We start from the raw sequence: 72,089 nt of genomic DNA on the forward strand, positions 1-72,089 counted from the left end.
CTTATCCTATTTGAAGAAAATGGTGCCTCCCACGGAGATTTTCAAGACGGACTTTGAAGTCAAAGCTTCAAGATGAAGTCGGGCCATACTAGATCACATTTATCTTATGCATGTTTTAAGTTATTTATTGCTTTTAAATATGTCTTAAAATGCATGAGATCAAAAGCTTAATTATGTTGCATGATTAAGGATTTTAGTTCACTTAAAATCTAACCAACATAGTAAGAGCCTTAAGTTCCAAACTTAAAAATTGAGTTAAAAGGTGCCATGCCAAAATATACACTTGCTTGGATATCCTTTACATCAATCTAGTAATAGTTTTCGCTCAGCGAGGTGTTACTTATTGGTCCTAAAGGGGCAAGGTACACAAATAATTGTGAGTACATGTTAGTTTTGGTGAAACTCAACGATATAAGTAAGGAGTCCTTTTATGTCGTGGCAAAATCGATAGGTTTACCTAATAAGTTCTTAGACGTACCTATCAACCAAGAATAGTTTCTAGACTATTAGCAAAAGGCTTTTGCTTACCTAAGATGTTTTAGGATTAAGTCGACAAACTGTGCTTAGTTCTTCAATGATTTTAGGATCTTGGAATCATTTTATTCACACCTGCCGGAACACATAACTTGAATAAAATGCTTAATAAACATTGAATTATGCATGTATGCTAGAATTTAAGTTTATTAAGAGAAACTGTGAATGGTTATTTATTTGTTTATTCTTTTCAATAGTAGTTTTAAATATGGCAAACAACAATCAAAACATCATCATGGGTTCTGAGCTTATGGTCAAGCTGAACCTGGCAAATTTTCTTGAATGGGAAGCTAAGCTAGTTGAAATAGTCAGACTCAATGGACTTGAGTATGTACTGACCAATCCCATGCCAAGCTACTATGCCAGAGACATGACCCCTGAGAGATTTTACGCATGGGATGCGGATCTCAAAAAGGTTATGAGTCTCATGCTGAACAATATCCCTGATGATTGGGCTAGAAGGTTTGTAGCCTATGAACCTTTTACGCTCATCAAGAATCTGAGGGATATCTGTCGTGGAAGCACGGAGGACAGGGACCTGAACGTCCATGAGTTGATTGAATCAATGTCTGGTCTAAAGGTTAGTTCTCCCAACAGGTGTTATAGGATGGAGGTCCAAGAAACACATGTTCAGCTCCTTCGCACTAAACAGAGGGTAGGCGTCCCACTGAGGTTCCATGTGGATCTTATGCGTTCATACTTTGATCGCCTAAGTCTACTAGGAACACCAATAAGCGAAAGGATGGCAGTCTCTATCTTGCTCAATTCACTACACAGTGGGTTTGGTCGCTTCAAGCAACTATACCTAAGTGAACCAAGAGAAGAAACAGTTGCAGAATTTGTTCACCTTGTCAGAAAGGCTGAAATAATACTGGACTGTGAAGCCAAAGATTTACTCAAGGCTAGAAGGAGACCGTTCAAGAAAGGTGGAAAGTCCAAGGGCAATGCTAAATCAAAGCAGGACAAGTCCACATCAAGCTGTCTTTATTGTGATGGAATAGGCCATTACAAAAGAGAATGTCCAAAGCTAAAGGAAGATCAGAAGAACGGAACAGTCGTTCCATCTTCAGGTATTTTCGTTATAGACTGTATACTTGCTAATTCAACTTCTTGGGTATTAGATACAGGTTGTGGCTCACACTTATGTTCCAATCCACAGGGACTAAGAAGAAGTAGAAAGTTAAGCAAGGGTGAAGTCGACCTACGAGTGGGAAATGGAGCACGGATTGCTGCATTAGCTGTAGGAACTTACTATTTGTCGTTGCCCTCCGGGCTAGTTTTGGAACTGGAAGAATGTTTCCATGTTCCAAGTCTTACTAAAACATCATTTCAGTTTCTTGCTTAGATGCTAAGGGATTTTCCTTTTTAATAAAAGACAATAGTTGTTCGTTTTATTTTAAAGAGATGTTTTATGGATCTGCTAGATTAGTCAATGGACTTTATTTATTAGATCACGACAAACAAGTATATAACATAAATACCAAAAAGGCCAAAAAGGATGATTCAGATCTCACCTATCTGTGGCATTGTCGATTAGGTCATATAAACTTGAAACGCTTAGAAAGACTTCAAAAGGAAGGAATTCTAGAACCATTTGACTTGGATTATGGTAAATGCGAATCATGTTTACTTGGCAAAATGACAAAGCAACCTTTCTCTAAAGTTGGAGAAAGAGCAAATGAACTATTGGGTTTAATCCATACAGATGTATGTGGACCAATGAGTACAAATGCTAGAGGTGGTTTCAGCTACTTTATCACTTTCACTGATGACTTCAGTAGATATGGTTATGTCTACCTAATGAAGCATAAGTCTGAATCCTTTGACAAAATCAAGGAATTTCAGAGTGAAGTAGAGAATCAATTAGGCAAGAAGATTAAGGCACTGCGGTCTGATAGAGGCGGTGAATATCTGAGCTATGAATTTGATGACCATCTGAAAGAATGTGGAATTCTATCAGAATTGACTCCTCCTGGAACACCACAATGGAACGGTGTGTCGGAACGGAGGAACAGAACCTTGCTAGACATGGTCAGGTCAATGATGGGTCAGGCCAAACTTCCATTAGAATTTTGGGGACATGCACTAAATACAGCTGCACTCACTATAAATAGAGCTCCGTCTAAAGCTGTCGAAAAGACTCCATATGAATTATGGTTTGGAAAGCCTCCAAATGTGTCTTTTCTTAAGATTTGGGGATGTGAAGTATACGTCAAACGATTAATTTCAGACAAACTTCATCCAAAATCTGACAAATGTATCCTTGTGGGCTATCCAAAGGAAACAAAGGGGTATTACTTCTACAATACATCTAAGAACAAGGTGTTTGTTGCTCGAGATGGTGTCTTTTTGGAGAAAGATCACATTTCCAAAATGACAAGTGGGAGAAAAGTAGACCTCGAAGAAATTCGAGTCGAACAACAAACTCTAGAGAATGCTCAAGATGACATTCAGGATGAAACTCAGAGATCTTTAGAAGAATCTGGTGAGAATCATGGTCAAACTAGAAATGTTACCCCGCGTAGATCGCAAAGATATAGATCTCAACCGGAAAGGTACTTAGGTATTTTGACGAACGAGAGCTATGACGTTCTATTACTTGAAAGTGATGAACCTGCGACTTACAAACAAGCTATGACGAGCCCTAGCTCCAAGCAATGGCAAGAAGCCATGCAATCTGAATTAGACTCCATGTCTGAAAACCAAGTATGGGATTTGGTCGATTTGCCAGATGGCTACCAAGCCATTGGAAGCAAATGGGTTTTCAAACTGAAAAAGGACAAGGATGGGAAACTTGAAGTTTTCAAAGCTAGATTGGTTGCAAAAGGTTACAGGCAAGTCCACGGTGTGGATTACGATGAAACCTTTTCACCAGTTGCAATGCTAAAGTCTATTCGGATAATGTTAGCAATCGCTGCATATTACGATTATGAAATATGGCAGATGGATGTCAAAACTGCTTTCTTAAACGGCGTTTTAACAGAAACTGTGTTTATGACACAGCCTGAAGGTTTTGAGGATCCAAAGAATGCTAAAAAGGTATGCAAGCTAAAGAAGTCAATCTACGGATTGAAGCAGGCATCCAGGAGCTGGAATATACGTTTTGATGAAGCAGTCAGTGACTTTGGTTTCATCAAAAACGCAGACGAATCTTGTGTATACAAGAAGGTCAGTGGGAGCAAAATTGCTTTCCTAGTATTATATGTCGACGACATATTACTTATCGGAAATGACATTCCTATGTTGAACTCTGTCAAGATTTAGCTTGGGAAATGTTTTTCGATGAAAGATCTAGGAGAAGCACAGTACATATTGGGCATCAAGATTTACAGAGATAGATCTAAAAGGATGATTGGACTTAGTCAAAGCACTTATATCAATAAGGTGCTTGATAGGTTCAAAATGGCGGACTCCAAGCGAGGCTACCTACCCATGTCTCATGGAATGACTCTAAGCAAGACTCAGTGCCCAAAAACACTTGATGAGCATAGACGAATGAATGGGATTCCATATGCATCATTGATTGGTTCAATAATGTATGCTATGATATGTGCATGCCCGGATGTTGCGTATGCACTCAGTGCTACGAGCAGATACCAGTCAGACCCAGGAGAGGCGCATTGGACTGCTGCCAAGAATATTCTGAAGTACCTGAAAAGGCACAAAGATGACTTCCTGGTCTATGGTGGAGATGATGAATTAATTGTTAAAGGCTATACGGACGCAAGTTTCCAAACCGACAAAGATGATTTCAGATCACAGTCTGGGTTTGTCTTCTGCCTCAACGGAGGAGCAGTAAGCTGGAAAAGTGCTAAGCAAAGCACCATTGCGGATTCTACAACTGAAGCGGAGTACATTGCTGCACATGAAGCAGCAAAGGAAGCTATATGGCTAAGGAAGTTCATAGGTGAACTTGGTGTAGTCCCCTCCATTAAAGGACCAATAGCCCTGTATTGTGATAATAACGGAGGTATTGCACAGGCAAAGGAGCCTAGACACCACCAGAGAGTCAAGCATGTACTTCGTAGATTTCACCTTCTACGAGAGTTCGTTGAAAGAAAAGAAGTCGAGATAAGCAAAATTGGAACTGACGACAACATATCAGATCCATTGACTAAACCTCTGCCGCAGGCGAAGCACAACTCGCACACTGCAGCTATGGGAATCAAGCATATTGGAGAATGGCTTTGATGTCTCTGTTTAATGTTTTAAAGTTTTAGAGTTTAAATCTTTGTAAAACATTATTGGTTAATCATTCACAATAAATGAAGAGAATTCATTTTTCCATTTAATTTGTGGTTTATTAAATGATGAGTCCCTTCAATTTGACGATATATTCAAGATAGACTGTCAGGACCAGTCCTGTGACTAAGAAATGTCTATCAAGTGAACTTGAATGTCAACGGTTGAAAATGGTCCCTAGTCGGAGTTTTCTATAAAATTGGACGCATAGAAAACGTTAGACGATTAGAATGCAAGATGACTAGTAGTTCTGTTTCTTGAACTATGTGGACATGGCAATGTCATAATCATTTGCATAGATACTTACTTTGTGAAGACTAGTATCGGACAAGACCTATGAAACTTTACTGTAAGAGATGAAAATCTGTCATAAGTAAATTTCATTAAAATTATTAGACACTAAATCCTCAATACCTGAGTGATTTGAGATTACTTGTTTGAGAACTGGTTGCTTTGACGTTGACCAACCGTCGCACCGTAAAAGGAGGCTATAAAGGCAACACTCAGGTAATCACCTATCAAACGAAGTCTAATCTCAAGATCGCAAGATTGGGATTGTCCTCCCATAAATCGGGATGAGATGCTTAAAAGTTGTACAAGGCCACTCGGAGAGCTAGAAACTGTGAAATGCATGGCCGTGCTCGGATGAATCATAGGCTATGATTATCTGTTTATTTGATCAGTTGAACACTGAAACCGAGAAACACCTCTGGACATAATAAGGATGACAACTCTTACCTTATGTTCAAGAGCAAGCATCGAGCGACAAAGGAATTAGGAAATGCACACTTGTCCCTAAGGACAAGTGGGAGACTGAAGGAAATAATTCCCTTGGTCCAAGTATGCATTCAATGATAAGTCTAATATATGCGGTTCAGTATTAATTAACAAGTTAATAATTCAGTGAGATCAAGTGAGCTGAATGCCTAGCTAGAGGCCGCTTCAGTTCAAGTGGAATTAATGATATTAATCCACAGCTTACTCTTGACTGAACCCGTAGGGTCACACAAATAGTACGTAAACGGATCAAGTATTTAATGGCATTAAATACTCCATCTATGGATATTCGGAATCGACGGATCTTGGTTTCAGTGGGAGCTGAGATCGTCACAGGCAAGAAATGAATACTCCGGAAACGATGATATTGCCGGAAACGGAAATATGGATCGTATCGGAAATATAAATATTATCCAAGTCGTAGATGTTGCCGGAAACGGAAACATGGTACGTATCGGAAAATATTATCGGAAATGGAAATATTGCCAGAATCGGAAATATTGCCGGAAACGGAAATATTGTCAAAATCAGAAATATTATCGGAATCGGAAAATAATTCCGGAAACGGAAATATTAAATATTTGTTCGAAACGGAAATTGATTCCGGAATCGGAAATATTAAATATTGTTCGTATCGGAAATGAATTCCGGAATCGGGAATTTAATCGGAAGCGTATCGTACGAATTAGCATCGGACGAGGCCCGCTAGACGAAGGCCCAGCACGAAGCCAGGCCATCGCCCAGCGAGCCAACACGCACCATCGCATGCCAAGCCTCGACCAGGCCCAGCGCAAGGCCAGGCCCAGCCAAGCCCTGGGGCCCGCGCGCGAGAGCACAGCAGTGGGCCGAGCGCTGTGCGCCTAGCGTGGGCCGCAAGGCTTGCGCGGGTGTACGGTGCTCATGCAATGCTTGTGCGGGAATCCTAAAGCAATCGGGATTCGAAATATGATTAAATCCTAAAACTATTAGATAATGATTATTTAATTAGAGTCCTAGTAGGATTATAATTAAATAAATTAGTATCCTAATAGGATTCCAAAACCTTTTCCATAACTCTATAAATAGGTGCCTAGGGTCACATATTTACATAGATTATTCAAGTATTCAAAGTGAGTTTTGAGAGAAAAATTCAGTCACATTCCTTGCCTAAAAGTGCCGAAAATTACTAGTACCTTAAGGGCGATTCTAGTTGGTCAATCTTAAGGCGGATCCGGACGTGCTGTGGACTATCTACGGAGGGACGACACTTGGAGTCCTAAAAACTTGTTCTTGTTCGGTTCGGGCGCAGCTAGGGAAGGCACGCAACAAACAGTATGCATCTAAACTATGCTATATGATTATGTGTAAATAATATGTATTCCTGGCTAAATGGTTTTTCCGCATGATTTATGAATTGTCATATGTATCATAACCTAACATCTAACCCTTAGCCTAAGCCTCTCGCTGCAAAATTGTTCACGCGTTCTGTCGCAATCGATCCATAAATCGAACAGAACGTATCCTGTCCCATAATTGAGATTCGTTAAATAAAAAGGAGAAATAGCAAATTTAAAGTGGTTAGTTTTCTGAGAACCGTGACGCACCTCTCAAGGGTGCGTCTTAATGTGTCCCTTTTCGATGATTTAACTGCTTTCCTCGCCCTTTTTATGAACTGTTAAACTAACCTAATTTGATTGTTCTATCACGCCTAACAAATATAATATTTTTGGGAAATCGGATTATCATGCTAAGTCCCTTAATGCTATTTAAATCAGATAATCACGATCGAATTAGTATTATATGTTGCATATTGCTAAAATCAACTCAGATTAGTTTAATAGTTAATGCATGTCCCTTCAATTATTTATGTTGAGCTAGTAAGGATATCCTGCCTCTGGAGTTATCGACGAGCAAAGTACTCCTCTCGGTAGTTACAGTCCCCCGAACCCTCAATCTCTACCTTGCGGGTGTATATTGAGAGATCCCCACACCAGGGATCACAAGGGAACCTACGGCCGTCGTGGTCAAACATAATTGCACTCCCTTTATGTCACGATAACCGGGTTTTGTCAGTTTTTCTCATTGTCGTTAAAAATTGAATGGCGACTCCTATATTACTAGTCAATTGAGTGTATACTCACAGGGAATCCAATTACACTTGATTGAATAAAAAGAATCGTCACACCCACGAGGGACGAGGTCACGCATTAGCCTCGCGCTTTTTCGACCCCCTCACACTAGGCCGTCTAGAGCTCTCTTCAAGCTCCTACAGTTCTTGGTTTCATGCCCTATGTCTTCATGGAACTGGCAATACAACTTAGGGTCTCGACTCTCGGCAGGAGACTTCATGGGAAAGGGTCGTTCAAGGTCAAACCTGGCTTCGACGTCTTTCAGTATCGTGAGGAGATCTGTGTTATACTCGAAATATTCCCTTTCTTGTGGACGTTCCCTCTTGTGTCCAGGAGAGTTAGTACCATGCTCTTTTGAGAGAGCCCAAGTACCATTTACTCGTGAGGCTTTTCGGTCTATTTTGTCTTTCTTCCCTGAGGAATCTGTTGCTTCTCCTGTCCTTCCGTCCTTTGACGCACTGCATATTTCTGTTGCATGGATAAATGCTTCGGCCTCGTCCAAAACTTCGACCATAGTCCGCACACTTTTCTTGAATAAGTCAAACTTGAAGGATCCTTTCTTCAATCCCCTGATAAAGTTATCAAAGGAGACGCCGTCGGGTAAGTCTGGGATCTGTCCGGCCTCTAGGTTGAAACGTTTCATATAGCTTCTTAGTGATTCATCTTTCCCCTGTTGAATTCGGCCCAAGTGCATAATTGTTTTCCTTTCTTCCTTGTGTGCCATGAACCTGGTGGAGAATAGGGTTTGCAGCTCGTTGAAAGAGGCAATTGACCCTGGGGGCAGTCGCTCAAACCATTTAGACGCTACCCCTTTGAGAGTGGCCGGGAAATATTTGCACCAAGTGGCTTCATTGGTTCCTTGAACATACATATGATGACGGTATGCAACTAGGTGCATATCTGGATCGGTGGTGCCGTCATAGGCTTCAATGGTAGGAGTTTTTACCTTGGGCTCTTTCGGGGCGTTCATGATATCCTCGGAGAAAGGAGTACTCATGTTCCTTAGCGTCAGATTATTAAACCCTTGCTGAATGAGGTAAGTTGGTTCACGGCGGCTGGAGAGCAGGCGGGGATGCAGGGTTACCTTGTTGGGTGTCATCTGGGTCTGTCCTCGAGTAGAGGGGTAAAATGGCGGATCTTTCATCACAGGGGTGGATCCAGTGTCTGATAGTTCAGATTCGGCTTCATGGTACTCTTGACACCTCGAGGCGGGCTGTAAGATGGCCGGTGGGTTTCCTCTAGATGGTGGTCGTATGACGTGGTCCCTTCGAGGCAGAGAAGTTGGGAGGCCGCGGTCAATCTCCGAGCGCTCAGGCACAGGGCTGATTCCACGGCTAGCCTGTGGACGGGAGCTTTCTCCAGCTCTCCATACATTGGATCTAAGTGGCATTCTGTTTATCCGATTGACGCCCAGACTGAGGGGACTCTTTGGAGCAGTCCTCTCAGTGCCGTAGATTAGCATATTTTCCGAATTTCATCCTGCAATGTGGTGCTCATCTGCTGTCGAAAGATTTGATTCATTTGCTGTTGGAATCCTGCTAAGATCTCGCACAACAACCCCACCGAGACTGGCAAATCCAAATTCTCATCCAGCACGGCATCTCGGACGCTGGGGCTTAGGTGGCCACCCGGCGGAGACACTTCCACAATCGGTTCCTCCTCTACGACCACCTCAGCTTCGTACACTCGACGTGGTGTGCTTCCTGCATTTGCGATTCGATTGGCTTCTTCTATATGACGTTGACTCCTTTCTGGAGGCCGTCTCTCTTCTTCCTCACCAGAATACTCTCTGTCAGAGTGCGGTTTCGGCCATGATACTATACCTCCCCACAGACGGCGCCAAATGTTGTGGGATCTTTTACGGTGATGACGTGTCACGCGTTCCTCGGAGGTATCAAGTATGACCTGGCACGAACTTCTGATAACCTGCAAAACAAGAATATTCCCGTAGGAATATTCCCTCCGATGCCTAAGTAAGTATAGGCTAGAGAGAGAAGTAATTTTAGAGAGAAGGCAGAGAAAAAATAGTTTAAGGTAGGTGAGAATGAATTGATTTCCCTTCTACCTAGGGATCTGCACTATTTATAGTGCTAGGGTTTCTTGGGAATTGGTCCCTGCATGATGGGATGCTTTGTAAGATCAAGACACGTGTCCGATTTGGTGGAAATCTGATTTAGACCTGGTGGCCTCTTGAGCGTTTGGGCTTTTCAGGGCTTTAACGGATCAGGGTCTTCCTAAGCAAATAGGTCTCATGACCTACTTGATGGGTCTTGGACCTGAATGCGTGTGCGAGCTATGTGATGATTCGTAGTATGCCTGCTGGTGGGCCTTTGGGCCTTTTTTCTGGGCCATCAAAGTACAGCCAGGTGGCGCTTCTTAGTTTAGGCCACATCAATATGTATAGTATAAATTAATTAATATTTGCACCAAAAAAATGATTAATTATAGTACGTAGTATGCATTAAATGAAGGAAATAATTCCCTTGGTCCAAGTATGCATTCAATGTTAAGTCTAATAAATGCGGTTCAGTATTAATTAATTATGCAAGTTAATACTTCAGTGAGATCAAGTGAACTGTATGCCTAGCTAGAGGCCGCTTCAGTTCAAGTGGAATTAATTATATGAATCCACAGTTTACTCTTGACTGAACCCGTAGGGTCACACAAATAGTACGTGAACGGATCAAGTATTTAAGTGAATTAAATACTCCATTTATGGATATTCGGAATCGACGGATCTCGGTTCCAGTGAGAGCTGAATCGTCATAAGGAAAATTATGAATACTCCGGAAACGATGATATTACCGGAAACACAAATATGGATCGTATCGGAAATATAAATATTATCCAAGTCGTAGATTTTGCCGGAAACAGAAACATGGCACGTATCGGAAAATATTATTGGAAATGGAAATATTGCCGTAATCGGAAATATTGCCGGAAACGGAAATATTGTCGGAATCGGAAATATTATCGGAATCGGAAATAATTCCGGAATCGGAAATATTAAATATTTGTTCGAAACGAAAAATTATTCCGGAATCAGAAATATTAAATATTGTTCGAATAAGAAAATTAATCGGAAGCGCGTCGTACGAAATAAACATCGGACGAGCTTGCTAGACGCAAGGCCCAGCACGAAGCCAGGCCTGCGCCTAGCAAAGCCCGCGCGCAGAAATGCAAGCAAGCAGCCCGCAAGCACCGCAAGGCCCAGCCAAGCAACACGCAAGGGCAGGCCCACCGAGGACAGCAGGCTGGCACGCCCAAGCGTGGGCTGCAGCGCTGCTGGGCCGAGCCCTTCGCACGCGCGCGCCCAGCGCCCCTCGTGGGCTGTGCGTGTGTGTGCGTTGAGTTTGTGCATGCATCAAATCCTTAAGATTTTAGGATTAGTTCGATCAATTATTATTTTCCTAAGCGTAGACTTGTACGTACCTTGAATACCTAAGCGTAGGGGCCACTTTGCAAAACGAGCACTCACTTAGAAATCACCTCCTATCATCAAAATAATGAAACTTAAATTATTTCCATGTTCATTAAATTTCTAGCAACTTTATAAAATATTAAACCTTGTTTAAACTTTAGAATTCAATCGTTCTTTAATAAAATAATCGTCTCAATTTGCAAAACAAATCCCTAGTATGAAAACATACTTTTTTCACCCTTAAAATCAATAAAAATCAACACTTTAGACCTTTTTATAAATCTGAAAATATAATTGATTATCATAATTAAATTCATCACCTAATTATGCTAATCAATTGACCCATTAGGTCTAGGTTAAAACCCTAACTTGAAATTCCTAATAAAACCAATTAAACATCATAAAAATCAATTCTTTATTATATAAACGAATCTGAAAATTCATGCTTTAATAATTAAAACAAGCCTCATGAATCACAACATATAAATTCTCAAAGTACGGAGTTCATAACCGATTCCCAGCATTTTAATTATTCAAAACAATAATAACAATATAATTTAAAATACGAATTTGAAATAAAATAATTTAAGGGAATTAGGATTATAACAATCCGGCCAATAGCACGGAACAACCACGAATTAATGTGATTGCGCGAAAAGATTAAACAACGAACGAACAAAACACACACACACACACGCACTCGACGTGTGTGCGCGCGGCAGGGGAACGAAGGCACAGCAGCGCTGGGCGCGCGGGCGAGGGACAGGCACAGCAGCGCTGGGCGCGCGGGACGAGGGGCAGGCACAGCGCATTGGGCGCGAGAGAGTGACGAGAGGGCGAGAGGGAGTGCTGGGCGCTGGCGCACGAGAGAGAGTGAGGGAGTGCTGGGCGCTGGGCGCGGACAACACACGAGGGCACAAGGGGAGGGCACGAAGGCAGCAGCACACGAGGCTAGGGGCGATGGCACGGCAGCACACGAGGGCACGAGTGCTCGTGCTTGTGCGTGCGGGTGAGCTGAGCAAAGAGGAGAGAGGAAGAGTGAGGGGCAAGCAAGAGAGGAAAGGGTTTATGAAAAATAAGGGGGATCATTTAATGAGGAGAGTCCTATTTATAGGCTCTCATATCCCTAGTGGGCTAGGCTTGGCAATTTGATATTGCGCTTAGCATTTAAATGATTGGGCTAGCCTTAAGTTTAGAATTAAATTCTTTTGATTGGGCTCGTTTAATAAAACGAGTTGGACTTTTCATTTAAAACCCATACCTTTTAAAATTACTTGCGACCCATTAAATTTCCCGACTCAAAAATTAAATTCGTTTCGTAATTAATTAAAATAATAAATATTCTAATTAATTAAAATACATTTAAATAATATTTAAATACGAAAAAAATTCTAAAAATCGTGAAATGCTTTATAAATCTAATAAAATATATTTATAAATATTATAAAATACGAGGTATTACAGTTTCATCTTTACTTGCTAGGAAAATAACCCAGGTAAAACGAGAATAATCGTCAACAATAACCAAGACATAACGTTTTCCACTTCTACTTTGAATTCTCATAGGTCCACACAAATCCATATGGATGAGTTCCAATGGTTTGGTTGTGCTGACCATTTTCTTAGGCTTGAAAGAGCTCCTGACATGCTTTCCTTTGGCACATGCTTCGCAAACTTTGTCTTTAAGGAACGTTATGGAAGGTAGGCCTCTCACTAGTTCCTTTGATCTCAGTTTGTCAAGCATTGAAAAGCTAGCATGTTCGGATCTCTTGTGCCATAGAAGTGGATCCTCCTCAATAACACTAAGACAAGTTAAGTTGTTCCTTGGAACTTTGTTGAGATCCACAGTATATGTGTTCCCTTTGCGAGTTCCTTCCAAAATAACTTCCTTACTGTTATTGTTAATAATTCGACAATTTTCTGAAGTAAAGCTTACCGAGTTTCCTTTGTCACAGAATTGTGAAATACTAAGCAGACTGTGCATTAAACCTTCTACCAGGAACACATTGTCAATTGAATGGGAACTTGACCTTCCTACTTTTCCAATGGCAATGATTTCTCCTTTCTTGTTGTCTCCAAAGGTCACAGTTCCTCCGTTGCAGGCCTCTAGTGAGAGAAATTTGGTTTTATCTCCTGTCATGTGCGTGGAACACCCGCTATCTAGATACCACGAGTTGTTCCCCCTCACTATGACCTGTAATATTATCAATTGTTAGACACATGAACTCGGGTTTCCTCGAGTTCCTTTTCTACTAAAGGATCAGCCTTCTTAATCCATATCTTCTTGACAATGTTCTTGTTTTTATTAAACAGTTCCTTCTTTTTGGAACACTCGGTCACAACATGATCATCAGTACCACAAAAGGAACAAATTTTGACACTAGGGAGTTCCACATAATTTTTCTTTTTACCAGTTTTCCTTTTATAGTAAAAACCTGGGCCTTCAGTTCTTTTAGATTGAGCTTTCTCAATCCACTTAGGAGTGATTCTAGGAGCTTGTTTCCATGCATTAGCTAAATCTAGTTCCTTGATTAATTTCTCCTTTTTTTCCTTTACTGTGACCAACTCACTGTTTAAATTTTCCAAATCAACGTTAAAGACCCCCATGCTAATCTTAGTGGACTTCCTAAGATCTAGGCTTAAATTAAACAGTTTATATTGACTGAGTTCCACTTTGAGAAGAATGTTTTCATTTTTGACTCTCTCAAGGGAGTTTTGAAGAGCGGTGTTTCTATCAAGCAAGTCAAAGAACCTACCCTGTACATCAGATCTAACATTATTAAGGTAGGTCATGTGTCCCTTGGTGAGTTCCAAGGCTTTGTCACTTTGAGCCTTTATTACACTAAGCTTTTTAAAGTTATCTAGAGTTTCTATCAATAATTTCACTAACTTATTTTTAGACAGAGATTGAAGAGTTGAGGAACTTACTTCTCTTGATGGATCTGGGGTTGTTCCATCAATCTTTGCCATAAGACAAAGGTTTGTTGTTTCTTCATCTGGTTGATCCTCATCTTCTTCCGAGTCAGTAGCATCTCCCCAAGCTGCGATCATAGCCTTCTTGAAGTTGGGTTTGGCAAAGGTTGATTTGTTGAATCTTTCCTTAGGCAGATCCTTTCCCTTGCCTTTCCCTTTTTCATTTTCCCACTGAGGGAAGTCTTTGATTAGATGGTCAGAATCTCCGCACTTGAAACATCCTTGGTCAGGCTTGGAACCGCTTGGTTTTCTCATTGAGTTCCTTCCTCTTAGATTTCCAGGTTTAGAGTTCCTGTAAAATCTTTTCATTCTTCTGACCAACATGGCAGCTTCTTCTTCATCAGGATCTGAGTCCTCCTGTTCCTCGGCCTTAAGAGCAAGGCCTCGGTTCTTGGGATTCTCAGGAACAGCTGGTCCTAGATGTAATTCATGCGTCATCAAGGATCCCGCCAATTGTTCAATGTTGAATTTGGTGAAATCCTTTGTTTCAAAAAATGCCGTGACCTTGGTTCTCCATCTATCATCCCGTGGCATGCTCCTTAGGATCTTCCTAACCTGTTCATCAGAGGGAATATTTCTTCCAAGAGAAACTAGTTCATTAGTAATATTAGTGAAACGAGTAAACATTTCCTGTATTGTTTCTCTTGGTTGCATTTCGAAACGTTCATACTTAGACATTAATAAATCAATTTTTGAACGTTTGGCCTTATTAGTTCCTTCACTATTTGAAGGAGATCCCAGATTTGCTTTGCGCTCTTGCACCCCATAACTCTGTTATGTTCGTGAGGTCCAAGGCCGCAATGCAAGATTTTCACAGCCATTGCGTTGATTTCAAATTTCTCAAAATCTTCCTTAGTAAATTCAGACATGGGTTTAGGAACTACCTCATTTTGAGAATTGGTCATTGTTACCTCGAAATCACCGACTTCTATGACTCGCCAGACTTGATAGTTCTCTGCCTTGATATAGATCTCCATCCTGTTCTTCCAGTAGGTGTAGAATTTCCCGTTGAACATTGGAGGTCTTTGAGTGGAATAACCTTCCTCGAATTTCTCGTAAGCGTTCATACTTTCCAGGAACTTTTTCTCAACAGGGTTTCCTGTATTTTTGTGAGATCCCGCTCTGATACCAACTGATAGTTCAGTAGGAACACTTGACAAGAGGGGGGGTGAATTGTTTCTTGGGAACTTGGGTAAGTTTGTTGCGGAATTTAAACAATAAAGAGACTGAGAACAATGAGCGAAGAAAGATATAAAACTGAGGAACCTTCTTGATCCTAATCAAGAAGAACCTCACAACTCTTTTGTATTAATGCAATAACTCTATTACAAATACACTCTTTAACTCGAGTTCCTCTCGAACACGAGTTCCCCACAGCAATCCCCGTCGATTACTGTGCTCCTCTTTCTCTCTCTGACTTAACTCTAAGTCGCTCCTTTTCTCTTTGACTTAACTCTAAGTCGCTCTTTTTCTCTTTGACTTAACTCTAAGTCACTCAAGGATCACTCAACCCTTAAACCCAAAATACAATTTGATAGATAAACTCTAGTACATAATAAAGCTTATAGCAATAAGGAACTCAAGGGACACTCTTTTGAAAACTGATTCTCTTTTAAAACGTTTAAGCTCTTAAGATATATTTTGCAAAGATCAGTTATGTGTTTTGAAAAGCAAAAACCCTTCTCCTTTTATAGAGGAGTTTTACCTAAGGTTGGGTACCCATGTTCTCCTCAACTACCCACTAACTGTTACTGCTCAGTAACATGGGCATAGTTGGAGAGAAACAGGGGAGACCAAATCAAAACACTATTTGCACGTTTAAACAGAAATACGTGGGAGAGTCTCAAGGATCATGAAAATCTTTTACTTGAGAAACAAGGAGAATGAAATCAGAATCTTATGTTTTCATTTATTAATTAAATTCATTTTATTTATTAAAAAGATTTTCTAATTTAAAACTCTCTTATAATTACAGTTAATATATTTCAATTAAAACGTACCAAAATACTTATGTCCCTTACGTTCCAAATTACGTATAAACATTATTAAATACTTACATAAATCCTAAACATAAACTCATATGTTAGTCTTCATGTTGCACCTTTAGAAGCTTCACTCGAAGTCTTCCCAATTTGTTCCTTCTTTGGAACATCGAGGATCCACATAATATATGAGGATCTCGCCTTAGGAACTCGCCTAAGGATCTCGCCTTTGTAAACTTGATTAATGATTATTTCTTCAATGTAGTGTCTGACATGGATCAATTACTTGCTTATATTCCATGTTGCTTAGTTTATCCAACTCAGGATCTCCTTAACTTAGCATTATCCCTCTAAGGATCTCGGAACCTATTATGTAACATAACTTAACCAATAATCAGGAGTTTACTTTGTCATCATCAAAATTTTAGGGTCAACAGATTTGGTTAAGGGTCAAAGCATTAACGTACCACTTATATAGTTATATGTATTGGGAGAATATACCCAAACTTGACGCTTTATTTTGTGGATTTTTACGTCGCCATTTTTAACAACTATGGAGTAGAATAAGTGAGTGCCGGCTAATTACTCAAAGAGGGACCATTCACCATTAGTACTACTATTGCATGGTGTATGCAATTACAGGCAGATTCAGAAATAAGTCCATTTCTTAGGACGTTTCCTTTGGCATTTTAATTAAAAAATAAGACCACCAATTTATACTTTTGAGTAATAAACGACAAAAGTCGACGCATATTTTGAATTCAATATTTCACCCCACTTGTACACCAAAGAGTTCCTTTTGATTAGTTTTTAAAATCATGCTCTGTTACTGTTAATTACATATATACTCACATGAATGGAGTTTTAACTGTTAAACAACCAACAACAACACAGTAAAATTAGTTAAATAAAAACATTATCGAATATTAGCCACGACAAGATTGAGCTGCAATTATGGACAGTCCCACAAAGGCCAAATAACTCAATTTTCTCCCATTAACTATTTGGGTTAAGCCTGTCAACGGATTCCTCTCTCCTCTTTTCTTTTCTAGGATTTATTTTCTTGGCCGCTGTAGGCCGAAAATAGTATAATAGTAAAAAAAATTAGACTATTTCCGACCATTTAATTCAGCTATTGTCTCTTACATTCAATAAATTTGCATCATATGTGCAGAGTTTGTACTTGTTCGTTAGTCGTCATATGGTGAAGTTAGTTATACTCCGTAGTATGTTTGGTTTGTCATCCACACTCGTACTGGATTTATGTAAAATTTGTTTGTTGTTAAAGTTTTATGTGTGATCGCAACAAATATGAATTTTCCGATTACAAAAAATACATGTCCTCTGTTCTTTTTTAAATGACACAATTATTTAGGCACGTTTGCCAATGCGTGATTTCATACGTTGATATCTCTAACTATGGATAAGAAAAAGTTATAAAAAATTGATATTTAAAAAATATTTATTGAGACGAATCTAATAAGACCCAAAACGACTATGTTTTTTCTTAAATATAAATCACAAAGTGAATTCAAAGGGGCTTGTGTGATTAGTGTCATAAATCCAATTGTGTCATGTAAATAAGAACGGAGGAAGTAGCTTTTATTGTATTTTACAATCGCAACCGTTATTTTACCAAACACTCATATTAGTTACCCGCCACTCTGACATCTAACCGTTACCTGCTACTATTGACCACTACCTGCTATTTCAGCAGTTACCCGTTATTCAACCACTAAACGCTACCCGCTTCCGTTAGTTTGACCGAACAGGGCCTAAATGTTCCAACATTAAAATATAATTTTAAAACAAAAAAAAGCCAGAAAAAGTATGCCCAAACTCCTAAAGTTTGAAAATTTGCCAAAAATATTTATGTTGCCCATACTTGGATTTCTTTATCATCTCTTAGCAGGGCTTGATCTGTTTAACTTGGACCCTATAGGCTATAGGCTATAGCTAACGGGGTCTTTATCCATTGGGCCCTAACCCATCTACAAATGGGCCGGATTTGGTCCATTAAGAAAATGGCGGGCTTCGTCCAACTGCGCCAAATTTGTTTTAGACCAAAACCCATTCACATCATAGTGAGAAAGGCTTAGTCGAGTCTCTCCGTTCACCGGCAACCGAAAAAAGAAGCGGACATACCAAATTTCTGGTTTCTCTCCTCCGCATCTCCGGCGTTTTCCCGGCGAGGTTTCTTTCTCTTACCGTTTCCATTTTCTTAATTATTTGTATGAAATTGATGCAAAATGAAATGAGAAATTCTCGCGATCTTTCAATTAGGCGTTTTTTTTCCTTCGTCTGATTCAAGTTTGTTTGGACAATTTGAGTGTAGGAGGCGTCGAGGAAGAACTCGAAGCTATTTTTACTGGTATTTAATCAAATTTGTTGATTATCGAATCGTGTTTTGATTTTATGTGAATCAAATTGATGCAAAATGCAATAAAATTGTTGTGATTTTTGGAATTAGGTTTTTATTTTTCGATTGAAATTTGTTGTACAATTTTAATGTAGGAGGTATTGAGGACGGATTTGAAGTAATTTTCACAGGTAATGCTTGAAATAATCGGAATGAATGACCACTTTTGATGATTTGCGAATCTTGATTTGATCTGATTCTCTTCTTATTGATTTTGATAATGCAGCATCGATTACGTGAATTCTCTGGTTTTGCGAGCAGTTGACTGTTGCATTTTGTTCAGTGGGCGAAAATGGTTTCGTTTGAGATGAATGACAGAAAAAGTGAGCAAAATTGAACTTTTACTTGATCTTCTAGAGTGGAAGTTTTGGTTGTGAAGAAAAGACTAATTCGACAAATTATCGAGATTAACATTATCTATGATTTGGTGTGAATTTTTTTCCCCTATGATTTGTTTTGAAGTTGCATGTTTTGGTGTGTTGATTTTCAAATATTGTAGTAGTCCTTTCCTTTTTAGATGGATTCTTACTCTGTATGATTATATAATAAATTAAAAACAATTATTGCATGATTCTTTCTGCATTAGTGGATTTTCCGAAAGTGAATTTGGACTTTGTCTGGTTTTAGAAAGTTGATAGCCATTTCAAAATAACTTGAGTGACCTATAAGATAATCCTATGACATGAATTACATTCAATTGTTTGACATAACAAACAAGGATGTAGAGAGCTAGAATATCTATCCAGGGTTTTTCTTAAGGAACAAACAGATTACGAATGAACAATTCGTGTATATTTCAGATTGGAATTGATTCATAAGAATCCAACTGGCAGCGAGATGACTTTGTTATGTTTTGTGTGGGCTATACGCCTATACCTTGATTTACTGTTTCTTGAATGCTACTCTTCTTCGCTAATTTAACTCAGTACTTCAGATTTACTTTCTTTTTCATCTAAGAAGCTTACATGTTTAAGCTTGCGCTTGTGAGCTTCTCTAACTAAGGTTTCTGGTATCCATTATGTGCTCCATGCCTCGTCTTTTTGGCATTGTAGTTCACTGATAAAATGTCAATTTTTCCATAGAAAGATGGTAAGGAACAATACTAGCTGGATGTGAGCTATATACGTCATTCTTCATATATAATGGAGTAATGGACACTTGGCTTGTGTTAGGCAATAGTTTTTGGTGTACTTTTTTGGTCAAATACTACTAATTTGAAATAGTGTTTGACGAAGTAATGGTGAGCACTAGATTTTAGGGTTTTGGGTAGTTTACAAATGCTTCCAAATTAGCTGCTACTAACCACTTACATGTTTAACGGATGGCATCCAACTGCTAACAACTTGTAGGAACAAAAATAGCTAGTAGCTACTAAAATATGTATGGCTATCATAAGAGTTAGTTTGACGAACAGGCTTGTTTTGCGGTCAGTAGTTATTTTTTCTGCAGATTCTTGTTTCTTTCAAAGTTTTTTGGGGCCATACTTTGTTAAGAATATATGTATTGATTCTAAAGTCGGTGAAATCATTTAAAAGAAAAAATAATATTATCAATAACTTTTGTATGATGTATGCATTTCACTTTTTGTTGTACCGTTTATATACTAATTTTGCTTGTATCTCAAATGTGATATATTTTATCATTATGAGATATGGCAAAGAAAATGGTAAGTGTTATGACTGTTATCTCTTCGTATGCAGAAGATTTCTGACCATGTTTTTCTTGCTGTTATCTGATTGGAAACAGAGATTGGGTTAGGCTTGACTGGATTTGGTGTCTTTTTCACCTTCCTCGGAGTCGTTTTCCTGTTTGACAAAGGATTACTTGCAATGGGAAATGTAGTTTTCTTGATCTTATCATCATCTCAATTGTTTTCATCCTATCTTTTAGTATTCGTCCACAGTTCCACACTCACAACTCTGTTTCTCTTTATGCTTCTTTGCTCAGATCCTCTTCCTGTCTGGGTTGGCACTGACCATTGGACTGACATCCACTTTGCAGTTTTTCATGAAGCCCCAAAATTATAAGGCATACATCTCTTAAATATTTTTTCCACCTTTTTTATTCATGTCATGCATATTTAGGTGTTTTCTACTTATACTGCTATTTATCGATGGTGCTCAGGGAACAATCTCTTTTGGTGCTGGCTTCTTCTTTGTTCTGATAGGCTGGCCGATAATAGGCATGATATTGGAATCTTATGGGTTCCTTGTACTCTTCAGGTCCGTAGTTACTCTTGTTTAGATGTGTTGCTCTCTTACTTGTATATGGTGTTTCCTGTTACTGAGGATTGGCTGTTCTGCGCAGTGGCTTTTGGCCTACATTGTCAGTTTTTGTCCAGAGGATTCCTGTTATTGGTTGGATATTCCAGCAGCCATATATCAGATCGGTATGTGCATCATTTTTTTGTCACAGTTTTTTTTTTTTTTTTTTATGGCTATTTTTTTTTTCTGGTAAGATTAAGCAATCATCTTAATACCAAAAAGAGCAAATACATGAGAATTGGGAACCAACTCCCTCTTTACACACTGAGTACCCAACAAACAAACAGAACAACCTACAAACTCCTATGAACACAAAAAACAAAAAAAGTCACCCCAAACAGCTATGTTAAGCAAAGTAGTCTTGATGAAGTCCACTGAATCAGTTGAGATCTTCAGACTAATCAACCTTGAATTCGCTAACAGACTAATCAACCTTGAATTCGCTAACAGACATCGGCCTTCCGTCTTAATTATCTTTTCTGGCATCACAACAGAATTGTTCCAGTATGTGTTATTCCTGGAATTCCAGATGTGGTAAACAAAGGCCGCTGGAACAGCAAAAGCTACCTTCCGTTTAATTGCAGAATTTCTCACTCTTTCCCACTTTTTCCAGCAGTTCTGGACCCCAATCCAATCACACAAACTCTTGTAACACATTGTACTGTAATGACATTGAAACATCAAATGAGGAACGCTCTCCTCACCTGCCCCACAAAATAAGCAGCATGCCTCCGAGCAGACCCCGATTTTCCTAATTTATCCCTTGTTCTTAACTTCCCTAATGCAGTCATCCAAGAAATGAAAGAATGTTTAGGAACATTGAATCTGTTCCAGACCTAACAGTTTCACTCACCGTTACCTGATTCGCTAATATGAGACTGGGTACGGGATCGCAATTCGCTACCTACATTGCTAAGTTAGACCAAAACTGTACCATTTTCATGTTATAATTCGCCTTTTAGGTTCGCGGTTCGTGGGGTAATTAGAGAATTAGGTAACGCTGGTTCCACTGGATTCTAGTTCGGTCCCCTCTCAGCCATTTAGACACATTAGAAATGGAATGCCTGCTACCTATATTACACCACCCTTGCTGGATGCACCCCTCTTTAAGCTCTTCTTTTGTGTGACAGATTCTCTTCCAGCTTCAGCTCGCTTCTCTAGGTGGAATGTAGTCCCACCAATCCTGGTCCTTTAAATACACATTATGAATCCATTTGACCCAAAAAAAGTCAGCTTTCCTTGCTACTTGCCAGACCCAAAAAAAGTCAGCTTTTATTGCTACTTGCCAAACATATCTCCCTTTAGCTGCTTGGTTCCAAACCACACAATCTCTCACACCCAATCCACCACACTTCTTTGATCTGCACCCCCAATCCCATGCTATTTGGGGGAGGGTGGGGAGGGGAGACTTAGAGAGAAAAGGCCAGCTGGCTGATTTTAGCTATGAAAAATACCCGAGCCCAATATGTGTGACTACTCATGAGGACAGGATTAACCAAAATGGTTCTAGCTGCATATGAAAGGTGCCGACTTGTCACGGATGGCCTCCCACACCCTCGCACGCAGCAACATGCACGGCTATGGGCATCGCTACTCTAGGCGATGCACCATTGGACAAAGCAACAAGGGTTGCGCACCACCGGACAACATGGTGCATGTTCAGGGGAATTGGCCGATCGGGGGACCAAACGACATCTAAATGGGCTCAAACTTGGGGGTCCCACGTATTTTGGGCCAATAAAGATGATGGTCGGGCCAAATTTTGGATTTGAGGCCCGGAAATATGGGCTGGTGAAGCACCATTCTCGGTTGTGCACCGGAAGGTTCTAGAATGCTCCGGATGGGTTTTGGACATTCTAGCTTGGTTGGTTCTTGAAGGTTCTAGCTTGGGTGAGTCTAGAACCTTGCCCTACATATTAGGGAAGATGTTTTTAGACACCTCCTTGTGTATAGGATTTTCCCTTGGAGGCGGGAACAATCTAGAAGCTTGTAGGCTCATGTATGTAAGAGTAGTGTAGAATGTTCTAGAGTAGAAGGCTCTATGGACTTGGGTGCCTATAAATAGGTTGTCCCATTCATTTGTACAAACTAGGCTTATCGCGCGCGGATGCCCGTTAATATAAATAACCATTAATGTATGTGTCTAATAGATGAAGTGAACTTGAACTTATATTACATGGTGTTTGGAGATTATATAAAAGTGAATGTGGAATGACTCTACATGTACATGTCGTGCATTGCTATATACCGCAACTGATATTTACCGATATGCCCTACTTTAATTAATTAATTAATTATTAAACTAAATGTATAAAATTGGTTAATTAATTATATACCCATCTTTTCAAAATGGAGGATTTGCGATAAGAAAAGAGAAGAACTAAAATGAATGATAATGATTAAAGATGGATAAAGAGGATTTGGCACGGGAAAGAGGCGAGAGAAAGAAAATTGGACGAAGATGAAAAATTGAGGAAAAAGAACAACAAAGAGGCGATCAGTCACACCACTATTCTTAAGAGAAATCTTTTTCTTTGAAGAAGGATTCTGAGGTTATAGTGGCCATTTATAAAAATATTAATTTTTATGTTTTGGCTTTTTAAAGGGTAAGGATAAGCCATTACATTGTAAACACACTCAAACAATATAAAAACCTTTTCAAACAATCTTGCTTACAAGTTTCCTTACTTAACCAATTTCGTAGCACACTTAGCATAGCTAAAACATCGGGTAGCCTTGACTAGTGATCCAATGGGACTGTGACTAGGGGTGTGCAGGAATTGACCGGGACCTGAATCCGGTCCGGAACCGGACCTGAATTGTCCGGTCCAGTCCGGACCGCTGGATTTAGGACCGGACACCGGTCCAAATAAAATTTAGATTCCGGATTTCGAACTGGACCGGATATAAACTGGAATTTTCCGGTCAACTCTGGAAACCCGGATAGTGAATATATATTGTTTAAGTTCTGCTCCTATTTTTAACCTACTTGTACTGCTATACTTCTCCGCCACCCTCCTTCAACTTTTCAAGATAACCCTCCATCACTCTCCTATCTTCTCTCTCCACTTTTAGTCATTCTCTCTACTTCTCAGCCCAACCTCCATTAATTACCACATCTCTTTCCCTCTTTCTACTTCTTAGGCCAGAAACTCTTCAGATCTACAATTCTACATAGCGGTTTCGACTATTACGAAGATGATCGTAGTCAAGGAAATATTATCTGAATCGTGTGGCGGTGTGGCCTTCATCCTAAAGCTCTCGACTGGGGATCGGTTGTCTGCGTTAACTCTCAACGAGTCGACTCCCCCCTCCCTTTTGATATTATTGAATCGAAAAAGTTTTATATACTTATTGATGTTACAAATCTGTCAAGTTGTTACAAATTATCTAAAGTAGGCAACTAAGCATTGCTAATTCAACTAATATTCCAGTTGAGTCAATTGGTCACTGTAAGTTAGTTGATGTTATTGTTAATTTTGAGGTATTCCAGTTGAATTAATTGGTCACTCTAAGTTGATATTATTGTTACTTTTGAGGTATTGAATCTGCTTGTCAAGGGTTATTGAAAATATGCAGTAAGTTTATTTTTAGAACAAATTTTATGAATTTATGAGCTTTAATGTAGATAAACGATTGGTATTGAAGTATTTAATGTGATTATGACGGAAAAGTCAGTGTGAAATTAAGTACTTTATCGATAAACAGGTCCAACAGGTTAAAAACCGGTCCTGTTCGGTATTTTCAGGTCCGGACCGGTCTGAACCGGAATTATTCCTGACCGGTCTCCGGACCAAGGAAATTATGGATTCCGGTTCCGGTTCATTCCGGTTCCGACCGGACCGGTTTGGACCGGTGCACACCCCCCTAACTGTGACGCTAGTGGGCAACGTGCATAAGGCTCGGAAATAGTCAGCATGTGACATACTGCTCTAGCACATAATTCTCTGCATAATCTTATCAATTAACACATCACATTCGACAACTGAGACTCTCTTTGCATTCAGAGGTATCTGAGATACCTAAAAGGAAATTCAATCTTCTCAAAGCCAATAACAACAAGGATATCAACTTGAGCATTCTGAGGCATATACTACGGTACGGTAGTAGTTTTATCAATTTTAGCCATCAAACCTAGACAGCTTGCAAAAAGCTTTATCAATGTTAGCTATCAAACCTAGACAAATTGCAAAAAGCTTGAGAGCTTTACTTACCAATTTAACAGATTTAGCATCTCCATGAGCAAACAACATAAGGTCGGTAATGCCTATCAAAATTATGTCATGTTTGATGAAAATTGAAAAGGAAGCCGGGAGCAGTAAATGATTAGCCAAGTAAATTTTTCCCCGTGCAACCCTTTATATCAGAATAAATGAGTTGTAAAGTCTAAAGAAGAGGATTTTGCATTCTTGCTTCATTAGGGTGCTTTCTGCTACTTTTGCACAACTTTTGCACAACAATGTTTTTGTTTGAGGGACAGAAATTTTGTTGAACTTAGCTGTTTTTATGAAAAATTTGTCAAATAATCCTGTTTTTCCGTCCAAAAAATAGTCAAAGTACTCATTTTGTCACACTGCACATGGACTCACTCACCAGGGAGTATGGTTGTGTAAATAGAGCTCTTAAGCCATTGCCGTCTGCCGATTGGGGATCCATTCTAAGTAGTGTTGTTGCACATGCTGGTTATATTTTTGTGTTTCAGTTTCCTATTTAATTTTAAACATAGACTTCTAATTTCTTTGGAAGCTACCACTTTTACCATTTTGGGTTTACTGTTCTACTCAAATCAACCTCTTGAAGCCTAAGTCGGAAAAAACACTTCAGGTTTAAATGACTTTTCTTTGTTCTTATTTTTTGAGCTGCTTGGGATGATGTATTTCAGATCTGTTTGTTGAACGACCTGTAATGTGAATTGCAAGGATATATCTTACAATCTTGGCATCTGATATTTACTTGCTGAAAACCAACTAAGGAATACATACATATGCCTTAACTCTGAACGCCTCGTTTTGTTTTGCACAGTTGTTTGAGCGATACCGTGGAAAACGTGTGCCCGTTTGAAGCAAATCCCGGAAAATATTTGCTTATGTAGTCTAATACTGTTGGAGGAACGTGTAACACAACTTGATTCCTCTTAAGCGGTGGCAGTGTACAGGTTCTATAGATGACACAAACTTTCTTTTGTGTATGCAAAATGCTAAGCTCTGTGTTTTGATTTTGAATTACCAGTCACTATTCTCTCACTTGTAGTAGACGTATTCTTTGTAGCAAATCTCGTTTGTTGTACTGGATCATTTTCTGATATGGAGCACTGTAATGGACTTTGACATCCTATTGTTATAGCATTCTTAGTGCGATTTTTTCCCTCGTTTATCATTGATTTTGGATCACGTTCTTGTATGAACAGATTTGGGTTTTGAATTATGCATTTTGGTTTCTCTGAAATACTCGCACTTGTCATTAGTGTACATGGCCGTAGCATATAGCCGTATAGTATATGCAGGACTGCACGAGCATGATGTGTGTGAACTGTGAAGTGGGTGCATCGTACATGCCATGATTTTCGATGGAAATGTATTCGATGCTGTGGAATTATGTATCAAATATTGCACCTCAAATTGATTGATATTTCCTAGTGACAACTGTATATCAATTATGTCGGCATCTCTCTTTAGAAGTGACAAGAAGCATATCGTCACTTTGCAATGAGATGCCGTATACAAGTTGAGATGGAGATTATTTTGATTAAATTGAGGGGGCGTTTGGTTGGGGGTATTTAGGAAAGGGAAAGAGAATCAAAAGGAGTGATTTCCTTTGTTGTTGTTTGTAATGTTATTTCAATCATTCCCTTTACCCCTTGATTCCCCCAAATCCCTCTATATTGATTCCCCACCCCCCCTAAGGTATTGGCATTCCCTTTCCCTAAGCCACCATATACCCTCAACGCACCACCACATCCACCATGACCAACTCATAATAAGGTTTTCTGCTTTACTATTAAGGGAAATCATCTTATACGTACTCTAATAAGATCCAATCCCTAACCTAGGCTTGAAAGTGGAGGAATTAGCGGACTATGTTAACCTCCTATTTCTATATTTGTGGACTTGGAGCATATAGGAGAAATGCATATATTCTACGAAATAAGTGTTGTTTTAAAATGTTCTTTTAAAAAACAACACTCTTGACCTGTTACATTTTATGTGCGATTTGTGAAAAGAATGTTGCCAATAGAATTAGGGGTGTGCCGAACCTGAATTGTCCTATATTTGTCATCGGACTAACATCACCACTTAATATTAGTATGAGTAGCTGTTAATTTTATTTGATTGTTCATTTTAGTAGGCCGAAACACTTGCCTATTATTATAGATAAATATACGGAAATTTCATGAAATACCCTCGAGTTTTGCCATAATTCACCAAACGCCCATCAAGTTTCAATAATTCATAAAATACCCCTCACAATTCGTACAAATACCCAACATACCCTTACTAATAACGGGCCGTTAGTCCGCCGTTAGCCAAGTTTCCAATTCACCCAAATGCCCCTATTCTGAAACTTATTTCACCAAATGCCCCTAGTAGGAAACTTATTTTACCAAATGCCCCAAATTTAAATATAGCTATTCTGATGTTCCGACAGCTAGTTTTTGTGTTTGAAAAGTGGTTCTTGGTCATGGTTGGCTATAAAAACCCCTTTGCTGAATGGTTCTTGTATTTTAAATGTTATTTTACTTTACTTTGCTAATTTTATAAGATTTGTGTCATGAGTTTTCTTTCAAAATCATCTTCCACACCCAATGAGTCCACATATATTAGGGTACCTAACAAATTTTGTTATTGTAGTAGGAATGGAGGTTGAAGTGGTGTTCCACAAGCTCTTCTGGATAGCTGCTAATGCTTTTTGGGGTAGTTTTTTGCACATCTGTTTTGATCTTGCACATATTCATTGAGTAGAAAATAACATTAAATGTAGTTGGTGCAAAGATGTTTTGTAAGTGAAGCTAAAAACATAAATGCTTCCCAGTTTGGTATTTTGTGCAGATTATGCAACATCAATTATTTATGAAATGTGAATTTGTTTCTCATTACTTGTGTTTACTTCATGATTACAAACAGGAAAATTACAAACATCAATATCCCCATTTGTATTACAACTTTGACTAATTTTTGTTGTTGTTTTAGCTTCTTCTTCATTTGCTTCAATTCTTCTTGCATCTTACTGTTTCGCCTGTTTTCAATACTTTCTCCTTCGCCTAAGCTTCCCCCGCATTGTCCTTCGTGTTGTTGCCCCTTGTTTTTTTTGCTCAACTACTCCCTTTCACCATCTCAGATTGTTTCAAGGATCACACTTGTAGTACAACCTTTGTGGATTGAGTGTTGTATCAAAGCTTCGAATGACAAATTTCCTACCACAATAACAAAAATTGGTAGGTACTCTAGTATATGTGGACTCATTGGGTTTGGATGATGATTTTGAAAGAAAACTCATGACAAAAATCTTATGAAATTAGCAATGCAAATCAAAATAACATCTAAATTACAAGAACCATTCAGCAAAGGGGCTTTTATAGTCAACCGTGACCAACAGCTACCTTTCAAACACAAAAACTAGTCGCTGAAACATCAAAATAGCTATACATAAGTTTGGGGCATTTGGTGAAATAAGTTTCACAATAGGGGCATTTGGTGAAATAAGTTTCAGAATAGGGGCATTTGGGTGAATAGAAAACTTGGCTAACGGCAGACTAACGGTCCGTTATTAGTAAGGGTATGTTGGGTATTTGTACGAATTGTGAGGGGTATTTTATGAATTATTGAAACTTGATGGGCGTTTGGTGAATTATGGAAAAACTCGAGGGCATTTCATGAAATATCCGATAAATATAAGTATAGAACTTGCAAATTCTATTGTACATCTCACTTGACGCGTATATCACCAACTCGCAACCGTTTGAACACTTATATACACGGTACACCCAATACGCTATAGAAGTACACCCAATATGCTATTTGCATGTGATTTCACCTGGATCATCCGAGTCACAAGTTGTAGTACACAATAGTGACAATACGAGGAAGTCAAAATCCATAACGGTTATGTATTTGTAAAAACATAACAACAAAAAAAGTTAATGAAATGGTACATGTTTTAATCGGAATGGTACACTGTTTTTAATAAAATTGTACTCTTTTTAATGAAATGGTACATATTTGTATCGAAATGGTACTTTTTTTTTTAATAAATGATACATGTTATTGACCCAACTGCCCCTGTAATGTGTTTTAAAACACCTCACAAAATGGCAGTACGACGCTCCAAATACAATACAACAACAGGCCCAGTTTTATCACTTGGATTGTGAACAAATACACGTGGAGGGCCCTTGGCTAAACTGCAGGTCTGCAACTCCAAAAACGTGCGCAAAAACCATGACCACATCTATAACCTTTTAAAAGCAAGGAGTGATATTTCACTATTCATCCAATAGTTAAAATACCAATTTGCCCTTATTTTTCTTCACATTTTCGTTACTACCTTTTGCTCTGATATACTATATGAGATTACGCCACGTGCTTTCATCATTTTCCTTTGCTTTCTCTGAGTTCAACCCCCCATCAATTCTGATCTCTCCCTTCCCCCAATCTCTTTCGCCCCCTTCTTCTCCCTCCTGTATCATCGACATTTTCGCTCTCCTTCTACACAGCTTGCAATTTGTGCAAGCTTGACAAGGTTTCTATCTTCACTATTAGTTTTTCCTGCTTCTCTCTGGTATGCTCTTTTCTCTGACTTTTTTGAATTAGGGTTTTGTTCTTGCTTTTAATGGTTGAATTTTGTGCATTATGGCTGATTTTAATTGAATTGGCTACTAATTTTGTGTTTCATTGCATGAATTTGTTTAATTTATGAAGGGATCAGATAATTTTAATTGATTTTGTATGTTTTTAGGTGGATTTTGATGAATTTTGAGAGCTAATTTTGAAAAAAATATTGAATTTCGGTTATGTTATTATTTACTAATCTCATAGTCCGACTCCCTTTTCGTTTGCTGTCATTTTTCTCCCAGGAATGTGGTATGGGATGGAGTTGTGGGTGGATCGAGATTTCTTCCAGTGGTGCACTGCAAGTACACTGCATTGGTGCGCAATTTCTTTATTTTCTTTTTAAAAAATATGTATTTTCTTAGTTATATGCTAATTTTGTATTAACTTCTTGTAGATTGCTTTGCTCTTCTTGGCGCTAATGCATCAGGGTTTCCCCTTCAAGACTTCATGGGTGATGAGTTTATCAATTTCCCCTCCAAGAATTTATGGGTGATGTAAACTCGAGATCTTGCTCATTTATCAAGTTTTGTTCCTTGTTTTTATCTGAAATCGTTTCTATACTATGAGAGATAATTCGAGAATTATCTCATAAGCAGTGGATATAACAACTTTATAATTATTTCTTAATTTGCTTTATAGACAAAACTTATGCTTCTATGTTCTCTAAGGTAAATCAATTGTCAAGTATGACACATTACTTAATTCCATAATGTATAGATATTTATGCCTCTACTGATGGTGATAATATTGTGTTTGGCCTTTACTGATGAAAAATATTATATCCTTCTATAATTTGTTATGGTAGAGGGATCTTTATTGATGAAAAAGATACACATTATTTCCTCCAATCCACATTATTAGTGAGTGCCTTTGAAAATTTTCAGGTAATTACAAGTGAAGATGGTCATGCGCACGCTTTGTGGCAACATATGGGAGTTCCAGTAACCACTTCTTAAACCAAAGACCACTTTAGAAGTAATGTGGATTGGCCAAAGTACGTTATCTTGATCTCAGAAAGTTCGCCTATATATCCTTGCGTTTCTTGGGTGGTATGAAATATGAACATTGACATATTCGATTGACATGAAAACAAGCCATTCTTAACTGTCTATCACGTAGGTCTAGATGGTATAAGAGCAATCTCTATTAGAAAGTTTGATTGTAGATCCTTAAGTTTTTTGGGTGAATAGGGGCTGGGGGATTGGGTGGTCAAAACAAGGCATAATGTCACATAGTTCAGACTGGCATTGTTGCTTTTGCAGCTATGATGGTATACTACTTAACTCACTCGAGGGGAAAGAAAACCCTTCTTGGTATGCTTGTCAATTTAAGTAGTATGTTACTATATTTCTTCAATTTAGGCTATTATTCTGGTTTATACTTTTTTTTCCGATGCAACTGGTTTATACATTCCGTTTTCAAGTTATGGCATCTGTTGACAAAATTCTTGAAAGCCATCTAACGGTTTTTGTATCAAGCTTCAAATATGCAGACTTTTGTTTAGAGATTGGATTCTTAGTCATTATTTTTCTTTTGCCAATATGCCATTTGTAAGTTTCTTATTTATTGTTTTGAAAAAATCTTGGAGGATTGAGTTATACACAGAAAAAAAGAATATGAATATAACAGCTACAAGGAAGAATGTGATAAAGGCTACAATCATACAAGAATTCGAATTCCAGTTGGACAAGGGGGATAAATTATCGACATTTAAGCAAGGTTTAGGATTTCTAAATAATACGATAATTTTATGTTTTTGAAGTTCATTAAAGATATCTGTGTAAGATAATGTGACTTCCTAAGGAGAGGTAGTTGTATATAGTACAGTAGGAAATCTAATTACCGAGGATTCAATTACAATAATATTTAAAATGTGTCTTATAATGTTCTCAAAACTATTTACTCAATTTCTGTACTGATACACTTAAATACGAACGTAAATAACTGAAGTACAATGGATTTGTTGCCATTGGGTTGTTTCCTTGATTAGAGTAGCTATTTTGAATTTTGAGGAGAAAATTAGATTTGATTTTTTTGTGTGTTTAATTTGTTTGATTGTGCTGTTTTTCAGCTGTGCTAACTCCTTTCTTTTCGTAACATTGTGTTTGCAGCAATGGAGATATACAACTATCAGTCAATTCCTCCACAATGTTCACTCAATGGGGCTTCATGGGCTCATTTCCCATCTCTATTTTTCCGGGTATTCTTTATATCTCGCGTTATTTGTATAAATTTATGAACTTCAGTTAATTTTAATTTGGGTATACAGTATTGTTTTATTAGTTCAAACGTTAATCTCACAAGCTTATATGCAGTATTAGTTTTATAATTGTGTTTATTTTGGTTTTAGAGTTGAAAAAGTAAGATCACTCCTCGGTTCAACATCGATGCTCCAAGGCATCCAAATAAGTTTGTCCCCTTCGAAAGAGATTCTATTTAATAATGATAAGGTACACTGACATCTCCTTAATTCTTTCTCGTACAGTGTATTGTTCTTAATAAGGAGCATCACTAGAACAGTCTGATAAGGAACATCATTGTTCAACAACTCAACAAAAAGTACATGATTTGGAAATTATGTTTTTATATCTTGGGGGACTTATTTTGAGGTATTTTGTTGTTTAATTACTTTAAAGCCTCTTACAATAGGAGAGAATGTTTTATGTCCTCACCCAATATATAGGATGATTCACTTCCTGTATATTTTATGGTGCAGGACTTCATAACAAGAAAGATATATTGAATCAATCAAGTCAAGCAAGTTAATGAGGGGTAATTTTCTATCTTAGGTGGCCTTAGATAGCACTAGGTTTCATGAACATTCAATGGTTCTGTACATTTTATTTTAGCTGAACGGTTACGTACATCATTTGAGCCCCGAGACCCTCGCTTTGTATGACTTAGAAATGTGGCACCAGGTATATATTATTAAATGTAGTCAATGGTCTGGGTCCTGTTAAAGGTGTTAGCCGAGTTGAGCTCAAGAAAACTCTCCAATATTCAAAACTCATGCTTATAAATTGAACTAAGAGGTGTTGCATTGTTTAAGATATGGATTTATGTATTATTTAGTGTCTCTCTTGTTGCATTATTTAAGCTCCTGATCGTGTTTCTTATTACGGTAATTAGTTTGAATTGTGTAAATTAGGTTAATTTAATTTGGAGTGATTTTGTTGGTTTGTTCGATTAGGTACATATTGGTATACTCTGTTTGGAATGGTATCTCTGTCCGTCTTTAGTTTAGTGTAATCTGGAAACAGTATCTTTGTTTTTGCAAGGGTAAAGTAGTGTGCTTTAACCTTCCTATCCAAACGTCTTTATTGTGGAGGTTTAAGAGGTCTTGGGGTAATATAAGAGTTTATCTGGGATTGAGCTATTTGAGCAAGTAGTTCAGACTTACTTCAGCCTATACATCAGAAGATGGTTATTGGCTCACTGTTCTGTTGTTAAAGGACCGTTTACTGTCATTTGATTATGGTACTCTGTATTTTTGTTTGATGATAGAGTAGATTGATCGAGTGCCGGGCATAATTCTTTGCTCCATTAGTTAATTACTATTGCATCATCTAAGTTCTCCAGGGGGTTGTATTATGTAATCCTTTTCTCTATCTTATTGATTTGCATTGCATCATTTAAACCTTTTCCAAGGGGTTGTAATATGTGTTACAGTGTTTTTCATAATCGAGGTACAAATAAAAATTATAAAGCAATCAAACAAAAATGAAGCTGACCATTGTGTTGTTTTCTTATTTGAACCGAATTTCTTATTGTTAGATTGCTATTGTTTGCTAGCGTCAATGTTTAAACTTTTCTGTTGACAATGTTGTGCATTTATGCATTGACAATGTATAAATGGTTCTGTATTTTCCTGAGAATGCATAGAAAAGTTTAGTTTCTACTGTAAAATGGGACTGATTATGTGAGGTGTGGATTGGTTTTTCATTGGTGGGCTTTTTAGAACTAGAAAAACAAGTTGGATATGGATAAAAAAATCTATACAAGTTAGGAGAGACAAATTATTTGGCAAAAGCTCCATTGTCTCGTAGTATTTGAATTTTCATAGTTGTATCTATGAAATTAGTTATAAATGTGTGTCTTTGATTTGATTTTAACTGGATTATATTAAACTTGTTTTGCAACAGGAACTTTCACAAAGATCATGATCATTGCTGATAAAAAAGCAACAAGCAGGAAAAGTTGAATGTTATTTTGTTGTCAAAATCTTTTCTCTCCGTAATGTTGCGATTTGTTTATGTTGAAATCTGTTTTTCTGTTGTATTTCTCAAGATTTGTTGGATTATTGTATGTATGAGTTATTGATTATTTTTTCTTGGTAATAATGATACTTCATATATGTTACGTTTCAAGTTAGGATAAATACGTAGCTTGGTTTGTATGTAATACTCCGTACAACTTTCAAAATGGATATTAAATAAAGAATGTATTCAATTACACTTTTTGATTTCACATGTAGCAAGTGTCTTTTCTTGTGAATACAGATATAGTAACTTTCAAATTGTAATTACTATATTATGACAATAATAATTTCACAATTATTTTTTTGCTAACTTAGGGGACGGCGCGCGTTAGCGCGTCGGCCAACAACTAGTTACTCCAAATTCTAAGACAAACAACAACAATTACTCCGTACAACTACGATTAGCACCATTTCTAAAAAAAATCTATACCATATCAAATATTTCAATCAAATATCACTGCTTGGTGACAGACAAATCCTGACCGTTGATCTTTCATCCAAATATTGGCTGTCATAGAGAGATAACTCACAGGTGGTGAGCTTTCGACCAGTTCTCTTTTTTTTTTTTTTTGTAGAAGTGTCTATAAATTTCTGGGAAATAACATTTCGATCAATTATTCTCATCTATTTTGTCACTCTACTTTTCATCATCATCAATATCATCATCATCACACTCCCTCAGGTATACTCTTTCTCTCTCTTCTTTCACATTTTGAAGCTTTGATTTGATTCTTGTCAATAATCGTAATATTCTTATATTTATGGTAATAAACCTGTGAATTTGTTAGAAATTATGGCCTCCTGGGTTTGTTTTCTTTTTCATTGCTTTTTCTTATGAAATTAGTTAGAAATCATGGGTTTAGGACTTTAGGGATTTGTTAAGTGCAAATTATAGACAAAATGTAAAGAAAGATTCAAACTTGCATTTGGATGTTCATGTAATTTATGTGGAGTATTTGTTTATGCTCAAATTAAATTATAAACCTACATAATTTCATGCCTAAAATTTGATAAAGGTCATGTTCTGTTCATCTAATTTTCAAATGAATTCAGATAAGGGTTACCTTAGTACTATTTATAACAAATGAATGAAAATTAGGTGCATAGAGTGCTCCCTAAGCGTTATTCCCTATATGACACTACTACAAAATATGTATACCCTATTTTAATTTTTAGCAACATTCCATTACATATGTATCGTTTCTTTTCCTTCGATTTCCTTGCCTTGTAAAAACCATAGGTGGAAGGTTATGTTAAAGGACATTACAATTTACATACCCTGTGTTGGGATTATCACTACAAGTCTCAATCCATTAGAGGTAAGGTTGCGTATATATGAACCTCTTAATACCCCAGAAACGGAATACAAATTGACTATGGGGTTTTAGTGTTTAATAATGATGAGTGTTCAGTGTATGTTTGTAGTGGTTGTGTTGTTGGATTGTTGTGGTATAGGTTTTGGGTCGGATAAAGTGATTCGATTATTGGGTCTTTGAAAATATTTCTCTACTGGTCTCGAGTTCTTGACTAGTTAGGAGTAACATTGTTATGATTTGAGGGGGACTGGAAAATTTTGTAGTGTATTTTTAGTTACGCCCTCTAAAGTTTGAATATAATTGTGTAAACCTCATATTATATTGCTTACTTCTTCTATTTTCCCCCTAGTTAAACGGCTTAAGACCCACCACTGCTTTGAACCATTCGAGAACTAGCAAATGATGTTTTGAAAGCTGGATTATTGCGTTAAGTTGATGATGATGTTTCAGTACTACTTTGTCTTGATATACTATGCAATCTAACATACAATATTTTTTTTTTCCCCTTGTATGACTTAGCCTTGATATTCTATGCAAACCAATACAACTACACAAAATGTTGATTTATAGTAGTTATATGTATTTGATTGGCTTGATGCTTCACCTAAATGTGAATTTGTAAAAACATTTCTTTTCTCATCTCAACTATTTAGCGTAACATTGCGTACTTCTTGACCACTTGAGAGTCTAAGACATAGCAATTATTAATCTTTCTCCATCCAACTAAAAGCTTCGAATGGTGATATAAATGTTGGATTGATGTGATATTGATGATGAAGTTTCGGTATTTGGCATTTCATCAATGTTTATATGTTGCTCAATACTTCAAGCACGTGATGCTTTTCCTCCCTTAGTTTTTTTGGGAGAAATCAGTTAGCATTGTCAAACGAGTCTATAGTATGGGTCAGTTATGCTAATTTAAATGAAAATTGATGTTGATAACATGGCGTTAAATGTGGTATCAAAGTTTGTAAGATATTATGTTTGTGCTACTAACTTCTTCCCGTTTGTGTGTCTTTCTAGTATCACCCCTTTCTCAATGAGAAAAGTGATGATTAACTATTTTTTTCCCTGTAAGATAGGGAGGATGACATTCCCATTCAGATATTAGTTTTGAAGATGTGTTCCCTACCCTTCTTTTTCTGCAGTTATACTCTTTATAAGGATGATTAAAATGATAAAAAAATTGTTAGTCTTGACTCTTAATCAAGAATATTCTCAGTAAATTAAAGTTTTTCAGGTGCAGTTTATCTCTGCAATTTATGATTGTTTGATATGTATATTCTTCTTTTTTACTGTTAAGGTACAACAATTTGGAAATGGCTGGGTGTGGGTGTGGAGCTGCTGCACCTAATGCAGAGTTGTTGGAATTCCCAAAGACAGATAAGAGAAGATTTCTGCATGTTGTGTACCGTGTTGGAGATCTTGACCGCACAATTAAGTATGTCCATGACAGTCTTCCTGTGGCATTTGTTTGTGATTCAAGCATCATATAGAGCTAAGATCCTATTTTTTTTTCCCGTTGTTTTCATGTCAGGTTCTACACAGAATGTTTCGGAATGAAGCTGCTGAGGAAGCGGGATGTTCCAGAGGAAAAATACACAAACGCATTTCTTGGGTTTGGCTCAGAGGAGTCCAACTTTGCCGTGGAACTAACATACAGTGAGTAAACAGCGTAGTATATGTTTGTTATGCTATATACCTTTACTTGTCTGTAGTTCTGCGATACTCCAGAGGGGGTGCGCCAAGTTTGGAATTTGAAATCCTGTTATGGCCTGTTTGGGAACTAGAATTGAATTTTAAGAGAATTTGTTTTGATATAATTGGAATTTTCTTCAACTAGACTCAGATTTTCTTGATCACGGCCTACTGAAGGATTGTTTAGCTCTTAGAACCTAAATGTTTCCTTTTGGGAATTCTTAGTTGGATTTATGAATTAGGCAGATTCACTATAATAATAATAAAAAAAAAAGTTATCACGGGTTTGGAGTTTGACAACCATGTGGCAAGAAGGAAGGCTCTTATACTTAAGAAACTCCATATCCTAACATTGTTTTTTTTATATTGGCCTACAGACTATGGAGTTGACCACTATGATATCGGGACAGGTTTTGGACATTTTGCAATTGCTACTCCAGATGTAAGTAACAATTATCTATATATGTGAAGAGTTCAATATGAAATTTAGAAATGATTCATGCCCTTATTTTCTTTCAGGTCTACAAAATGGTTGAGGATATCCGAGCTAAGGGTGGTGTCATCACTAGAGCACCTGGTCCAGTGAAAGGAGGATCAACTGTGATAGCTTTCGTGAAGGATCCTACTGGTTACATCTTTGAGCTGATTCAGAGATGCTCAACTCCTGAACCATTGTGCCAAGTAATGCTTCGTGTTGGTGATCTAGAGCGCTCTATCAAGTTCTACGAGAAGGTATTGAAAGGCTTTTTATTTGTGCTTGTTCCACTGTGTTTAAGGAATAATCATGAAGAAGTGATGTTTAGGATGTTAAAGTTTAAAATTCAATATTCCACTCCTCACCTCAGGTCTAATCACTCTCACTAGATACTATGAATGGCTCCTTTTCTTCATACATAATAAGGGTCTTGTTGTTTTACCTAATTTTAAATTTGGGGAACTTGTGTGTGTGTGTGTGTGTGTAGGTTTGGGTGGGGTGGGGGATGAGGTTGGAGAGTTTTTGTGGCCTTGGTCTCTCGGATCATTACATATTAATAGTACACTCTTAAAAATGGTTCGTGTGGCCAAGGGTTGAAGAACTACACATGTTTACGAGCTCCTTAGTTTTTCTTTCTTTATCCGTTGTTCCATTACTTCACATGATCATAATTGTGTCCATGTAAGGTCACTTAGTAAAAAAAAGCCTGGTGCATATAGTCCATAGGACCAAAACTGTCAGAGAATGAGAGACTCTTCGGAAATTTTAATTTGCTCCAGTAAACCTAGATGTATAGGATCTCTTCATTATTACTTCACATGTCTGAGTGTTTAGGAACTGAAACGGGTATCTGAGGTGATATGAACGGTCTGAATAAAAGTGGAATTTCATTTATTTGAAGCATGGGATGCCCACATATTCATCTCTTCAACATTGTTCTACGTGTTGTCCGTTGACGAATCCTCTATAGTAATTTCAAACTTCCATTTTTTTTATTCTGAACTTCTACGAGTTCTATCTTGTCTCTATTGAGAGATGAAACTTTTATACCTTGGTTTTCAAACAAGTCATACATATATCATATAATTCGTATGTGTCTCTGCCTAGAAACTCAAGGAACTTTCTTATTCTGACTTGCAGGCCCTGGGGATGAAGGTGGTAAAGAAAACTGATAGACCTGAACAAAAGGTAAGCTAAGCTTTTTACGGTTTTACCTGTGAATTTCTATTGCAGCTCTTGACCTATTACTCGTGAATTCCTATCAAGGTTTTTTCTGATTTACACTGTTTTGTTTTCCTTCTAAAAAATGAAGTACTCCATAGCTATGATGGGGTATGCCCCTGAAGAGGAGACAACTGTTCTGGAGTTGACTTACAATTACGGCGTGACTGAGTATACTAAAGGAAATGCTTATGCACAGGTTAGAAACGGCCTTTCGTTTTTGTTAAAAAATTGTTCTTTGTGATGTTACCATTTTACTGATTTTCTGAATCGGATATCTTGTGTATAGGTTGCTATTAGTACTGATGATGTCTACAAAAGTGGTGAGGTTGTCAGCTTGGTTAATCAAGAGCTTGGAGGAAAGATTACTCGACAACCCGGTGCTGTTCCTGGACTCAACACTAAGATCGTCTCTTTTCTCGACCCAGATGGCTGGAAAACTGTGAGTACCCTATGCTTGTATCAGTTGTATTGTCATATTATTTGGGGCAAGTAAATCACTGCAAGGCCTCAAAGTCAACCCGATTACCCTAGACCTGATCAACTATAGCCCGACCCGCTGGCCCAGGCTCGAAAAAGTGCGGGTTTGGGCAACCTCAAATACGCATTTTTAGACCAAAGCCCGAGCCCGACGCGTAAAAGCCCGCACAAAATTTATGGGGTTGGGCATGAATATTTTTGTGTAAAGCCCGACTGGGCCTGAACTTTGATCACCTCTCGATTACCCCATCGAAAACATGATCTTTACCAGAACTACACTGTATACCCAAATCTGGATATACCAATCTTGACCTGGGATGAAATTGTCTCGGTCTGAACAACCCCGTCCTGAAATTATGAGTACTAAATTGGATTAAGTTGTTGTACAATAAAAATATGACCTAAACTGAACTGACTAAATGACTCATCCTCAAATGTGTTTTGAACCCAATTCAAATTTTCCTGTTGGGTATCTTTATTTTTACTCTATAGTTTGCCCTGTTTCCATTTTTGAGGATGTTTGTGAACTTTCTAGCCACGAACAAGCACTTAGAAAAATGTGGTGAAGTTGTATGCGAAGTATTATTAGCTGTGAAGATTTCAGACCCGAAAATCACTTCAACCTTCCAAAATCCTGCTTAAAGCGAACCTGACCACAACCATCCCTTTTCTGTTTTAGAGAGATTTTGTATATGGATGTAACTGATGTTAGTTTCTTCTTGAATTAAAATTTTCAGGTTCTTGTTGACAATGAAGATTTTCTCAAGGAGTTGAAGTGACTGAAATGATGTCCAAGAAGTTCTACCTATGGATGACCCGACCCGGCTTTTGCATAAATAAATGTCTCTCGTTTTAGCCATGTCTCTGATCGTTTAAGGGTATTATGTGTATGAGAGTTCTAGTCTTTTCGTCATTTGCCAATAGGTTGAGCTTTAGTATCGTATAGACTACCAAAATTTCGAGTATTCGAGTAATGTTTTCCTCTCTTTTTTTCTTAATATTTAGTACGGAGTTGACTCTCACGAGTCGTGGGCTGGGCCTAGGATGGTAGAGCTGGAAAAATATGACACGACACAAATCGGACATGAAAAAAGCGGATTAGTTTACGACCCGCTTAATTAAACGGGTCCAACATAACACGATATGTTTAATTAAAAGGGTCGTGTTAGTGTTGAGATTCTCAATATGAAAATGACACGACTTAAACCGCTTAAGCAACCATAATAATTTAGCTTACTTATTGGGTTATAAACCTTTTAATGGACCAATGTTATCGAACAACCATAACAAAATACTAACCGGTACGACCTGTGTAATTAAATGGGTCAACATGACAAGTTATATTTGATTAAACGGGTCGTGTTAGTGTTGAGGTTTCCAACCTGTTTATATTCGAACACACAACCTAACACAACACGTTTGCCAGCTCTATGGGTTAGGCTTAAGCTGCATTTTTTTTGGAAAAAAGCATGACAAGGCGTGACACGATAATTTCGTAAAATTAAGTTTAAGCACGACGGTCTGGCCCGATCTAACACTACAGTCCATGGCATGGGCTTTGTGTTTGAAATTTTCAGCACGGCCCGGTTCGACACAATACATAGTGGGTTTGATGTGGGTAGGACACCTTTTGACCCACAGGATGTGAGCCCGACCTGACCCGACCAGTAAATTGTACAGTCACAGTTGTTTGCACTCGAGCTAGCAATTTCGTTTTCTTGCTCGTTCATTCATGTTTGTGAAGCGGAGAACACGGTAAGTAGTTCATGCTTCAGTCAAACTCTCTTTTCCGTATTTCGAGGAAGGGTTTGGCTAGAGAAGCCCGGAAGAAACGCCCAGAAGCCTGAACTTTCGTGTCAAAGGCGAGCTACGATCAATGAAGTCAGGCAGTAGTGATGCAGCTAATAGTCGGTTCACTCGACTACTCGAGGTTTGAACGAGAAAAATGCTTTCCAATCTGCTGTTGTTCTTTTGTAGCGATAAATTAAAATAACTCAGGATTCATTCCTTAAAAACAATAATTGCTCAACACGATTTATTAAACTTCACAGAAAAGTAATTAGCAATTTTCAATTGTGGTCATCAACTAATGATGTACAATTAGTAGCTCAATAAGTACCCAAAAAAACAACAGTTTCCTGTGCTAAAGGTTGTCTTGTTTGCGTTCCCCCTTAAACTTGACCTGCAGCAAGCAGCTTATGCTCTATGATATTTTTTATCATTAATATTTTTTTAGACACGGCACGGTACGACTCGACCCTAGACTTTATCATCTATGTCATGGCCCATGGCCCGACCCAGCCCGCCCCAAAAAAACATGTTTGGGCAAGCTCAAATACGCATTTCTAGACCAAAGCCCCCGAAATACCTATGTCGGCCGAAAAAGCCCGCACCAAATTTATATTTGGGCATGGATTTTTGTGTTGATTTTTATCACCTCTACTCGGCCCGATGCGACAAAGCACGCTAAACTTATAAAATTAGGCTTAGACACAACAACCCGACCCAACCCGGCACAACAGCTCGTGGGACACCCCGTTTTAAAAAAAATTAGCCTGACCCGACACGATGCAGAGTGGGTTTGGTGTAGACTGGGCCCGTTCTGGCCCACGGTGTGTGGTTTCAGCCCGAAGCCCCACCAGGCCCACAACTTGTCCTTCACGGTTGTTTGCACTCGAGCTAGCAATTTCGTTTCTTGCTCGTTCATTATGAAGCCGAAAACTCGGCAGTTCATGATGCAGCTAATAATCGGTTCACTCGATCTACTCGAGGTTTGAACGAGTAAAAAAAATCTTCCAATCTGCTATTGTTCTTTTGCAGCAATATAAAAAAAAACAGGTTTCATTCCTAAAAGGAACAATAATTGCTCAACACGATTTATTAAACTTCGCAGAAAAATAATTAGCAAATTTTAAAATTGTGGTCATCAACTAATAATGTACAATTAGTAGCTCAATAAGTACCCCAAAAAAAAAGCTAACAAAAGTTTCCTGTGCTAAAGGTGTCTTGTTTTGCCTTCCCCCTTGAATTTGACCTGCAGCAATTAAGCAGCTTATGCTCTATGTTTTTTTAACATCAATATTTTTTCAGAGCTTTTATCCTTTTAAATGCAGTAAAAATGAATGGAGTGAATACAGAGAGACACGAAATAAGCTGCTTCGGCAAAATTCTAGCTCGCGTCAATGAAGTGAAGCATATGTACCGGGTGAAAAAAGAATTGGCGAGCTTTATCCAGCTCGAATGACTCAGATGAACAAGGCTGTTTATTGGAGATCCATCGGATAACTGCCGAGGACTCGAAGAAAGCTAGCAAACTCCTGCAACAAGAAAATAATGACTCGGATCAGAAAAGAGTAACTTTTTGCTTTTTTATCCTACTCCCTCTGTCTGTGGTGTCCCAAAATAATCTTCTCATTTCAATTTTTCCTTTTCGAATTCATGGTTTCTTCCTAAAAGACAGTAAAAAAGATTTTAATGACATGTTTGTCCTAAATTTTTTAAAAAAATATTGTGAGCACATTGAATAAAATATACATGGGGTACCCTTCAAAAAAAAAAATATACACGGGGTAGTGGTTTTTCAATTTTTAATTCAAGAATGAGTTGAATACAACAAAACAGTAATTATTTTATCTTTTGCGAACATTGAATCAAGTACTTTTTTTATAAAAATACGAGTTCAAATGTAAAATAACAATTGTAAATCCTATAATGTTCCAAATTTCCTAATAACTGTGGAAAACGTAAAGCAGAAAGACGGAGGGAATATTACTACACCAATTAGCATTTGATCTTACTTTTTATGGAGAAAATATTTCATTCTTAGTTTTAAATGGTGTGAGGCGCACCAAGGCGCAAAGGTCCTTGTAGCCTAGGCCCAAGGCGAAAGGCGCGCGCCTTTTTCGTACTTATAGGCACACCATTTTTTTTTACTTTTTTGTGGTATTTATTTTCTAAAAAAATCAAAATAGTAATACTTGTTATCACAAGGGGTAAAATAGTAATAACAATAAAACAAAAGCCTTTTTGATAATAAAAAAACCAAACAAAAAGGGGAATAAGGAAGGTTCAAGTAACTTTTTAGTCACTAGCTATTCATTTATATTCTCAAAAGAAGTGTGTCACACCTTACATAAAGGTGTTAAAAAAAAAAGAGTTTGCATCACCTGCCGCTGAATGAGACAAGGAAAAGACGGAAACATTTAGGGTTTTCTCTGTCCTCTTAAAGTCACTTGGTTTTGGCCATTTTTAAAAAAAATATTACTTGTCAATAATCGGAGCCTTATGCCATAAGCGCATAAGGCGCTGCTCCTTGAGCCTGGAAAAAAGGTGCGCACCTTTTGGGGGGTGCCTGAGCCTCATGGCTAGGCGCCAGAACCTAGGCCTTGAGCCTAGGCGCACCCAAAGCACGCTTTTTAAAACTAAGATTTCATTGAAAGATAGCCATAAAATTAAAAAAATTAAAATCCAGCGGTCTATTTCAAGTACTACTTATAATTTCGGTTTTTAAAGCTGCAATTTCAAAAAAGCAACAGAAATCGGAATAATAAAGACAACTGTGAGAGGATGATGATCATCATAATCACAACTCTTGATAAAAACTGACCTGAAGATGCCCCAAAGCATATTGGGCTTCAGGAGCTGCCATTGATGTTTGGAAATCAATATAGAAAAGGTAGTCAAAATATCTGCACAACAATCAAACGGTCAACAGAATAATACGATGGAAAATGTTAAAGAGCTCAGCTAAAGGACTGTTTAAGTAATTTCGAAAGGCAATCAATCACACCCTTACCCCCTTAAAAAAACAAAAAAAAAGAGGAAGAAACAAATGAATTGGTTTCTTAAACCTTTACCCGAGTCTCTTAGGGAAAAAACCTACCATATCGTCTTAATTCAGAAATTAATCGCGTCAGATAATATCCTAATACTCCCTCCGTCTCATAATCATTGTCTCGTTTTCCTAACCGGTCGTCCCAAAATTATAGTCCTCTTTCTGTTTTAGCCATTAAATTCTCCACTTTCCCATGTATTGTACTGTATTAATTAAAAATGCATCGAAAATACAAAAAAAAATAAAAAACGTGTATTATATTCCACTTTCCCTTGTACTACATTCCACTTTTCTTAAAATCCGTGTCTTTAATCAAACATGACTATAAATATGGGAGGGAGAGAGTATGTATCAGTCTTGTCACACCTCTCTTTAATATTGACACATCATTTATCTAAAGTTGGAAATGTGGTAGAATCATAGACCATGGGAGAAAAGATGAAACATATAGAATGGTACAGAAAAGCCCTACCGGCATTCATTTGTTATACTCAGTCAATGACTCTTGAGCGGTAGTTGAGCCTGAAAACATGGGTTTTTTTTTTGCCCTCCCTCTCCAGGGTGCCGCCTCTATATTTCAACAACCTGGTTCTGCTGCTATGGTTGAATTTCCTAAATTGTCTAGCAAGATATTGATACCCTTCTTTCTCATCTTGCATGTCTCAAAGCGAGTTTACTTTCCATCCCTCAATGTCCATAGTCACCATACCTCTCAATTTTTAATCATCCTCCAGTTCACTGGGAAGGCACCGGGCATTTCTTCTTTCTTTCCTGTGTATTAATCTCTAAGCAGATTTCTATATTCTAATTTAATGCTCGAACTACTCCAATGTTTCTCAGAAGCCAACAACCTATGTTACTCGACTCTTCATTTGGACACATAACACCTGTGTCTGATAGGGGTATCTTTGTAAGTAGCAGAGTTCAACATTTGGACACATGACACCCGTGTCTGATAGGAATACCTGGTCCGGGTAACATAGCTACCCAGGGACACATACAACCTTTTCAATCATTTTACGTTGTTTGGTTGGGCAAGTGATGAAAAACAATTTTCCATAACTCCCTCAAAGGTGGAAAAGCCTTTTCCATTTAAAAGGGAACCACTTTTCCTACTTTCCTCCTTACCTTCCTCTCCTTTCTTCCCCTCAATCTTCACCATCTTCTCCCATTTTCTTTCAAGGTACCAAACAAAGGAAAACTAGATTAGAATTGTGTTTTCCCTTGAAAAATGTTTTCCGTGGAAAATCGTTTTACAATGAAAACGTTTTACGCCCTACCAAACGGAGCCTTAGTATCTCGCTTCTCTAAGGGGTTAATATTAAGATAATAGACTAATGTATAACATTAATATTGCTGAGGAGTAAGAATAAGGTGTGAAGGTCTTGAAAAGAAAGAAAAATGTCTAAGAAGGAACAAAAGGAGGTTGATTTCTACATCTAAAGTTAATATAATAGCGTACGATTTCTTTGAATCTCATCAAATGCTTCGCCGAAAAGCCCCTAAGAACCCAACACTACATGTGAGATGAATACATGGCCACGCATAGGATCTAGATAACCTTCGCAGAAGCTTAAATAGCACCTCAGAAACCCTGATATAAACTGTATTGACCTAGAGCACTTCAAAGACTGCAACATAAGCTACAATTACTACCCCCTAGTCCCTACAGCCTACAGGCCTACACTATAATCAACTTTGCTAGTGAGGAAATTCTATTTTAATTACAAATGAACACAAAAAAGGAAAGACATGTTCGTCCTGAAGTCATACGTCAGTGGACATCAATTTCTCTACTTCACCACGGGCAGTAAGGTAATAAAACGGATTTCAACTCTGAATGGCACATAATTGGTTAATAACCTTTCTAGACTGATCAGTAAATTTCAATTTCAAAATGACAAGTATGACAGTATCTTACATCCGAAAAAGATAAGCAACATGCAAATCGAAAGCCTATAGATTTGGCACTTACTTGGGACTTCCTTTATTTGAGGAATCCACAATGCGAAGCGGACGTTTCCTTTGCGGTCTGCTCTCAATCTACACACCCGTGAAATAGAAAAGCTGAATCAGCGCTAAACCACAGTGATTAGACATTAGACAACACAGCCAAATACTTCCGCTTAAGTGCTTAACTTACCTTTGTTAAATTAATATTTCGAAGAGCAAATGCTGCCAAGGCCTTGAAAAGTACACCAGGGCCTTCCTCCAAAGAGAAGACAATGCTAGTCTGAAGCAAACATAACAGTTCATAAAAAGTTAGAATTACTTCCTAGGTAAATCACCATAGTTGACTTTTTATGGTAAATCTCATAATTCTGACCACTAATTTTGGCTTCCAAAATCAAACTAAAAAACAAAAGAACCACTCTCTAACCACTCCACGAATTGCGAACCGAAAAAGCGAATTATAACATGAAAACGTTACATTTTTTTGTCAATTTAGCAACTTAGGTAGCAAATTGTGAACCTGTATATAATCCCATACTGGCGAATCAGGTAACAATGGTGTGTATTAACACATAAGAAATAGACCGCTTATTTTTAGTCTGAATTAGGTTGAAGTAAAGTTATACCTTATAAGGCTTATCTGTGCCCGGAATAATAGGCTCTCTGGCAAGTATCATAAAACGGGTAACATTATCCTTGTCATCCTGCAAAGTGTGTCATCAAACTGAAAGTAAGTTCAGGACGTTTATGATATTTGATCAGAAGATACTATCTCTACAATATGAATCAAATTTAAACTAAACACGTCTTTTGACATAACAGATTAATCCCCTGAATAGGTAGATAAACAACACACTATACTTAAACAAGTCAGCTTCATTGACAAGGAAGAGTCATAATTTTGTCTCAACTCAGCCATTGCTAGCTCACTCTGGATCCAATCCCCTTTATTAACATCATTACTGGTTTAAACTCTAGCAACTTAGCAAGAAAATATCAAATAGAAAAAACTTGCTAGATCTACAGAAATCTTGGAGAATAGCAGCAATGGAGCTTTAAGCTTATCTTGGTCCTGTTCTTAAATCATCTATCATACACACTTCAGACCTAAAAGACCACAATACAGTAAATACCAAGCATGGGTAGTGGTTTAACAGAATACATCACATCCAAAAGATTTGCTATGATTCAACAGACTGAAATTTAAAAAAACCTAAGTATAGGTCCATAATCAAAACAAAAACCAAGAACTGCAAGTCTGCATCTACGTTAACCTGACGCCATGATGTCACGACTACGGTCAAGTGCTTCAAATAAATGTTCACTATGATTTTTTTTTTTTTGGGGGGGGGGGGGGGGGGGGGGTACCTGTATTCTTTCTTCGAGAATATTAAGGCCATATATAGCTGCAGCACGAGCACTAGCCACCGCACCTGTATCTCTTTCACGCTCCAAAGCTACAACCTGGATCAAAAAATTGCATATTAGAACACCTTCGGTCTTGAATCAGAGCATGAAGTCCATCAAAGTTCTTGAGTACCACCTGTGCAGCACCAGCAGCATCATCAGCACTAATTCTAGTAAGACCCAAGTTGCTCAGAGTCTTTTCACACTGATCAAGCGCCTGCAACAAGGAATGTTCACTAATTAAGAATGCCTCATTAGTCATTACTGATGCCTAGGCAGAGCTTAGAGCATCTTTAATGGTAAGCAAATTGGTAAGTTGCTTTCATTTGCCATGTCAGATTTTCAAGCTATTATTTTTTCATGTGTATTTTGCTCCAATGGTTAGCAAGTTGCTTTATTTTTTTAACCATTTTTTTAAAAAAATTTATTTTTGTGATTCAATTCACAAGTTTATCAAATAAACAAATTTTTCTCCGTTCTTTTTTTTTCCAAGCTAATTTGCTTAACTGGGCTAATTGCTCATATGTACTCCAATGGTTGGCTAGTAGCTAAAAATTTTATGAAAATTGCAAGCTAATCCCTACATGTAACCATTGGAGATGCTCTTAGCAGACATTAAAAAATAGTAGAAATGTATCATAAAAATCGGCTTTAGTACATGCTAACTACTGGGGGAGGGGGGGAGCTAAGCACCTGAGGGTGACTCAATACACGCTTTAGATCCTCTTTTCTGATGCCAGGCAACCCCATCAGACAATGGTTAACATCTAACTGAACTTCACCCACTATATGTAGCCTATGCCGGAGGAGTAAATCATAATTGCGGTGAATACTACCAGCCACAGAATTCTCAATAGGTATAACTGCTCTATCCACTAACCACAACTCAACTGCCTGCAGAAAAAGATAAGAGAAGACGACATGGCAAGCATTAATATTTGCACGTAGCATACCATTTAAGTGCTAACAACACAAGTTAAACCTTAAAAGCAGCTTCAAATCCGTCACAAGGAACAGTCTCGCAATTTGGATATGCTTTTAGAGCAGCATCCTCACTATATGATCCTGGTACCCCCTAAGATAAGCATTAAAATCTATATGTTAGTAAATAATTAGAACTTTTTATTCTAGAATGACAAATACAATAAATAAGCATTTACTTGATAAGCAACCCGGACTTTTGAGCCACCATTGCGAGACGTAGAGAGATCAGAGGCAGACAATGGTTCTGCAGTTGAAAACATGTTAACAATGAGAAATATATCACAATTTAAGCTATACATGAGTAAACCCCCTAAATTTCAGGAAAGACCATCTCCAAGCATATTGATCAATTATATCTAAATAATATGTTTCCTAATAAGTTATGTCTTTCAGAATGGCCTGTCTCCAATATGGCAATGTATCCATAAGTGGTAATAGTCAGATATGAGCAAACTTTACACATAGTAGAATTAGTAATAGAGTTATGGTAACTAGACAATAGTAAGTTATTACCAGAAAAGAGATTAAGTCCACTCAATCTTTCAACTACTAACCACCAGAAATACTTACAAGGCAGAAACTAAATTCGAGAAAAGGCACAAATCCGATTAGTCAGCAGTCATATTTTCTCAGACTATACATCATGTTATATCAATTAGTATAATAGACCATTGGTTTCAAATATTCATTGTTTTCCTGGGCTCCCAACCCTGCGGAATCCCAAACATAATAATCTAGAGGCTCATTTGTTATAAAACTACAAATTAAAGAAAGGAAAACGAGTTTGTAATTTTACATGGAATGTCCACGATGACGAGTGGTGACACGGTGACACTTCACTACTACTATATGTTACCTTCATTTGTTCTTAACCCCTAGAGGTGGGAGAAAGAGGGAAAGATTCTAAATTGTGGTATAGATGTGATTGCAATAATAGCCGGGATCACAATACTGTATTCTACTGTGGTGTCAGTCAAAACGGTCATGTCAGTTCATTATCCCATTTTGGCCCTATATTGGTCATTCCTCATTGGCCACTACGTACACCCTTTATGACTAGGGGAATGTTGATTAGGTAGGTTGAGAGATCAATATGTAACGGTCGAGATTAAATACCAAGAAGGAGAGGCAATGGAAACCAAAGATGAAAACATATACTCCCTCTGTCTAATTATAACTGAAACATTGACTTTTGACACGATTATTAAGGATGAGGAGGGAGATATGAAGAAATGAAAATTTTCAGTTTTAAACACACCATGAAAGGAATGCTTCAGTCATTGTGAAACAGACAACAACCAAAACTGTTTCAATCATATTGAGACGGAGGGAGGACTTAGTTGCAAAGCGCCAAAGATGCATTATCATGGACATTCATGTAGGATATTTCAACTGATATTGCAGGTCGTAAACTCAAAGTCGCGCATTTCCTCGTAGTATTTACAGAACTAGCTGCTAGGATGATAGAGGGAAGCTTGACAGTTGGCAGTAGGGAATATTACAGAGTACCTCTAACAATGGAACACAAAGCGACTTTCACAAATAGCATCCCAATCCAAAATTATTCAGTTAAACAAACAGACACCGCATTTTAGAAAAGAAACGATCTTGGACAGTTAAAATTATACCAAAGTCTTGATGATACTGCCTAAATATAACCACGTCTAACCCTTGGAAGGACATATTGATCCTTGTCCCCAAATCCACATAAATCTACATCTCATATTTTCTTTAAAACTAAGCACACAACTCTTAGATCATATGGGGGGATAAAACAGGTAACATCTCTAGTATGATTGTATCAAAATCATATAAAAGGCAACATAATATAAACCAAAGAAAAGATCGTGGAGACTACATCAAAATGCTAGGAAATCTACCTCTACAGAACTCATTGATTCCAAAAATCAATTCAATAACGAAGCCAAACCAAAAAACCTTATAACTCGAGATAAATTGGTTCAGCAAACCGAAAAACCAAGGGTGTTTCGACCAATATTGAAAACTACGAAGCAGAGATAATCAGAATCAATAACGTAAAGCATAAACTCGGTAGCAGAGATGTCATACTAACAACTATCACGAGGTAAATGTCAAAAGATATTACACTCCAATTCGTTACCATTACCTAACTCTATGAATTTTACAATACCAACCGCCAGGGTGGACGGAAGTTTCTTAGTCAGCAAGGACTATTCTCAAGCAAAACAACACTAATCGACTATCATGGATAAAGTAACATTCCAATCTAAAAGTATCTAGTTCCAAACATTAAAAAGACACCGCGATACAAAACAATACTTCGAAGGTTACATTTACACCAAAAACTAATGATAATTCTTAGAAATAGCCACGTCTAACCCTCGGATAAACACCTCAACCTGACCTTCTTGTTACGATCCATTCAAACCGTGACCTTGTCCCCCAAGTCAAGATCAAGCTACATCTCACATTTTGTCTAGAATTAAGCACATAAATATGAAGTCTATGTTACCTTCATTTGTTCTTAACCCTCAGAGGTGGGAGAAAGGGGGAAAGATTCTAAATCAAGGTATAGATGTGATTGCATTAATAGCTGGAATCACAATACTGTATTCTACGGCGGTGTCAGTCAAAAACAGTTATGTCGGTTCATTATCCCATTTTGGCCTTATATTGGTCATTCCTCATTGGCCACTACGTACCAACCCTTTATGACTAGGGGAATGTTGAGTAACAATATGTAACGGCCGAGATTAAATACCATGAAGGAGAAGCAATGGAAACCAAAGATGAAAATATATACTCCCTCCGTCTAATTACAACTGAAACATTGATCTCTGACACGATTATTAATGATGAGGAGGGAGATATGAAGAAATGAAAATCTTCAGCTTTAAATACTCCACGAAAGGAATGTTTCTGTAATTGTGAAACAGACAACAACCAAAACTGTTTGAATCATATTGAGACGGGGGGAGGACTTAATTGCAAAGCGCCGAAGATGCATTACCGTGGGCATTTATGTAGGATATTTTATATTGCAGGTCGTAACTCAAAGTTGCCACCATTTCCTCGTAGTATTTACTAAACTAGCTGCTAGGGTAGAGGGAAGCTCGACAGTTGGCAGTAAGGAATACTACAGAGTAGCCTCTACACTGCAATAAAAAGCGACTTTGACAAATAGCATCCGAATCCAAAATAATACAGTTCTAAACATACAGACCCCGCAATTTTTAAAAAAGAAAATCGATCTTGAACAGTCAAAATTATACCATAGTCTGATGATACTTCCTAATATAACCAAATCTAACATTCTAACCTTTGGATGGACATATAGATCTTATCCTTGTCCCCATGTCCAGATAAATCTACATCTCATATTTTAGAACTAAGCACATGAATCTTAGATCATATGGGGGAATAAAATAGGTAACGTCTGTTGTATCACAATCACACAAAATGCAACTTAATATATATGCCAAAGAAAAAAATCGTGGAGCCTACATCAAAATGCTGGGGAATCTCCCTCTACAGAACTCATTGATTTCAAAAATCAATTCAATAATAATGCTAAACCAAAAAAGCTTATGACTAGAGATATATTGGTCCAACAAATTGAAAAACCAATGCGTTTCAAGCAATATCGAAAACCATGAAGCAGAGTTAATCAGAACCAATGAAGTAAAGCATAAACTTAGTAGCAGAGATGCCATACTAACGACTTTCACGAGGTAAATTTCAAATGATATTACACTCCAATTCGTTACCATTACCTAACTCTATGAATTTTACAATACTAACCGCCAGGGTAGACGGAAGTTTCTTAGTCAGCAAGGACTATTCTCAAGCAAAACAACACTAATCGACTATCACGGATGAAGTAACATTCCAATCCAAAAGTATCTAGTTCCAAACCTTAAAAAGACACCCCGATACAAAACAATACTTGGAAGGTTACATTTATACCAAAATCTAATGATAATTCTTAGAAATAGCCATGTTTAACCCTCGGATAAACACCTCGACCTGACCTTGTTACGATCCATTCAAACCGTGACACTTGTCCCTCAACTCCCCAAGCCAAGATCAAGCTACATCTCACATTTTGTCTAGAATTAAGCACAAAATACAAGAAGTCCATGAAAAAAAATTGATAGCAAACCTTGCACCACAATCACATAGACACATACAATGCAGTATTATAGACATACAAAACATAATATCATCATGCAAACAATCACCAAGATGATCAATAAAACATCAATCTACACCACTCATTCCTTCAATAAACAATTCAACAACAATGCAAAAACTAAAAAAAATTCAAGCTTTCATCCTAGCCAGATCTCAACTCAAACAATTCTTTCATCCAAACAACAAAATCATAACATGCACAAATACCCATCATAGAAATCAAACTAAATCCATTAAACATAACAAATTTATAACAATAATCAGAAGAAGAAGAAAACAAAACTCACTGGGAAGAGAATTCAAATCCCTATGAAACCCAGAATGCTCAGTTTTCTGAATCACCCCAGAAGATTGAGGAGGCTGAGCAGACTTCAATGGCTTCTCATCATCAACAGGGGTGATTGCCCTTTGTCCCAAAACACCACAAAAACACTCCCATTTCCCTAATTTCTTAAGATCTCTCCTAAAACTTAACCCTCCAAAACAAGGTCTACTGCCCAAATCAGGGGATGATGAAAGAACCCCACATCCCAAAATGATTGTATCAGCTTTTAGAGCCATAATTTAGGTCCAAAATGTTTTTTTAAAAAAATATCTAAACAAAATCCAAGCTAAAGGCATAAACTGAAATACCCAGATGGATTAGAAGTGATTCTGGTGGGGTTTTGAGGTACCCACTTCGACATTGTCGAAAAAAATGTGGGGAGAAAACAGAAATTGGACCCACTTGGTAAGAAATCTCCTTTTTTTTGGGTAAAAAATTGAGCAAAATTTAATGCTATTGAAGAAACAGAAAATGTAGTGGGAAAAAGGTTTAATCTTGGGAAGGGTAGATGAGGATTAAGGAAATGTGGGTAGGTGAGCAGAATGATTTGAATATAGGTTAACCAATTATCTGAATCGAGCTACTGAAAGGGGAGATTGGATTTTTACTTCAATTGTAGAATCTGTTTGGATTGTCCAAAAATAAATGGAGAATTTAGTTTTTTGGTAATGTAAGTACAGTGAAGAACAGAAAAATCAGAAATGGGTGAGGAGAATGGAAGATAGAGACACGCTGAAAGAGAGAGGGGTGGAAAAACTGGAGAAATTTAGCCGGTAAACGAACTCCTTTTTTTTAATTTTTCTTTTATTTTTTTCTTCAATAATAACGGATTTTCTAACGAGTGTCTATAGAACTTTGTTAAGCTCACGATAATAAATATACTCAGATCGGGTTCTCAAAATTTTCAAACGTCTTTAGATCTATTGTGTATGAGGAAAATATATTACTGGTTGGAGATCAAGAAAGTCAAGATGAAAATCATATTTCAATTGCTAACATCAGGCATCAAAAGACTATTATGGTGGGAATACTACCATATCAAAGAAGCGGCACCGAATTGTTCATACTAGCAAATTGGATGAAGAACTACAAAATAGTATATGTTATCTATGGCGAATTACTGTTGTAGATGTCGTAAAATCGATTTATTAATGATAAAATGTTCATATTCTCTTCAAAAACAAACAAAACCCCTTCAAGATTGGTGGGAAATAAATAATCGTAAAATCATAAATAAGGGGAGGTATGAAATCCAAAAGTTGGTGACCATGCGTTATAAAATATAATATTTCGTGTAAGTTTGTTAATTACGTGAGCTATATGAGCAATGTACATGTCTACATGAGACACTAAATGATTCTTCTATCTTTCATTGTCGTCTTTCTCTCCTTAGAAGAAAAATATATGTGACAAAATGCAGTCATAGTCAACAAACATACTATATTTTTTTTTTCCTTTTCAAATGCACTCCATGTTAGTAAGCAAATTCCTTCGTCATTTTGGTAATTGAAAATTTGACAATACATTTTTAGAAGGAAACACATTCAAATAAGGACGGTATATTTTATATTTTTTAAATATTTTGTTCACACGTAATATTTTTACGGTATATAATTAGGAGTATGACCAATTAAAATGATACTTCTCGCCGGTCATTACAGTCTAATGATCCATATTTGCATAGTATTTGACATATTACTATATTTAACAGTGAAGGAGAATGGTAAAAGTATCCTCATCCAAAAAGTGTTTTTAGTAACGTTTGATCATAGATATTGAAGTTATGATCGAGATCAAACTTTTATCATTATGCAAATTTTTCATTAATCAGCTTCCCTTGTATACATGGAGAAACACTCACGTTGCCTAACATAAATAAGAAATTTAACGTTATTTTAAATAAAATAAAATAAAATAGTTATTACGCGTACAAAAGGTTAGCGTTTGACATCAAAAGGGAAAACATAATAATAGTAAAATAATAAAAATATTAATGGAAAAACAATTCACTAGGATTACAAGAGTCAAGGAGTTGTCTTTTTCTTCTAGAGAAAACTTTAAAAAAAGGGACAATAAAAGAAAATAATAGAAGTAAAAACTATTTCAACAAAAATAATACTAAACCGTTTTATTTGTCAAAGTCTTTGGCTGCGAAAATAAAAGTATTATTCTTGCCTTTTCTTGACCAAGCATGAAATTGTTGTCCTCTTGTCAATGACTAATGTTTTGAAGGAAACTAAAGAGTATTAATGAATTGATTTTACTATAAAAGTAATTAGAATATACGGAGTAAAGTAATTAGAATATACGGAGTAGTGAAGTAAGGTAACAATATCGTAATACTTTTATATATTTATAGCGGAGTTTAACGGTTTTTTAATTATGCGAAATTTGCTTAGTTTAAATTGTTAAGTAAGTGTGTATATGAGCTTAGTCCGACTAAAAACTCTTAGTCAGATTGTCTAACCATGACCTTGCATCATAAGGATCTTAATTATCTCGGTAAAATGGTAAAAATTATTGAGAAATGTACAAATCTATCTCTAATATTATTGCTTAACGAGTGTTATAAACTTATCATATACCTATTTTTACTACTTAATCGTATGATATTGATATGTAAAAGAAATAAATGAGAAATTGTCGGTCCAATATTAAAATATCTAATCATTTTTCATGAAATGGATTGGAGCATCATGACTTAATGAGTATAGTTGGTGAATGGTGAGTGGAACATGCTAATGATAATCATTGCTATATCGTGAACTAGATTAGGTCCCGTGTACACACGGTTAATTGAAAATTATTAGTTGACCATCTTTTTTTAACTGAAATATTTATCCCTTAAATCTATTGCGTAATTAATAAATCTCGAACATACTCATTTTATCATATAATATACAATTTCCGCTCTATTACGTATTATATATTTTATATGTTTAATATGCTGATTTGACCAAATTAAATATTTGATAGGCTTAATATGAACAAAATATTGAGTAAGAATGTTTTTTATTATTGTTATGACGACATGACTAAATATTACCAAAATTGTCAGATAATGTCATATTTAATACTCCGTAATCCTATAATTTTTTCTATTTGTGAACATTTATACAAAAGGAGAGAAAATAAAAATAGAATAAAGTACATTTTTTTTAAGGAAAGGGTTTTTTGCGGGAAAAAATCGCACCAGGAATTGACATGTGTCATTCCTGGTGTCTCTTTTAGTATATAGTAATAGATTGATGATTGATGATTGATGAGATTATATAGTACGACTAATTGTCTAATTGTCTTGCTTACAAATATGGCAACTCATGCTAACTTGTCTTACACTCTTACTATATATAGTCATTATAAATAAATGCACACTTGAATATAACAATACCCTAATTAATCGTCACTAACTAATAATAGTACGGGTGATTAACCAGAAGTCCACGTCGAAGGAGAGTTTGACAATATACAACCCCGTCATGTTCCATTCTAAAACCAATTGTTTATAGGAAGAGCAACCAACTATACTTACAATTTACTCATTTTCCCTCGATTTTTTCAACGTAGATAATCAATTTCAACTCGCAATATTTTCCTAATGCGAGAAGCACGTGAGAATGAAGAGTAATGATTTTAGCAAGAGTTGTCTCGTGTCACTCCTCTTTGAGGAATGAGGAGTAGTTTCGTGAAAAATTATCGAATAAATAATACCTTATCGACTAATAAAGGCCTAAATCATTAGCGTAGTAATTAAAACTGAGAGTTTGTGTACAAGTTCACATATTGAAATCTCTTTTTCTCATTTGTAATTTGTAGTCAAATTAGATAGTTATGAAGAGAGGGTAGGAAAGCCCATATAGTTTGGGCCAACCCCCGCCCCTAGGCTCAAGCTTGAGTGTCGGACATTTTAATGGTACAATTTGTAGAAATATTTGAGAGTTGGACATTTCTTAAACGACTAAACTTAAGGTTTAATCTTACAAATTAAACGGTAAATTTCACCCAAATGCCTAGAAATGAGGAGATTATGTGGTAAATTAATCTTGACCTTAAAAAACTTACGGAACATGAAGTACTAAAATATACTCGTGGCTTCCTGACATGCGTGAAATAAATTAAATTAGAAGATATAGATGTTATGCAAAGATGTTCGAGGCGTTATTGTGAATTTTGCAATTATTTACCAAATTATGCAGCCAAAAAACTAATAAAAAAAGGAAAAGAACAATTAACAAACAAAAAAATCTATCATTTGCTTTGTTAATAATTTGCAGTACTATCTCTAATCTCTAACTCTTTAAAAGCAAGGAGTTCCTTGTTACTATTCACGAGCAATAGTATTTTGTCCGTTTCACCCTTTTTTCCTTCCTTCGTTTTCCTTATTAGTAGCAGTGTGGGTACATCTTTGCCCTGGGTTAGTTCTCTGCCACGTTTTGTGCCCTACCCTTCCCTTTTCTCCTCATGTTTTTCCTCTCTGCCATCATCCCCTTACTCCTTGACTTGGATGTCCACTTTCTCCCTCCTCTTTCTACATCTGATCCATTTTCTCTCTTCTCCAAGCAAGCAACTTCTCATCTGCTTCTTCCAGTGATTGTTGTACCAACTATAATCCTTTTGTTCAGCTGGAGATTCAGAACTAACTTAGGTTTTGCGTTTGCGAAACCAAGCTTCATCAATCTTCAATGGCTGACTGTGATTTTAATGAATTGGGCATGAGGTAATTTTTGTTTTCCCTTGTGATTTAGGTTTTGTGACTTCACCCTATGTTTCCCCTTTTCTAATTGGATGTTTCGTGAGAATAATTAGTTTAGGGTTTGATAGAAGCTTACAACAATAGCATTGGAGGCTTTTTACGCTCTTTCTCGTCAATTTTGTGCGTGTGAATTCTAGGGTTTCAGAGTTTTTCTTTTATATTTTTTTTTTATCTCGGATTTACTAGAGCTTAGCGCCAGATGGTTCAAAATGATTTTATTTGAAAGTTGTGTGCTCTGTATAATGAATTTTTTTATGATTATCATGTGTGTTAGATGTTTTTAGCTATTTTAACTTTACTTATCAGATTTCGGTGGTCTGAACTAATTTATTTGCTCAATACTTAACGTTTGGACTGCATAGTTAAGTTGGTGATGATTTTTATGCTTGTTGTACTTTCCTACAAGATCTACTGGAAAATTGGTTGCTATGATTATGAGATTTTTCTTCCATGGACCAACTATATTCAGAATGAACTTAAGTTTGGGGAAATTTGTAGATAATTCATTAAGATTAATAACACCAACTAATGAGTGATTTTGTCGTATAATTTGTAGATTTGCTTATAGACTCACAAACTTCACAGTAAGCCCTTAGGGGCCAAGGTTGCACATAATAAAATCGTTTTTTTATTAATTATTGTAAGTTTGAGTTATGATAATTGCCATGCAGTTTGAGCTTCTTGTTTTTATTATTAAGAAAACGTCCCTAAGAGAATTCAACATTTCTTGCATACGAAGTATATGTTTCCTCTATTTCAAAATATCAGCGACTTTTGTTTTTAGCTTCCATATGATTGATATGATTTTTCTTGCGTTATGGAGTAACTTCTAAGCACTTGAATTGTTGTTTATTTTAAGCATTTGTTAGTATGAATGCAAATAGCGGTCTCGAATATGGATATTTTTCTATTTAATTTCAGCCAAGTTTTCCAACTATGATGAGAATAGGTGTAGACACCTACTTTTGTCCCCATTCCCGAAAGGGAAGGTTCGATGATGAAAACATAAATCTCCACTTGACAACGCATCTCCTATAAAAATAACGAATCTCAATCACCCTTCTCGTTTCACCCGAAACCTGCTATTTATAGAAACCTGCTATTTATGGAAACCTGCTAAAAATAGTAACTGCCGTAAAGGGTAGCTTCTAAAAGTGGCAAGTCATAAAAGATAGAAACCTGTCAGAATTAGGTGTTGCACTCCAACATAAATCCTAAATGAGATAGAAAACTGCGAGAATCCTATTCCTAATATGATTCGGAAATAAGAGTTACGTATTAATTAAAATCCTAACGAGCCTAGAGTTCGTAACGGGCCCAGACGCATTCCGTCATGAAATTGATACGCACTAAAAGACTCGATTAAGTCTCAAACACTATGGATTGCAGGAATCCGAATCTGACTAAGAAAACAGCCCAGACCCTATTTTCAACGCCTTCGGCGCCCAGGCCTGGGCGCTGAAAATACCTGGTACGTGTTTTTTCCTAATTCTTTATGGATTAGAGCTCTGCAATCCTATCTTTCCACAAACTCTTTTCTATAAATATAGCCCAAGTTCGACGTGAAATAAAAACACACAATTCATATTCTGAGTATTGACTCCAACCCCTAGCCTAAGCCTCACGCTGCGAAATTGTTCACGCGTTCTGTCGCAATCGATCCATAAATCGAACAGAACGTATCCTGTCCCATAATTTGAGATTCGTTAAATAAAAAGGAGAAATAGCAAAGTCAAAGTGGTTAGTTTTCTGAGAACCGTGACGCACCTCTCAAGGGTGCGTCGTAATGTGCCCCTTTTCTATGATTTAATTGCTTTCCTCGCCCTTTTTATGAACTGTTAAACTAACTAAATCTGATTGTTCTATCACGCTTAATAAATATAATATTTTTGGGAAATTGGATTATCATGCTAGGTCCCTTAATGCAATCTAAATCAGATAATCGCGATCGATCTAGTATTATATGTTGCATATTGTTAAAATCAACTCAGATTAGTTTAATAGTTAACGCATGTCCCTTCAATTATTTATGCTGAGCTAGTAAGGATATCCTGCCTCTGGAGTTATCGACGAGCGAGTACTCCTCTCGGTAGTTACAGTCCCCCGAACCCTCAATCTCTACCTTGCGGGTGTATGTTGAGAGATCCCCACACCAGGGATCACAAGGGAACCTACGGCCGTCGTGGTCAAACATAATTGCACTCCTTTATGTCACGATAACCGGGTTTTGTCAGTTTTTCTCATTGTCGTTAAAAACTGAATGACGACTCCTATATTACTAGTCAATTGGGTGTAAACTCACAGGAAATCCAATTACACTTGATTGAATAAAAAGAATCGTTACACCCACGAGAGACGAGGTCACGCATTAGCCTCGTGCTTTTTCGACCCCTTCACAGTGGCGACTCCGCTGGGGATAGTGAAGGAAATACTCGTGCTTGTAGGTAATCAAAATAGCCGAAGGGTGAAACGATCCTACCCCGCGTTTATTTCCCCATCAAGTTGGGACGACCTGAAAAATCAGCATATTAATGTGAACGGGCAGAACCGCATAATGAATCTTGGCTCCCTCAGGGAGTTTGGACTAAGGATACCCATCGCCAATCGAGGGGTGCATACGCTTCGAATGTTTTCCACTCGGCACTTTCGCTAGTAGTACACCCTGAAGGAAATAATGCCCTTGGTCCAAGTATGCATTCAATGTTAAGTCTAATAAATGCGGTTCAGTATTAATTAACAAGTTAATAATTCAGTGAGATCAAGTGAGCTGAATGCCTAGCTAGAGGCCGCTTCAGTTCAAGTGGAATTAATGATATTAATCCACAGCTTACTCTTGACTGAACCCGTAGGGTCACACAAATAGTACGTAAACGGATCAAAGTATTTAATGGCATTAAATACTCCATCTATGGATATTCGGAATCGACGGATCTTGGTTTCAGTGGGAGCTGAGATCGTCACATGCAAGAAATGAATACTCCGGAAATGATGATATTACCGGAAACGGAAATATGGATCGTATCGGAAATATAAATATTATCCAAGTCGTAGATGTTGCCGGAAACGGAAACATGGTACGTATCGGAAAATATTATCGGAAATGGAAATATTACCAGAATCGGAAATATTGCCGGAAACGGAAATATTGTCAGAATCGGAAATATTACCGGAATCAGAAAATAATTCCGGAAACGGAAATATTAAATATTTGTTCGAAACGGAAATTAATTCCGGAATCGGAAATGTTAAATATTGTTCGTATCGGAAATGAATTCCGGAATCGGAAATTTAATCGGAAGCGTATCGTACGAATAAGCATCGGACGAGGCCTGCCAGACGAGGGCCCAGCACGAAGCCAGGCCATCGCCCAGCAAGCCAAGCGCGCCACACAAACAGCCACGCCAGGCCCAGCGCAAGGCCAGGCCCAGCAGACCGTGGCAGCGCGCACAGCGCGCGCAGCGCGCGCGGGTGCTTGCGTGGGCTTGTGGCTCGCGCAGGCCTCGCTGCGTGGGCTGCTGCTCGCACGCACGCATGGGCGGCCCATCGTGGCTGCCGTGTGTGTGTGCGTAAGTGTTTGTGTTCGTGCACGTTCCCTAAAACGTGCAGAGTTCGGTTAATGATTAAATTCCTAATTCTATTTGATAAATTAATTAAATTAGAGTTCTTGTAGGATTCTAGGTTTAATTAATTTGTATCTGAATAGGATTCCAATTCCCTTTCCATAACCCTATAAATATGTGGCCTGGGTTCACAATTTATAACGAGTTTCAAAGTATTCAAAGTGAGTTTTTGAGAGAAAAATTCAGCCACACATCTTGCTCAAAAGTGCCGAAAATTCTATATAGTACCTTTAGGGCGATTCTAGTTGGTCAATCTTAAGGCGGATCCGGACGTGCTGTGGACTATCTACGGAGGGACGACACTTGGAGTCCTAAAGACTTGTTCTTGTTCGGTTCGGGCGCAGCTAGGGAGGGCACGCAACAAAGAGTATGCATCTAAATTATGCTATATGATTATGTGTAAATAATATGTATTCCTAGGTTAATGGTTGTTTCCGCATGATTTATGTAATATCATATGTATCATAACCTAACAGTGGTATCACGAGCCCCTTATTATTTTCATAATCTAAATTGCATGAACATGGTTAAATATTACAAATTTGCAAGAATTAAAAGGGGTGATTAATTTTCGTAATTGTTAATTAAATGCAAATTGCGTTTATTTAATTATACGTACGCAGTTTTTCGGCAGTTTCTTCGTTACTCATCCAAATCGAGTGATTTTTGTGTCAATTCCGCATGTAAAAGGCATTCTAAAATTTTGACAAAAATAATCTTTTTCTGCCGAACCCAGAATTCTCAAATTCGAAGCCTAACTATAACTTTTCGAAGGTTTTAGTTTTTCGAATGCAAAATTTCGTAAATTTAAGATGTTAAATTAAATATTTGCGATTCTTGTTGATAAATCTTGAATTTTTGATTGACCTACTGTATATGTTTAACAAGTTTGAATGCCTAGCCTTGTTAATTATGCAATCTAATTTGTAATTATGATTAATTTGTTGAAAATTAGAATAATTTAGAATTAATTTCATTTTCATAATTAATTATAATTTAATTAGAAACCTATGATTAAAAACCACCATAAAAATTGTAAATTTATGATAAATTTTAAATTTTTATGACCTAGACTTGAATCCATGTAAATCGGAAATCAATTGAATAATAAATTTTCGATTTTTCGCCCTAAAATTATGAAATTAATATTATTTATTAATTTGTCATTAATTTTAAAAAATAAATTTTAAATTTTTATGCGATTCGTTCATAAAACTTGCACGCACACAGCAATGGACGCTTCGTGTTACCCTTAAGGGGTGTTGTATAGTGCGGGCATGCGACGACGAGCAAGGGAGCTCGTCGCCCGTGCGACACGAATGCAATGAGCAAGGGCGTAGTGCACGAGTACAAGGCAGCAGCCCTGCCTTGTGTCGTGGGCCACGAGCAATGGACGAATGGGCATGGGCGAAGGGCGAGCCAAGGCAGTCGCGTGTGGGCAGCAAGCGAGCTGCGCCACAACGCGCACTGCCTCGCGCAAGAGCGCGCAGCCTCGCGCGCAGCGAGCGCAAGCTCGCGTGCCACGAGCGCTGCGCCCAGCGTTGCTCGCGAGCACAGCGAGCGATGTCGCGCGCCCAGCGAGCGATGGCTCGCGCGCCCAGCGAGCGATGGCTCGCGCGCACAGCGAGCGATGTCGCGCGCCCAGCGAGCGATGGCTCGCGCGCACAGCAAGCGATGTCGCGCGCCCAGCGAGCGATGTCACGCGCACAGCGAGCGATGGCTCGCGCGCACAGCGAGCGTTGGCGAGCGCGCGCAGCAAGCACCACAGCGTGCGATGGCTTGCGATGGAGATGCAGCAGCTATGCGACGAGCGCATGGGCTGCGCGCATATGGCCAGCAATGGCTGTATGCGTGCGGCCCATGGGCGTGCAACGCGTAGGGTGTTTGCGTTACGATTAGATCGCTTTGAATGTTTAATTTGAAAATTTCAGTTCACGTAATTTTAATTAATTTTAAAATTAATAATTTAAATTAGTTTCTTGGATTTTAATTTTGAATATTGTAATTATAATAAATGTTATTTATTCTAATTATTTTACTAAAATTAAAATCATGAATTAATTTAAATACGACTGAAATTAAATTAAACTTTTTGGATTCAATTATAAATTTATATGAGCTTTAAATTTTAATTAAATTTGTATGTTTCCGGTTAGACTAGAAACACATTTTTATGTTTAAAATTAGTAAAGCATATGAATTTATTGGTTTAAGTGGGAGCACTTTTTAGTCATAAACTCTTGATTAGGTCTACAAATCCTTAAGGTTAAAACAACTTGATTAGAATTAATAAGGACTGAATAATTGGTAGATTATTGGTGCCCTTGATTAATTGCTGCAAATATTTACGTGATGCATAATGTGTTTTACTAACCAGCTATGTGGGCCATTCATGATAATGAATGGGTGAATGGTATATATTGTATATGTACTGTTTTGCAGGTTATGAAGTGACTAGTATGGCCCAAATAGGATAAAAAATATGGTCTGCGTACCATTAATTTGAATGTAATTGGTCTAAAGTACCAAAGTTATTTTTCAATTCAAATATGGTCTGCGTACCATCAAATAGTTGTAATTAGTTATAGCTTATCCTATTTGAAGAAAATGGTGCCTCCCACGGAGATTTTCAAGACGGACTTTGAAGCTAAAGCTTTAAGATGAAGTCGGGCCATACTAGATCACAAATATCTTATGCATGTTTTAAGTTATTTATTGCTTTTAAATATGTCTTAAAATGCATGAGATCAAAAGCTTGATTATGTTGCATGATTAAGGATTTTAGTTCACTTAAAATCTAACCAACATAGTAAGAGCCTTAAGTTCCAAATTTAAAAATTGAGTTATAAGGTGCCATGCCAAAATATACACTTGCTTGGATATCCTTTACATCAATCTAGTAATAGTTTTCGCTCAGCGAGGTGTTACTTATTGGTCCTAAAGGGGCAAGGTACACAAATAATTGTGAGTACATGTTAGTTTTGGTGAAACTCAACGATATAAGTAAGGAGTCCTTTTATGTCGTGGCAAAATCGATAGGTTTACCTAATAAGTTCTTAGACGTACCTATCAACCAAGAATAGTTTCTAGACTATTAGCAAAAGGCTTTTGCTTACCTAAGATGTTTTAGGATTAAGTCGACAAACTGTGCTTAGTTCTTCAATGATTTTAGGATCTTGGAATCATTTTATTCACACCTGCCGGAACACATAATTCGAATAAAATGCTAATGACTTGTTTAAATTGCATGATTGCTTTTATTTTCAAGTTATTATTCATGATAAATGTTTAGACTTTGCATGCTTCAATGTATGTTTTAATTATTGTTTATAATTAAATATCTTGCACTGCAATAAATCCTTTTAGAAAGGTAACAGTAAATTTCCTCGATTGGTAGTGAATCCAAGAACGATTCACGGAAATGAGAGAAAGTGAGCAATTTAAAATGTACGTTTCTTATAGCGACTTTTATGGTTGTTTTCGAACATCAAAGTCGAATGGCAAACCAATTGGTGCTTGTGAATTCAAAATACATTGTAGTTTTGAGATCATAAAGCATTGAGTTTAATACGCTCAGCTTTACCAATGGTTAACAACCTAATATCCTTGTCCATTTAATTCTCGAATGAGTCTAGTCCCTAGACATTCGAATAGATCGATGCTTAGAGAACTTTAGAAGCTTCTGGTAAGATCATCTAGTTGAAACAGAATGTTCAACATAAATTAAATGGAAAGAACCTTGTTGGTGACATTGGACATGTCTAACAAAGTATAAAAGTCAACACTAAAGAATTCAATTCTTAAGACTATAAGAAAGGGTACAAGAAATAGGAAAACGAGGAACAAATGAAAGGAATTTATGATTTCGTTTGTACCTATAAGTTTATGTTTAAGGAGAAGTGACCTAGCAATCAAACTTCCTTGGTATCATATACCGCTTGAGGTTCTTACTTCGGTAATAACTTAAATAATGGAAGCTAGGATACACTAATGACCTACAAGTGGGAAATGAAGCATGGCAATGCTACATTAGTTGTAGGGTCATCTAGTTTGTTTTAAGTCCTTTCAAGGCTGGAACTAAATGGCTATTTTGTTCCATAATCAGCATACCTAAATTTCTGCTTCAAACACAGAAAGACTCACATTCAGAAGAACAAAAACAATGCTTGTTTGTTTGTTTATTTGAATGAAATGGTCATTTACGGAATGAGTCAATATGCTTGATTAAAACAAACAACTCTTTAAAGAACTTTACTAGGTTCAAATCAAACCCTTGATTTGAGTTCCATTAATCTTTGGCATTGTTGCTTAGACCATATCAACAAGTTAACATTCATAAGCTCTATTTTGATGGACCTTTTGAAAGTTGGTTGATTTCTAGATCAACTTAAGACAAGCTAGTCTTACTTGTTGAAAGTAACAAAGAATATGAATTATTGTTAGAACACCTAGACGATAGAGTTCAAAGCTAAAGAAAGGTTTTATGACTTTATTATTTCACATGGATTTAAGTGAATATAGGTTTATTTACTCAAATGTGATATAAGTTGAATCTGTTTGGCTAGTTCAAAGATTCAGAAGTATAAAATCCACCTGGCAAGAAATCATAAAGATCTAGGTTAGATCATGTTGATGATTACTTGAGACCAAATATGATCATCAATGATTGTGTGTTGTAATTTCACAATCTAGGTCCATAAGATATGGCATATCTTAGTTGGAATGATCGAAGTCGATTAGTACTTGATTCGATCAATGATGGATCATAAAGACTTTTCCTATAATTTCTAAAACAAAATGCTCAACTACCACCAAACTAAACCAAATTCGTCAAAGCTATTGAAAAGTAATTTCAGAATATCTTTTCATAATATATCTAAAGAGTTCTTAAACTCAGTGGGAGCTTAGTGTTTGTTATTCAACAAACTAAGGTCCAAGTATAGATATATGTTTCATTGTGATTTATTCAAATGAGACACAAGGGTATTGTTTCTACCACGAATTTTTGAGAACATAATGTTTGTTTGCTCGAAATAATGTCCTTTTGGAGATTCGTTTCCAAAATGACAAGTGGGAGAAAATAGACCTCGAAAGTCTTCGAGGCGAACAACAAACATAAACGGACATTCCGGAGGCTTTTCAAAGTGCTTCTGAAAAACCGAACTTATTCTTTAAGGACTTTAGAAGTGGCTTTAAAGAATAGACTTCTCTTAGAAGACTTTACAAGTGCTTCAAGGAGAACAGAATATTCAAAGGACTTTCAAGTGGCTATTGATATTCTGTTGTTTGATGTTCTATACCCTAGTAGGCATAGAGTTCAAGTCACTGGAACTATGAGATTCTTCTATTAGATAGTGAAGAAACATGGAGTTCAGGTCACTGAAACTATGCAATTCTTCTATTAGATAGTGAGAAACCCACAACTTGCAGTCAAACTATTATCATGTAGATTAATGAGTTTGTGACTTGTAAGAAAGCTATGACGAAACCTAGATTCCCTAAAATGGTTAGAGGCCATATATAGACTCAAATGTTTTAAATGGTTAGAGGCCATAAAACAAACTCAATGTTTTGATGACAAAATTGAAATTTTGTTGATTTGCAAGAATAGGTTCACACCTATTGGTTGCAAGCTTGTTTTAAGGATAAAAACCATCAAACATGAAATTGTGTTCACAAACAAAGCTAGATTAGTTGCTAAAGGTTACAAGCAAATTCATGGCATGGATTGTGTTGAAACCTCATGCAAAATCGTTATGCTTAAGTCTATAATTCAAGCAATGATTGCATATTGGTACATATGGCAATTGGATGACAAAACGTATTCCTCAATCAAATGTTGGAATATAATATGTACATGGTATGTCATAGAATTTGTGGATCCAAATAAATGCTTGAAAAGAAAAGCTAGTTTATAAAATCTAAGTACAGATTTAAGCAAGCAATTGGGAATTAGAACTATATTTTAGTGAAGCTAATAAGTATTTTAGTTTCATAAAATATACATGATTCTTATAGATATATAAGAAGTTTAGTGGGAGTACATAAAAACTTAATTGGTCCTATGTGTATCACACACATATCTCTCTATTGTGAAATAACATTCAAATGCTAATGACTTAGATTTGAAATTATTCATCAATGATGGACCATGGCGAAACTTAGTACATACTGGGTATTAAGATCTATTTACAAAGATCTTATGATATTGTTTTGGATTAAGTAATGGCATTTACTAAATCAAACACGAAAGTCTCCATTGGAGATATTCGACCCATGTGAATAAATCTAAGTAAAGGATGTTTGAACTATGTATAAGCATATACTAAGTTAAACATCAAAGGATCTAAATAAGATTCTTAACCTATATTATATGTCAAAGAATTTAGCTGAATTTAGTATCTACTGAAACTAGATAAGCTAAAGTTACATGAATAGAATTCAATTGGAAATTATTCTGCAAAAGAATTTATCATGTATGATATAATATGAGGATCGCCAAAAACGTATCGTATGACTTTAGCCATGACGAACATATACCAATCTCTATTGATCTAAGTAAAGATCAACTAGATTGAGATCAAGAATACTTATGGTACTTGAAAAGGTACATAGGAATAGTTCTTGATTCAAGGAAATAAAGATATGCTAAATATTGATGCTACACGCATAAACACTGGCAAAGGATCAAGCAAGACCCTTTGGAGTTAACCATTGATAAGGACGAGCTATAGAGCATCGTGTTTTGAAAATGGCAACATGGGTTGGAGACCATGAGTTGTTGCGTGGGAAATTAAAATAATAATTTCTATGTTCTAAGATATAGTTGGAGAGTCTTGAAGGAAATAATGCCCTTGGTCCAAGTATGCATTCTATGTTAAGTCTAATAAATGCGGTTCAGTATTAATTAACAAGTTAATAATTCAGTGAGATCAAGTGAGCTGAATGCCTAGCTAGAGGCCGCTTCAGTTCAAGTGGAATTAATGATATTAATCCACAGCTTACTCTTGACTGAACCCGTAGGGTCACACAAATAGTACGTAAACGGATCAAGTATTTAATGGCATTAAATACTCCATCTATGAATATTCGGAACCGACGGATCTTGGTTTCAGTGGGAGCTAAGATCGTCACAGGCAAGAAATGAATACTCCGGAAACGATGATATTGCCGGAAACGGAAATATGGATCGTATCGGAAATATAAATATTATCCAAGTCGTAGATGTTGCCGGAAACGGAAACATGGTACGTATCGGAAAATATTATCGGAAATGGAAATATTGCCAGAATCGGAAATATTGCCGGAAACGGAAATATTGTCAGAATCGGAAATATTACCGGAATCGAAAAATAATTCCGGAAACGGAAATATTAAATATTTGTTCGAAACGGAAATTAATTCCGGAATCGGAAATATTAAATATTGTTCGTATCGGAAATGAATTCCGGAATCGGAAAATTTAATCGGAAGCGCATCGTACGAATAAGCATCGGACGAGGCCTGCCGGACGAGGCCCAGCACGAAGCCAGGCCATCGCCCAGCAAGCCAAGCGCGCCGCACAAACAGCCACGCCAGGCCCAGCGCAAGGCCAGGCCCAGCAGGCTGCGCAGCGCGCACAGCGCGCGCAGCGCGCGCAGCGCGCAGCGCGCGCGGGCGCTGCGTGGGCTGCTGCTCGCGCGCACGCATGGGGCCCATCGTGGCTGCCGTGCGTGTGTGTGCAAGTGTTTGTGTTCGTGCACGTTTCCTAAAACATGCAGAGTTCGGGTGATGATTAAATTCCTAATTCTATTTGATAAATTAATTAAATTAGAGTTCTTGTAGGATTCTAGGTTTAATTAATTTGTATCTGAATAGGATTTCGATTCCCTTTCCATACCCCTATAAATATGAGGCTAGGGCTCACAATTTATAACGAGTTTTAAAAAGTATTCAAAGTGAGTTTTTGAGAGAAAAATTCAGTCACACATTTGCCTATAAAGTGCCGAAAATAATAGTACCTTAAGGGCGATTCTAGTTGGTCAATCTTAAGGCGGATCCGGATGTGCTGTGGACTATCTACGGAGGGACGACACTTGGAGTCCTAAAGACTTGTTCTTGTTCGGTTCGGGCGCAGCTAGGGAAGGCACGCAACAAAGAGTATGCATCTAAACTATGCTAAATGATTATGTGTAAATAATATGTTTTCCTGGCTTTATGGTTTTTCCGCATGATTTATGAATTGTCATATGTATCATAACCTAACAGTGGTATCACGAGCCCCTTATTATTTTCATAATCTAAATTGCATGAACATGGTTAAATATTACAAATTTGCAAGAATTAAAAGGGGTGATTAATTTTCGTAATTGTTAATTAATTGCAAATTGCGTTTATTTAATTATACGTACGCAGTTTTTCGGCAGTTTCTTAGTTACTCATCCGAATTGAGTGATTTTTGTGTCAATTCCGCATGTAAAAGGCATTCTAAAATTTGCATGCACGAAGCAATGGACGCTTCGTGTTACCCTTAAGGGGTGTTGTATAATGCGGGCATGCGACGACGAGCAAGGGAGCTCGTCGCCCGTGTGGCACGAATGCAATGAGCAAGGGCGTAGTGCACGAGCACAAGGCAGCAGCCCTGCCTTGTGTCGTGTGCCACGAGCAATGGACGAATGGGCATGGGCGAAGGGCGAGCCAAGGCAGTCGCGTGTGGGCAGCAAGCGAGCTGCGCCACAACGCGCGCTACCTCGCACAAGAGCGCGCAGCCTCGCGCGCAGCGAGCGCAAGCTCGCGTGCCACGAGCGCTGCGCCCAGCATTGCTCGCGCGCATAGCGAGCGATGTCGCCCGCCCAGCGAGCGATGTCGCGCGCCCAACGAGCGATGTCGCGCGCGCACTCCGAGCGATAGCTCGCGTGCGATGAGCGCTGGCGCGCGCAGCGAGCACCAATGCGTGCGGAGGCTTGCGATGGGGATGCAGCAGCTATGCGACGAGCGCATGGGCTGCGCGCACATGGCCAGCAATGGCTGTGTGCGTGCGGCCCATGGGCGTGCAACGCGTAGGGTGTTTGCGTTACGATTAAAGATCGTTTTGAATGTTTAATTTGAAAATTCCAGTTCACGTAATTTTAATTAATTTTAAAATTAATAATTTAAATTATTTTCTTGGATTTTAATTTTGAATATTGTAATTATAATAAATTTTATTTATTCTAATTATTTTACTAAAATTAAAATCATGAATTAATTTAAATACGACTGAAATTAAATTAAACTTTTTGGATTCAATTATAAGTTTATATGAGCTTTAAATTTTAATTAAATTTGTATGTTTCCGGTTAGACTAGAAATACATTTTTATGTTTAAAATTAGTAAAGCATATGAATTTATTGGTTTAAGTGGGAGCGTATTTTAGTCATAAACTCTTGATTAGGTCTACAAATCCTTAAGGTTAAAACAACTTGATTAGAATTAATAAGGACTGAATAATTGGTAGATTATTGGTGCCCTTGATTAATTGCTGCAAATGTTTACGTGATGCATAATGTGTTTTACTAACCAGCTATGTGGGCCATTCATGATAATGAATGGGTGAATGGTATATATTGTATATGTACTGTTTTGCAGGTTATGAAGTGACTAGTATGGCCCAAATAGGATAGAAAATATGGTCTGCGTACCATTAATTTGAATGTAATTGGTCTAAAGTACCAAAGTTATTTTTTCAAATATGGTCTGCGTACCATCAAATAGTTGTAATTAGTTATAACTTATCCTATTTGAAGAAAATGGTGCCTCCCACGGAGATTTTCAAGACGGACTTTGAAGTTAAAGCTTCAAGATGAAGTCGGGCCATACTAGATCACAAATATCTTATGCATGTTTTAAGTTATTTATTGCTTTTAAATATGTCTTAAAATGCATGAGATCAAAAGCTTGATTATGTTGCATGATTAAGGATTTTAGTTCACTTAAAATCTAACCAACATAGTAAGAGCCTTAAGTTCCAAACTTAAAAATTGAGTTAAAAGGTGCCATGCCAAAATATACACTTGCTTGGATATCCTTTACATCAATCTAGTAATAGTTTTCGCTCAGCGAGGTGTTACTTATTGGTCCTAAAGGGGCAAGGTACACAAATAATTGTGAGTACATGTTAGTTTTGGTGAAACTCAACGATATAAGTAAGGAGTCCTTTTATGTCGTGGCAAAATCGATAGGTTTACCTAATAAGTTCTTAGACGTACCTATCAACCAAGAGTAGTTTCTAGACTATTAGCAAAAGGCTTTTGCTTACCTAAAATGTTTTAGAATTGAGTCGACAAACTGTGCTCAATTCTTCAATGGTTTTAGGGTCTTGGAATCATTTTATTCACACCTGCCGGAACAATAAAATCGAATAAAATGCTAATAACTTGTTTGAATTGCATGGTTGCTTTAATTTCAAGTTATTATTCATGATAAATGTTTAGACTTTGCATGCTTCAATGTATGTTTTAATTATTGTTTATAATTAAATATCTTGCACTGCAATAAATCCTTTTAGAAAGGTAACAGTAAATTTCCTCGATTGGTAGTGAATCCAAGAACGATTCACGGAAATGAGAGAAAGTGAGCAATTTAAAATGTACGTTTCTTTTAGCGACTTTTATGGTTGTTTTCGAATATCAAAATCGAATGGCAAACCAATTGGTGCTTGTGAATTCAAAATACAATGTAGTTTTGAGATCATAAAGCATTGAGTTTAATACGCTCAGCTTTACCAATGGTTAACAACCTAATATCTTTGTCCATTTAATTCTCGAATGAGTCTAGTCCCTAGACATTCGAATAGATCGATGCTTAGAGAACTTTAGAAGCTTCTGGTAAGATCATCTAGTTGAAACAAAATATTCAACATAAATTAAAATGGTAAAGAACCTTGTTGGTGACATTGGACATGTCTAACAAAGTATAAAAGTCAACACTAAAGAATTCAATTCTTAAGACTATAAGAAAGGGTACAAGAAATAGGAAAACGAGGAACAAATGAAAGGAATTTACGATTCCGTTTCTACCTAT

At 37.3% G+C, this 72,089-nt stretch overlaps 3 protein-coding genes, 1 long non-coding RNA gene and 1 other non-coding gene across 7 annotated transcripts; 4 read left to right on the forward strand and 1 right to left on the reverse strand.

Annotated features, from left to right (window-relative positions):
* Positions 1 to 18,088: 18,088 nt before the first annotated feature.
* LOC110778158 (vesicle transport protein GOT1) lies at positions 18,089 to 26,047 on the forward strand. 3 transcript variants are annotated; one of them, XM_056831684.1, is made up of 9 exons: positions 18,089 to 18,230; positions 18,373 to 18,408; positions 18,508 to 18,587; positions 18,683 to 18,779; positions 20,203 to 20,294; positions 20,404 to 20,484; positions 20,581 to 20,678; positions 20,764 to 20,845; positions 24,728 to 24,811. In XM_056831684.1, the coding sequence occupies exons 4-9, from the start codon at positions 18,749 to 18,751 to the stop codon at positions 24,794 to 24,796; spliced, it is 453 nt and encodes a 150-aa protein (XP_056687662.1). In that variant the 5' UTR covers positions 18,089 to 18,230; positions 18,373 to 18,408; positions 18,508 to 18,587; positions 18,683 to 18,748; the 3' UTR covers positions 24,797 to 24,811. The 3 variants fall into 3 exon arrangements, with proteins under 3 accessions (XP_056687662.1, XP_056687661.1, XP_021838411.1); XM_056831683.1 differs by having other exon boundaries at positions 18,091 to 18,230; positions 18,552 to 18,587; XM_021982719.2 differs by lacking the exon at positions 24,728 to 24,811 and adding an exon at positions 25,743 to 26,047 and having other exon boundaries at positions 18,101 to 18,230; positions 18,552 to 18,587.
* Positions 26,048 to 29,941: 3,894 nt separating this feature from the next.
* Positions 29,942 to 31,959, forward strand: LOC110786606 (uncharacterized). Its single transcript, XR_002532903.2, has 4 exons — positions 29,942 to 30,042; positions 30,433 to 30,542; positions 31,660 to 31,748; positions 31,899 to 31,959. It is a non-coding gene; the product is annotated as an uncharacterized lncRNA (long non-coding RNA).
* On the forward strand, positions 29,996 to 30,063 carry LOC130464719 (small nucleolar RNA snoR60). The gene has a single exon (XR_008925073.1). It is a non-coding gene; the product is annotated as a small nucleolar RNA snoR60 (small nucleolar RNA).
* Positions 31,960 to 34,333: 2,374 nt separating the features above from the next.
* LOC110778157 (lactoylglutathione lyase GLX1) lies at positions 34,334 to 40,018 on the forward strand. Its single transcript, XM_021982718.2, has 9 exons — positions 34,334 to 34,488; positions 36,426 to 36,563; positions 36,660 to 36,784; positions 37,198 to 37,262; positions 37,340 to 37,552; positions 38,436 to 38,483; positions 38,608 to 38,715; positions 38,806 to 38,958; positions 39,734 to 40,018. Exons 2-9 carry the CDS (start codon positions 36,442 to 36,444, stop codon positions 39,773 to 39,775), a joined length of 876 nt encoding a protein of 291 aa, XP_021838410.1. The 5' UTR covers positions 34,334 to 34,488; positions 36,426 to 36,441; the 3' UTR covers positions 39,776 to 40,018.
* A 1,854-nt stretch (positions 40,019 to 41,872) lies between these two features.
* Positions 41,873 to 53,427, reverse strand: LOC110778156 (arogenate dehydratase/prephenate dehydratase 1, chloroplastic). Its single transcript, XM_021982717.2, has 11 exons — positions 52,638 to 53,427; positions 48,351 to 48,418; positions 48,173 to 48,265; positions 47,884 to 48,084; positions 47,327 to 47,407; positions 47,152 to 47,247; positions 46,410 to 46,487; positions 45,974 to 46,063; positions 45,806 to 45,873; positions 43,603 to 43,684; positions 41,873 to 42,313 (listed from the first exon to the last, which is right to left on the reverse strand). Exons 1-11 carry the CDS (start codon positions 52,909 to 52,911, stop codon positions 42,260 to 42,262), a joined length of 1,185 nt encoding a protein of 394 aa, XP_021838409.1. The 5' UTR covers positions 52,912 to 53,427; the 3' UTR covers positions 41,873 to 42,259.
* Between the last annotated feature and the right edge of the window lie 18,662 nt (positions 53,428 to 72,089).

The sequence above is a fragment of the Spinacia oleracea genome, chromosome 6 (assembly GCF_020520425.1).
Source record: "Spinacia oleracea cultivar Varoflay chromosome 6, BTI_SOV_V1, whole genome shotgun sequence".
NCBI lineage: Eukaryota > Viridiplantae > Streptophyta > Magnoliopsida > Caryophyllales > Amaranthaceae > Spinacia > Spinacia oleracea.

What these genes read in the sequence shown, in the direction of transcription:
- LOC110778156 (XM_021982717.2), bottom strand. Translation starts at nt 52,911, where the DNA reads ATGGCTCTAAAAGCTGATACAATCATTTTGGGATGTGGGGTTCTTTCA. An exon ending in GTGTATTGAGTCACCCTCAG is followed by an intron (nt 47,408 to 47,883) that starts GTGCTTAGCTCC and finishes TCCTTGTTGCAG; the next exon opens with GCGCTTGATCAGTGTGAAAA. An exon ending in ATGCTGCTGGTGCTGCACAG is followed by an intron (nt 47,248 to 47,326) that starts GTGGTACTCAAG and finishes TTTTTGATCCAG; the next exon opens with GTTGTAGCTTTGGAGCGTGA.
- LOC110778157 (XM_021982718.2), top strand. Translation starts at nt 36,442, where the DNA reads ATGGCTGGGTGTGGGTGTGGAGCTGCTGCACCTAATGCAGAGTTGTTG. An exon ending in TTGCAATTGCTACTCCAGAT is followed by an intron (nt 37,263 to 37,339) that starts GTAAGTAACAAT and finishes ATTTTCTTTCAG; the next exon opens with GTCTACAAAATGGTTGAGGA. An exon ending in CTGATAGACCTGAACAAAAG is followed by an intron (nt 38,484 to 38,607) that starts GTAAGCTAAGCT and finishes TAAAAAATGAAG; the next exon opens with TACTCCATAGCTATGATGGG.
- LOC110778158 (XM_056831684.1), top strand. Translation starts at nt 18,749, where the DNA reads ATGGTTTCGTTTGAGATGAATGACAGAAAAA. An exon ending in TGAGATGAATGACAGAAAAA is followed by an intron (nt 18,780 to 20,202) that starts GTGAGCAAAATT and finishes GATTGGAAACAG; the next exon opens with AGATTGGGTTAGGCTTGACT. An exon ending in TGAAGCCCCAAAATTATAAG is followed by an intron (nt 20,485 to 20,580) that starts GCATACATCTCT and finishes GATGGTGCTCAG; the next exon opens with GGAACAATCTCTTTTGGTGC.